We start from the raw sequence: 69,767 nt of genomic DNA, 5'->3' as shown, positions 1-69,767 counted from the left end.
TAGTGTTAATATCATCTGAGCAGTTAGATAACCACATACCATAGGGTCCCCAATCAACAGTGGTGTAATTGGCCACAAACATGAATTTCCATGATTTAGCTTGAAATCTATCTCAATAAAGAGGAGTATATTTAAAATCCTTATAAGTAAACCCCTTAGATTCCAACTTTTGTCCTTGTCCTAGAGTGTTGGTAGTATTGGCATGGTTCTCATAAAAGGACAGGGCAGTAAACAGTCTAAACAATGTGTGGAAGTTCTCTTTTGGAGGCAGGATGAAAGCCCACGTTTTTCAACTAACATTAATACATAATTCTGCTGGGCCCATGTATAAAGGAAGGATTTTATAGCTAGAGAAATGTTAATCAATCTTCCTTCTTCCTCAGGATGAGAGGGCCCCTCCAAGCTCCAAGGAGGAGGCATATGTACTGAGTCATTAGTGGATACAGCCGGTCCTATATCTGTCCATTCTACAACCTGCAATAAAGGGGAGTTAGGTATATAAGCCCAATAATTGTGATTAGTCAAGTCAGCCTAAGCAGGGGAAGCAAAAACAAGCATAGTGACAAAAATATTTTCAGGATTCCGAGGCATTCCCTGTTGAGAAACCAGATTTTCAGCTTGATTAGTAAGGGTTTTTATCTGTCCCCAGGTTGGGAGATCATAAGGTTGATGACCTCGAGTGTGGCGTTTCTTGGAAATTTTTAAAGTCGCCATGGCTTGTACTGGAAACTCCTCCTGGGGATTTCACCGTTTCTTCTTTATCTTGAATGCTGGTGGCTCCCCTTGGGCGGATCTTCCGAAGAGGGAGCCAGCTGATTTCGTTGGGTCCATCTGGAGAAATATAAGCATACCTCTTTCCCTGAAATATTAATTTTCCAGATTTACATTGTTTGGTTAGCCTGACTTGATACCAAATGGGCAGAGGATGGGAGGTATCCTTCAATGCCTCAAAATGTTTTTCTGCTTCGTCAAAATAACCCCTTGTGGCAAGTTTAAAAAATTTAAACAAAGCTGTATTAACAATAGTTACAGGATTAAAGAATATATTGTGTTAGAATCTGTTGGGATCCTTTAATGGACCGGAACCTAGTGGTCCAGAGTCGACGATAAGAAAGTAAAAGACATTGGGACCCAAGCTCTGATGGAGCAAAGGTGCTTTAATGATCTTTCTGTGAGTATATATAGGCTGTTGTACAAGAAATTTCTTTTGATGATGTTAAAGATCAGAAGACCAAACGTACAGCAACCATTACCAAGGGATTAGTAATGATCACAAGGTCAGGAGACAATCCATATCTTAAGAAAGAAGATGGAGACTAAGCAGTTTTGTCATGAGGAGAATGTTTACTGAAGTCGTTTCAAGCCTGTCTCATCCTATGACCTCAGTCCTGGGAGCAGCGTGCTGCTCCACTGGTTTCTCACAACAGAAACTGATAAGGAACAGGATTTATGAGGAACAGCACACAGGAATCGTCCTGTTAAACATTCCCTGACAATTCCCCCTTATTTATAATATTTGTAAAAAGGGTTCTGACCATTTGAGTTTGTTTAGTTTTAACATTTTTTTTTCATGAAGGCAACGGTGAATGACAAATATAATTGTCAAGACAGTCACCAAAATTACAGTTCCAGACCCAGTGCTGTGAGTAATGCTTTGAAGCCGTCCGCGTGGGTCTAACCTGGATAATTGATCAGCTGGTTCAGCTAAAGTTTCCAAATTAGTGGAAGAGGGCAGATTTTTAGAAAAGGTTTCAAAGATTTCTTTTTGTAATAATTGTACATTCAGAGAGGAATTACCATGTTTATTTGGTAAATGAAATTTGATTTGTTCCCATTTGTAGGTACTATTATTGAATTGAACAGGAGTAACACAAAACTGAGTAGAATTCCAATCACATTTTAGCATCACCTGTATTTGTACATCTATTAGTTGATCTCCAACCCATTTGATGACTTTTTAGTTCCTGTATTTCATCTTGAATATCCTCATCTATCTGAGCCTGAGTGGCCCACATAGTATGAGCATCTTTACTCCAATTTTGGATAAAGTTATGTGTTTGAATTGAGGTTTGTAAAGCAATGCCAGTGACGGCAGCAGTGGTGCAAATAGCTATTAATCCCAAAATGCCAAGAATCACCCATCCAATGAATAGTTTAGATCACTGGAGCAGTTTAATAAGTAACCGGGAAGCAAGTCCAGCCATGGGACCTTATTCTCAGGGCCGCTGGAGATTTATTGGTAACCACAGACTACATTGAGATTGAAGAATCAAAAAGGATTCATTTCTTAAGGAAACAGAGGAGTTAAGACGAGTATATAATTTGCAGTTCATACAAGTAACAGAACGTAACGTCTTATTGAATTGTAAACTTCCTATAGCTAGAACAAAAGGAAGGGGAACACAAGCTTGTATGGAATATAACTGATTATAATGAAAGAAATAGTCTCTATGACTACGATTGGTCCCTGTGAAATGTCCAGTCCAAATCCGAAGTTCTTCAGTGCTCGCAGCAAGTTTCCAGGTGTCCCATTGTTCAGGCCCAATCTGTTTATCGAGGACCATTCGAGGACGAGGTGGGTGCCATTCCACCATCAAGCCAGCCAAGGAGTCCTTTCTCATGGTAACGTCCCATTGTAGTGTTACTAACCTTCTATGCTACTTGAGTAGCATAATCACGTACAGTGCTGTTAATATCACCTGAGCAGTTAGATAACCACATACCATGGGGTCCCCAATCGACAATTGTATGATTAACCACAAACATTAGTTTTCCTGATTTGGCCTGACATTTGTCTCAATGAACCGGAGTATATCTAAAGTTCTTACTAGTAAGCCCTTTGCATAGTGTTCTTTGTTCTTTCCCTAAAGTTTCAGTAGTATAAACATGGTTCACGGACAAAGAAAGGGCAGTAAATAATCCAAGCAATGTCTGAAAGTCCTCTTTTGGAGGCAGGGCAAAAGCCCAAGTTTGTCTGCTAACGTTTATGCATAATTTTGCTGGGCCCATACACAAAGGAAGGACTTCATAACCTAAAGAGATATTAGTTTCCCTTCTTCAGGGTGTGATGGCCCTTTAAGGCTCCAGGGAGAAGGTGTATGGAGTCATTGGTTAATACGATTCTCCGTCCATTCTACAACCTGAAGTAAAGGGGGATTGGGTATGTAAGCCCAGTAGTGTGATTGACTAGTTCAGCTTGAGCGGGCGCAGGGGGCGGGCATGGTGAGGGGGTGGGGGGGCGGGCATGGTGAGGGGGTGGGGGGCGGGCATGGTGAGGGGGTGGGGGGGCGGGGTGGGAGGCGCAAGCAAGCAAAGCAAATAGGGCAAAAAAATATTTTCAGGACTCCGAGGCATTCTCTATTGAGAGACCGGATTTTCAGCTTGATGAGTAAGGGTTTTTATTTGTCGCCAAGAGGGGAGATCATAAGGTTGATGCCGCTGAGGGCGGTGCTTTCTGGAGGTCTTAAGAGCTGCCATGGCCTGTATTGGAATTTCTTCCTCCTGGGGTTATTGTTGTCTTGCCTCTATGTTGAAGGCCAGGGGCCCCCTTGGGTTGGCTCTTCCAAAGAGGAAGCCGTGTGAGTTCCTTGGATCCATCTGGGGAAATACAAGCATACCCCTTTCCCTATAAGATTAACTTCCCAGATTTCCATTGTTTATTCAACCTGTCTTGGTACCAAATGGGAAGAGGAAGAGAAGAGTCCTTCAATTCCTCCAAATGTTTTTCTGTTCGTGTCAAGATATCTCCTTGCTGCTGCTGCTGCTGCTGCTGCTGCTGCTGCTGCTGCTGCTGCTGCTGCTGCTGCTGAGTCTCTTCAGTTGTGTCCGACTCTGTGTGACCCCATAGACATCAGCCTACCAGGCTCCCCCGTCCCTGGGATTCTCCAGGCAAGAACACCAGAGTGGGTTGCCATTTCCTTCTCCAATGCATGAAAGTGAAAAGTGAAAGTGAAGTCACTCAGTCGTGTCTGACTCTTGGCGACCCCATGGACTGCAGCCTACCAGGCTCCTCCGTCCATGGGATTTTCCAGGCAAGAGTACTGGAGTGGGGTGCCATTGCCTTCTCCATATCTCCTTGCGGTAAGTGAAAAAAATTTAAACAAATAAAGCTATATAACAATAGTTATAGGCTTAAAGAACATATTGTGTTGGAATCTAGTAAACTCTGCTCTGGATAAGGAAGATAAAAGTGTTCCTGGGTATTCCCCCGTATTTAATTTTTTATTTGTAGTTTAAGTGTGTAATGTGTTTGTTTAACTGTGTCTTGTATTTGTGGATTATAAGAAATGTCTGTAATCTGTTTAATAGAGAATGAATGTAAAAACTGTTTGAACTGCTTAGAAATATAGGCAGGGCCAATGTCTGTTTTTATAGAATTAGGTGTTCTGATTATTGCAAAGTAAGCTAACAGGAGGATTATATCATGTCGTGTATTTCACCTCAGAGAGGTGTGGCCCATATAAAAGAAGAATTTGTATCTATCGAGACATGTAAGAAGGAAGAGGAAGAAAGTTCAGAGCAATGAGTTACATCCATTTGCCATAAAGTTCTCTTTCATTTGTCAGAAACTTTTTTATATGTTTGTATTCATTTTATTAGCCATTTCTTATATCTTTTTATTAAAAGCATACATCTTTTCTTTAGCAAATATGAAGTGTCTTATATATTAGCATTTTATAGATTGGCAAATATATTTATTATACTATATTATATATTTATTTTTATATAAATATTTATTTCTCTATATATTTATTAATAGTCTAAAATCTCTTTAGTTTTTCTGTAAGAAAAACTTTTTGTAAGAGGAAGTTAGTGTTCAGTAATTAATGTTTTAAAATCTTTATTTGGAAATGACCTAGCTATTTAATAAACTTTTATTATTTCGTTTAGTACAATTTTACGAATTTGTTACTCCAATCCTAAGAGATTATTTTAGATAGACATTTTGAAAATAAAATTATTTTTATTAGAGTTTCTCTAAAAGTTTTCATATCCTTTATATATATATATATATAAAGAGTTACTTTTTGTTGACAAACTTAGTTTACCTTAAATCTAGGCACAATAAAAGTATTATATAATGATTTAAGACATGTCAATTAGATTAGCAAACAATTATATTTTAATTTAAATAAACATTTAATATTGAATATTTTTCAGTTCACATGAACTTGAATTTAAGTAGAGCTCATTAATTTCATATTATCCAAAAACAAAGTCATACACTGAGACATAGATAATTTTAGCTAGACAGATATAGTTTTCCACTTCAAATTTAAAATATCTTATATATATATATATATTTTTTTTTTTTCTGAGTTCCACCAATTTGTTTATGGCTGGAATCCCAGATAGAGTGGGCTGTGTATCCCAAGAACATGATAAGAATTAACTTTAGGTTTCTTCTTAAGCCTGTTTTTGTTTCCCAGGCAGAATTGGAGCTCCAAAAAAGTATTTTAACGTTAACCTTTTCCTAACTACACATGTAAGAAGAACTGGTTTTGCAATTTGAGAAAAGATTTTATTTTAGTCAGTTTTTTCTGGAGTCTAAAGAATATCATGGCCATTCAGTGTCAAAAATATCACTTCTCCTTTTTGTAGTTACAGTATATTATTAATGATATATGCATGAGGGAATTGCTGTCACACTGGATGTGAAGCCTTGGCTACTAAATTTTGACAAATAGTAGGACTGTTAAGTATACCTTGAGGTGGTGAGGCTTTTGTCAGGAGTTTCCATTTAGCCTTCATGAGAAAATTCATACTCTAATACATAGAAGCTATGTTGATGTAATGAGTGTGTCTTGACAACAGTCTTATAGAGAATTTATAGACAACAGTCTCAATTTAAGAATCCATAAGAAGTCATTCTGAAGAAAAAGCTTACAAGTGATAATGAATGTGTAAAACCTTCACTTGGGGCTCATATCTCACCAATCATCGGATGATCCATACTAGGGAGATCCTTACAAGTGTATGTAATGTGGCAAGGCTTTTAGGTGCTGCCTTAAACTCAGGATTTATCAAATGCTTTATACTTAGAAATGCAATGACTATGGCAGTTTTTACAATTACTACTCACTCTCTAGATAGGTAGGAATATATATCCTGGAAACAAGCCACACAAATGTGTTTGTAGGAAGGAATTTTCTGAAACAGAGCAATGCCTTACAGATGCAATCGGAGTGGAAAAAGTTTCCCCTTAAGTTGAAGTATTATACAGTAAGAGTCCATATTGTAGAGAAGTCATGAACTGTGTAGGCAATGGCTTTCTCAAGACATCAGAGTGTATTAGACTTAAAAATATATGTCTTTCAAAGAAACCACACAAAAGTTGTGCATGCTATTTCCTCTAAAATCAGGAAGAAGACAAGGGTGCCCACTCTCACCACGACTATTCAACATAGTTTTGGAAGTCCTAGCAGTGAGAGAAGAAAAGGAAATAAAAGGAATCCAGATTGGGAAAGAAGTAAAATTCTTACTGTTTGCAGATGACACGATCCTCTACATAGAAAACCCTAAAGATAGCATCAGAAAATTACTAGAGCTAATCAATGAATATAGTAAAGTTTCAGGATATAAAATTAATACTCAGAAATCTCTTGCATTCCTATATACTAACAACGAGAAAAGAGAAACTAAGGAAAAAATCCCATTCACCATTGCAATGAAAAGAATAAAGTACTTATGAATAAGTTCACCTAAAGAAACAAAAAGACTTACATGTACAAAACTATAAAAGACTAGTGAAAATGATGACACAAATAGATGGAGCAATATACCATGTTCGTGGATTGGAAGAATCAATATAGTGAAAATGAGTTCTACCCGAAGGAATCTATACATGGGAAGATGTTAATGTATGAACTTTGAGTTGTAAAATGAGTAAGTTCTGGGGAGCTATGTGCAGCATTCTAACTGCAGTAAATTCTCCTGTGTTACTACATACTTTAAATTTGCCAGTAGAGTAAATCTTAAGTGTTCTCACCATACAAAACATGGGAACTGGGAGTTGATGGATGTGTTGATGACTGGATTGTGATAGATATTTCACAGTGTATACATCTGTCAAATGGTCACATCATGCATGATAAGTATACACATATCCATTTGATTAGTTCTATCTCAGTAAGGCTGGAAAACAAGAAAGTAGGAGGTGGGCTGGGTTTGCCACCTTTAATGATGTTCAACCCATGTTTCCCATGAGATCTATGATGCATTTTGCAAAACCATGTATGGTACCCCCTGCCCTATCAGACGTCCTCAGATACTTGTGTGGGTCCTAGTCCCAGGTACGTTCACAGTGCAGCAAATCTGATCTGGATCCTACATTGAGAACCAAGGCTCTTAGGCTCCACTTCTGAGACTGAGAATAGCCCCGCCACTCTGCTGTGAGTGATGATGGACCAGGGCCTGCTGTGTGACCTGAAGGGGATCATGGGGTAAGCGGAGGTGCCCCCTGCTGCTGGGTACATGAAGCCTCACCAGGAGGGGAGTGTGATCCGAGGGAAAGTGTGGGAAAGCTCCTGTGTCGGTCTCTGTGCCGGAATTGACTGTCCTGAGTCCCTCCTGAGACAGTGGGCACAGAGGACTGTCTGTTCCCCATGGAGGGCTTCCCTGCATGTGTAGTTGGGGCTCAGGAAGGGGGAATGTTGATTGTAGGTATTAAACAGCATGTTTAACAGGGCTAGGGGGCTTTTCATTCCATCATCTATTTTTCACTATGAAATCCAAGTTTACTGGTATTTTTTTGTCTTCTTTGTCACATGGTGCAGCTTGCAGAATCTTAGTTCCCTGAGTATGGATTGAACCTGAAACTCCAGAAATGGAAGTGCGAGGTCTTAACCACGGGACTGCCAGGGAAGTCCCCACTTTACTAACCTTGGTTCATTGTTCTATTGTGGAATTAACAAATAATCTTTGGTTTTCGTTAATAACTACATACCTAAAATTAACTGTGGATAAAATCATTTTTTTATAAAAATTATTTATTTAGGTGTTCTGGGTCTTTGTTGCTGCTTGGTCTTTTCTCTAGTTGCCAGCAGTGGGGGCTGTTCTCTAGTCGTGGTGCATGCGATTCCCATTGTGGTGTCTTGTTGCAGAGCATGGGCTGTATGATGCTTGGGCTTCAGTAGTTTCAGCACGTGGTCCTGTTTTTTTGGGCTCTTGGGCGTTACAGCACAGGCTCAGTAGTGGTGTCACTTGGTCTTAGTTGCCCTGAGGCATGTGGCACTATCCTGGAGCAGAACCCATGTCTTCCGCATTTGCGGGTGGATTCTTTACCATTGTGCCAGGAGAGATGCCCTCATATTATTTGTGAAGACAGGTATTTTATAGAGATTGGACTCAACGCATTCTATATATGTTTTTTATACGTCTACTACTTTTTCTTTTTTTTAAAACCAATATAGTATTAGAGTTGAGACTTCCACATTGGTGTAGTGGATAAGAATGTGCCTGCCAGTGCAGGGGATATGGGTTTGATCTCCATGGTCCAAGAAGATTCCGCATGCCCAGGAGTAACTAAGCCCATCCACCGTAACTACTGAGCCCATGCTCGAGAGCCTGTGAGCCAAAACTGCAGACTCCATGTGTTGCAACTACAGAAGCCTTGTGCCTGCAGTTCACCTACAACCTGTACTCTGTAACAAAAGATGCCATTGCGGTGAGAAGCCCACTCACCACAACTACAGAGTATCTCCCGCTCAGTGCAACTAGGAAAAGCCACACAAAGTAACAAAGACCAGCACAATCTAAATAATTAAACAAGGTTTGTAAAAAAGGTAATATTGCCACACTTAAGTACAATTGATTCATTTTCATGGCCCCAGAGATGCTGAAATACATATGACTAAAAGTGATCATGGGAAAATGATTTAAAAATGTGTCAAGAGGCAGCTCTTCATTTCAGTCAATCGTGTATTTACATGTGCATGCATGTGTGCATGGATATGCAGCTCCATGGTTTTATTACAAAACATCATCTCATAAATAAGCTTTGTACTTTTTAACAGTTGAAATTATCTCTTAAATATATTATGTACCCGTAAATTTTTTCTACCTCAGCACAGGAATGATTTAAATAGTAATAAGATTACTGATATTGTGTGGGGGGGAGGGGTTGAGGAGTGACCCTATACAATGACCTTTTATGGCCTTCCATTGCTCTTCAAATTCCTTGATGTTATTTGAGGTTTCTCAGGGAACTCTTACTGATGGACTTTTATGCTCTGTTACTTAACTGTTTGATTCCTTAGGTTCAAAGGAATTTGACTTGACTTGATTCCCTCCTCTTTTAGTATAAAAAGGGACTGAGTTCTAATTCAGATAAGATGGTTTTGGGGGTACAGTTCACCATATTTTCAGTTTGCTGACTTTCTGAATAAAGTCGTTATTCCTGCCCCGGCAACTTATCTCTCAATTATTGACCTGTTGTGTGGAGAGCAGTAGAAGCTTAGAATGTGTACTAAAGGAACAATGAGGTTTTCATCAATTTTTAAAGATGTATTGCTCTTTTTGGCCACATAATGCAAAGAGCGGACGCAATAGAAAAGACCCTGATGCTGGGAAAGATTGTGGGCAGGAGAAGAGGGTGACAGAGGATGAGATGGTTGGATGGCATTACCCACTCAATGAACACAAGTTTGAGAAAATCCTGGGAGATAGTGAAGAACAGGAAAGCCTGGTGTGCTGCACTTCATGGAGTTGCGAAGACTCAGATTCGACTTAGCAACTGATCAATGAAAATTGCTCTTTTTAAAGTAATGGTTAGTAAACTGTCAATTTCAAAATAAAAAAGGTACTGACGGAAGTTCCCATCACATACCTTAGTCCTCCAGTCTCAGACTGTAGGTTTTGACCTTGTGTCTCTGGAACTGAGCCATGTGGAGTTTGGCCTTCCAGCTGAATGAAGAGCAAAGAGGAAAAGTTGTGATACAGGATGTCACTGTAAAATGGCATGTTTTCCCCAGGGATAGTTTTGTATTTCTTATTTTAGTTTGCAGTACAGAGAGAAATCCTGAAAAATTTCTTGTTTTCTTAAGATGGTTAAATTATTCTAATGGCAGGAAATGTTCTGCATCCAATTACCACCATACAGGAACTCTTCAGAGACCTAAGTTCCCAACCCCTGAATTGCCAGGAGCAGGACAGGCAAGAACCTGCTGACAAAACCATTGATTGATTTATTTATTGCACTTGAAAATATGTGGGTTATTTTCAAATACCTTTTGGTATTGATTCTCACAGAGTTTCACAGCAATAAGAGAGCAGGCCCTGTATGATTTCAATACTCTTTATTTAGGCCATGAAACTTTTGCACCTTGTTTTATGTCATGTTCCAGTGTCTCCTGGTTAATAGTCTATGGGAACTTGAATACAATTTGTATCCTGCTCTGTGAAAATTGTTTAAGTCTTAATTATGTTGAATTGGTTCACAATTCTTTTCAGGTCTAGTATATCTTACTTTCCTGTCCATTTTATTAATGTTTGAGAGTTTAATATTGAAATTCCTACTAAAAATCTTAATTTGTCTACGTAAAAAATTGTAATATATAGTGGAACTAACTACTTTCAAAGCCTCATGTAAATGTGTTGTCATACTTTCGTAATTTCAAAAAATTTTAAAAAGGAAAATAAAATCGTCATTGAAACTTTTCTACTTGTTACGAGGACATAGCCTAGTTTCCAACATACTGGTCTACAAAGTTACAAGCTTTTGCCTTAAAAGTGTAACGGGGTAACACAGCGACCTGGGAAGGCCGGCATCCTCTGCCTGTATGGCGGCGTGGAGCCCCGCTGCAGCAGTGCCTCTGGTCCGCGGAACCCACCAGCTTCCTCCTCTCCAGTATACCCAGTGCATGTTTTCCTCGCATCCCGAGGGGGGAGCTCAAAGTGACCCAAATCCTCAAAACTTACAGAAGGCTGTGGGGGAATGTATAAAATTCAAATTAAATCGGAAGAATTTAAGGAGAAGGGAACTGTCTAGCAGCCAACAGGCACTAAAAGAAGAAATCAAAGGTAGGCCGGGATTGCAGATTTTATGTCTGTCCCCAAATATTGACCATACCCTGGCTGCTTAAATGTTGTTGCTAGAACACTGGATGAATCTTACTAACAGGGGCTTCCCTTGTGGCTCAGCTGGTAAAGAATCCGCCTGCAATGCGAGAGACCTGGCTTAGATCCCTGGCTTGGGAAGATCCCACGCATAAGGGAAAGACTACCCACTTTAGTGTTCTGGCCTGGAGAATTCCATGGACTGTATGTATAGACCATGGGGTCGCAGAGTCGGACACGACTGAGCGACTTTCACTACTAGCACCATTCTTTCCTCAACACATGACAAAAAGTTTATTTTGTTCATCGACATTTCCATATTGTAATTATAGAAGAATATGCTACCTATTTAGATGTTTAAGGCAACAAATTTAAAAAAACAGGCTGTAATTTATGGGGCATCATAGGGCTGTTAAACACCTCCCGGCCCCTTGCCCCGCCTAGCTCTCGCTCTGCAGACCTGGAGGTTCCTCGCCCCGCCCCTCGCCTGCAGCGATCCGCCCAGCCCCCGACCCGGAAGCTCCGCCTTGGAATCCGCTCGTGTGCAGTTTCCTGCGCAGTTTCGAAAGAAGGTCGCCGGGCGGCCCTTGAGTATTTTTTCCCAGGGGCCCCGCGTCTGCGGTAGGAGGGCTGACAGGGGTGATCCTAGGAGAGAAACAGGGATAGGTGTTGACTAGAAGAGAAGAGAAGGAAGTAACCCTAGACACCTGGAGTGCCCCAGAGTGGGAGTGTAACAGGGAGAGAAGGGGTGTGACTAGAAGGCAGAGAGGGAGCAGAGTTGGAGAAAGAAAGAGACAGATGTATAGATGTTTAGGACAATTAAAAGGGTTGGCGTGGGGAGAAGAGCAGCAAGAGGAGAAACAAGTTGCCGAGGAGGGCAGGAGAGGTGTGAGGGAAGAAATAGGAGGGCAGAAACAGCATCCCACCTGAGGCAGTGGACAGCAAAGGACGGTTCCACATAGTGAGGTCTTCTTGTTTTTGTGGTTGTGGCAAACGAAGGGGGGGACTTTGATTCTAAGCCTGAAGCAGCCTGTTTTCCACTTGCCAGATCAACTTCTAAAAACTTATATTGTCTGAGGAGGAAGCTGGGAAGAGGAGGAAAAAAGGCAAGAAAAGAGGAATGGCTCTTTCTCAGGTAAAATCATATTCTCAGTTGATTCTCAGTCTGTCCTTCCTGAAATCCCTTCTTTGGACTTACTAATCATCTCTGACTCTGAAGTATCCTTCCTGACACCTGTACATGCACACTCACCAGGGAACTTCCCTCAGGGCCTGTCATCTCCACTTAGATCCCAACTCCGCATGACCCAGTGGCCTGGGCCTTGTGTGGAGGGCACCATCCTGGGCAGGGCTTCACACCCACAGGTTTGAGAAGGGGTCTCAGTGCTTTTGGGCAGCAGGGATTGCCTCCGGTCCTGGATGTGCAGTCTGCTCTCTGTCAATCAGGATTAAGAAGCTGTGGGTGGGAGCCATGTATTAACATGCACAGTACCTGGTAAAATCTGGAAGTAGACCTAAAAAGGGAAATTTGTTCTAAGGTAATTGAAGCTAAGTGAGTGAGTCACTGACTTCAAACTCTTGATTGGAAATGGGATGGAAAGTTCAGAGTCAGGTATCAGTCATAGAGAGTGTGCTATTCCATCATCTGTTTGAAACTGTGACATGAATCTAAGTCTCTGAGATTTGGAAATTCACTGTCATTGCCTTCATTTTTGAGATTTTGTCTTTTCACTGTGTTCATTTTGTGGTTTGGCACAGAGATGTTTTTACTTTTGATGCAGGTGAGGTTTCCTCTTCATTGTTTAACCCATAGATTCACCATTTGTTATGGCAACTGTCTTTTTTCCACTAGGTTTTCTTAGTATCCTTGTCATTAGATTTTAAATATATGCAAATGGTTATTTGTGAACATTCCCTTCTGTTCCCTTGGTGTATAAATCCGTGTTTATGCCAGTACTACACCATCTGGATGATATGCGATATGGCTTGAAATTTTAAAAAGGGTGACCTTCCTCTTTCATCTTTTTACTTATTGAAGAGTATTTTTGCAGTTTGTGGTCCCCTTGAGATTCTTTATGACTTCTGGCAAGTTTTTTCTATTTCTGCAAACATTTCTGTTGTACGTTTCATAATGAATTCATTAAATCTGTGGAACATTTTGAGTAACTTGGAAATATAGAGTGCTGAGATTTCCAGTCTGTGACTACTAGATTTATTTGTTTATTTTGGATTTCTTTTAGAAATGGTTAAGTAGTTTTTAGTGTATATGTTTCACCTCCTTGGTGAATTATTCTTGGATGTTTCATCCATTTTTAATACAATAGTAAATAAAATTGTTTTGTGATTTTCTTTTAACATTGTTCATTGTGTATAGAAATGGAGCTGATTTGCACATTGACTTGTGTATCCTGCAAGTTTGCTAAAGTTGCTATTTAATGTGGCAGGGGGTTTCTTGTGTCTGTGTGGAATCTACAGTTTATACATAAAAGACGTCCTCTAGGGAAGTAGGTAACTTTCTAATTTTGCACTTTGGGAAGCTTTGATTTCTTTTTTTTGTGTAATTTCTCTGGTTAGGAGTTTCAGTCCTCTGTTGAACAGTGATGCAGATTGTGCATCCTTGCCTTCTTTCCGATCTCAGAGGAAAAGTTTTCAGTCTTTCACCATTGAGAACAATGTTAGGTGTGCTCTTTTCATACATCATATATTTTATTGAGATACTTGTTTTGAAAACAAAACAAAACCCCTAAATGGACAGGAATGTATCAAAGTGTGAACAGAGATGAGCTCTCAGGACAGAGAGGAAAGCACATCATTAATAGTGGTTGGAAACCTCTTGTAATGGTACATAAGATGAGAGCTTACGGTGAACAACGTCAGATTCATGATCTCTAAAGAAGAAGATATAGCTTTGGGACCAGGGACCAGGCTTGATCACTCAAGAGCTTTTGTGTAGCAGAGTTGTGACAGAGAAAGCTTCTCACATAGACATCAGAAGGGGGATGGAGAATGCCCCCCCTTGCTAGTCTTAGCAAGGGAGCTATATAGTTTCTCAATTGGTTATTACAGTAACTCAAAAGAATGTCTCAAGGTTGTAAAGGTCTTACCAGACTCATGCCCAGAATTTCCGTTTCAAGATGACAGGATAGTCAGAAGGTTCTCAAGAAGGAGAAACCTGTCCTCAAGCAGGATACATTGTTTTTGTATTCTCTTCAATTCAGTGCAGTCAGTCAGTTGTGTCCAACTCTTTGCGACCCCGTGAATTGCAGGATGCCAGGCCTCCCTGTCTATCATTAACTCCTGGAGTTCATTCAAACTCATGTCCATCAAGTCAGGGATGCCATCCAGCCATCTCATCCTCTGTTGTCCCCTTCTCCTCCTGCCCCCAATCCCTCCTAGCATCAGTGTCTTTTCCAGTGAGTCAGCTCTTTGCATGAGGTGGCCAAAGTATTGGAGTTTCACCTTTAGCATCATTCCTTCCAAAGAACACCCAGGACTGATCTCCTTTAGAATGGACTGGTTGGATCTCCTTGCAGTCCAAGGGACTGTCAAGAGTCTTCTCCAACACCAGAGTTGAAAAGAATTAATTCTTCAGCACTCAGCTTTCTTCACAGTCCAACTCTCACATCCATACATGACCACTGGAAAACCATAGCCTTGACTAGACGGAGCTTTTTTGGTAAAGTAATGTCTCTGCTTAGTACAGACTTTAAGCTCTCTTGTTTTGTTGTGTAATCGTCAGCTCTGGGCTTAAAGAAAAAAGTTTGTCCTTTTCTCCTCCTTGAGAATTCCAGACCACTTTCTATCCTCCTTGAGAGCCCGAGACGTCTTTCTCCTCCTCGAGATCCCCAGACCCCTTTCTCCTCCTCGGTTACTGAGGACTTCTCAACCTACCTAGGAATTGACTCTCTCAGCTCTTGGCCAAAGAGAAGTTTGTTTATTAAAGTCCCAGAGGAAGCTTAACCTTTCCCCGAGTCCTCAGCCTGTCCTTCAACATGTATCATGTGTTCTTTCACCCACCAGTGGTGCTGCAGCTCCATCAGACACAAAGGCAAGGTTTGTATCCACAACACTCGCCATCCCCCTGCTGTGAGCTGGTTGTTCTCGAGTGTGAGGAGCATGAGGTGGGCTGCTTTGCCCCCTCTTCTCTCTTTGTGGGCTTGGATCTATTGGCTACTCAATTCTTAGTCCATACAGATCAGAGCTGATGTCCCAAGCGTCTAACCCCTGATCCGGTGCTGCTTTCATCACAGTTGTCATATTTGGGAGATAGAATCGGCAAATGGGAAAGTACTGGCTGCTCTTTAATTTTATCTGGCACCTCAGAACCTGTAATGAACTGTCTTAGTCCCTGTCTGCCTCTTGAGATCGCTCAGCCATTTCTGCTGTTCTCCTTTTGCTGCCATACATGTCAGAGTGTGTGGAATAAGCTGGTGGATTGGATCTTCTGTGCCTGTTACTTAGGAAAACTATAAGGACAGCAGTCCAACAAAGGGAATATGTGTGAATCTTTCAGGCTCTTAGCTTGGCATCTCTGGGTGGACCAAATAGTCCCATCTCAAGGTCTTAGGATATGAGACCCCCACATCTCATAGTTTTCCACTCTTGTACTGGTCTATCTAGTCTGGGAGTGTAGACTCTTCCTGACTTTGCTTTCTCCTTAATTTGTATAATTTTTCCTTTTAAATTTGATTTGGAAGTATGTGGCCCTAGGGTCTGAAGTCATGTCCAGTTTCTTTGCTGTGGTAATCTACCTGTGTTTAAGGGGCAGCTCCTCATGGACTCTCTGTGGTGTGGGTTTACTGGATAAGAGAAAATTTTTAAAGGAGAATCCTTTCCCTTATTGGTTGTAATATTTTCCTCCTGCATACAGAATTACCACTTGAAGCTACTTAGTATAGTGGTCAGCGTGTTCTGTGATATGAGAAAGTATCTGAAGACCTTGACCTGTACATCTTTTCCTGGCTTTGAGTGATGTTAGAAAAGCCTGCGTGAAGGCCACTGTGATAGTGTTGTTCAAGTGTACTATCACCATGCCCTTTGAGCCTCCCCAAGAGGTGTAGGAACTTCTCCTGACAAGGGTACTGTCCAGGTTCACACCCTCATAGTTGTGAGGCTGTTGACTAAACTGTTGCTGTTGCTGCATGCTTGTCACCTGGGTGCCTCCACGCTTAATTTTGTAGCAACTTAATGACAGAGCTTATGTAGTGGAGTGATAACTTCAGTGATGAACCATCATTTGTTTTTTTTCAAGGCATAGCTACTTTCCTGTTTTTATATTTGTATGCATTATAAATGATTGTCTTTTATATTTGCCATTGAGTTTCTATTATATGTTACTGTTTGTATTTTATTTGCAATATGTGGGCTGGTTGGTTAAGAAAGCTCCCCACCCCTATGGTGGAATTGGTGATCGGTACTTTTTAGAGTTCTTTATCTATTCTTGATGTTAAACTATTATTGAATATATGCTTGGTAATTTTTGGTCTTATAGTGTACATTGTTTTTTCACTGCTGGGGATGGTTTACTGCACAATATTTGATAATTAGGATGTGTGCAATTTACCTCTTTTTATTTTGTTGGCGTGAGCTTTTGGTGTTGTATCTGATAAATCATTGATGAATCCACTGTCAAGAATCATTTTTAGGTTATCTATACGAAATTTTGGATGCTAGACAAACTTACTGTGATAATCGTTTCACATTATACGTATCAGTTAGTTTTTCTCTGTAGCTTAAACTTATACAATGATATTTGTCATTGTAAGAGTTGCTTATACAACCCCCTGTATGTCACTGTTTAAAGAGTTGGGTTTAGAAAGGGGAAATAATTAAAACAGGTTGGATAAAAGAAACAATAACGCAGTTTATAATCATTTAAAGTGTCTTGCTCTTAAAAGGCTGTGCTTAGTGACCCAAATGATCACATCCCTTAAGTCCTCCATCTCAGACACCCAGGTACTGTCCCTGAGTTTCTTGAACTTAGCACTATGCTAAGTTTGATGTTTTGTAGGGTATGAGTAGGGAAAAGGCCATTTCTACCGAGGCAGAGTTTTGTATTTGTAATATAGAGACTAGTCCCATTCTTGTTTCTTAAAACTGCGGAAGCCCCCAGATCCCTGAATTGCTTCAGCCTCACTAGCAGGATCTGAGAACAACATGCTGTGAAAAACAGTTTTTATTGAGAATAAACCCTTTTAGTCTTAAGAGGAAGTATCTTGGCTTCGGACATAGCTTGAAGCTTTTACCTGAGCAGTGTTACGAGCGGTAACTTAATGCTGTCAAGGTAACAGGCCCCGCCCCCTCCGCGCCCCGCCCCTCCCACAACTCTGCGCACAGCGGGTGCTCGCCCTGCCCCTGGTCGGAAGCTGCGGCTCTAATACCAAAAGCCCTTTCACACGGAGCCGGAAGTTGGAGAGCGCGGAGCCAAGGTTCCCGGAAGGCGCCTAAGCTTCCTTCTAGAGTAAGTTTGCAGAGCTCGCCACCCCTCCAGTCCCCACCTCAGTCCCCGCTCACTCGTCCTCGGTTTAGTTCAGTTCCGTCGCTCAGTCGTGTCCGACTCTTGGTGTGGGAATTGCCAGCGACCTGAACAACCTGGCACCCGGTGCTCGGCCTCGAATAAACGCTGCCGCTGCCGTTGCGGCCCAGTTATCTTTTCATTTGGGTTTTAAGTGTTGCTGAGGCGGTTTCGGCCCTCGGTGCTAGTAGACACCGCCTCTGGCGACATTTTCCTGCTTAAAACCCTTGTTTACCTCTGCCTCGCCAAGTAAAGCCCTCTCTCGCGAGTTGGAGTCGCGCCCGCCGCGTCGCCTTCTCGACCGCTGGAGGCAGAGCCCAGATAGGCAGCGCGCCCTCTCCCTGGTCCCGGGATTCCGGAGAGGCCGCTCCGCTCCTGAGCCCCCTCCCTCCCAGTCCTCTGTCCTCGCGTCTCCTGAGGCCGGTCCTTCTGCCCCGCAGCCGCCCCCTTTCCTGTCAGCCCGTCCCGTCACCCCGCATAGGGTAGGTGACCTGTGACAGCCAGTGCTGTTCCATTCCCAATTCAACTCCGTCGGAAACGGTGATCTTCCGGTCCGGGGGCGATACGTTTGTCGCCCACTCAGTAAATTCAGGACGCAGGAGGATCAGGAGAAGCAGACTCAGAAGGACTGTGAGAAATAACTGAAAGCGAGGAGAAAAGCATCAGGGAGAACCAATGGGAAAACTGAGAATGGCTGAGGGATTTGCAAAGGGATAGTCAAGTCAAAGAGGTTAAGCCTTGAAAATAGCCAAGTGAGTAAAGTAGAGAAGTATTAATAAATCAGAAAGCCAGATCTCCAGGGACTGGGAAACAGCACAGGGAGAACTGCCCTGTCTCAGTGATGGGAGCGGGGAGGCGAAGGGCGATGAGGGACGTCAGAGGTCGAGAGTCCCTAACTGGGTTTCAGCCCGGTTTGAGTCCAGGCCTCGTCGGTTAGAGTCCCGAGTTGTGTTTTTACCCGGTTGGAGTCCCGCCACATGGGTTCAAGTCTCAATCTGAGGTGGCCGGTTTTATGGTGCTGGCAGAGAAAGGTAAGGAGCAGAGGAAGAAAGGGCCGGAAGGAAGCATAGCCACATGGCCTGCCAGAGAGTGGGGAGGCAGGGAGAGTCACAGCGAGAGAAGGGGAGTAATCTGGAGCGCAGAGAGGGAGCCTAAATGGGGGAGGAAAGAGGCAGACTTAGGTATGGATTTTTGAAAGACTCAGGAAGGTTGGAGAGAGAGCATTTCGAGGGGGAACGAATTGCAGCAGCCTGGGACAGGACACGTGAGGGAGGAAATAGGACGGGAACAGCAGGAGAGCAGAGGGGGACAAAAAGAGACACCGAAACCCAGATGAAATAGGGAGATAGGTGAACAGAGGGGTAAGCTCGATCCAGCTGTAGCCAGTTGTCTGGATACAGATGATTTTTTTAGTTATACGGAGGAGGATGAGAATTTCAAAACTCCTGTCTATAAGGCTTGTGTCTTGTTTTATTAGCTGTGGCAGAAGATGACTTTCATTTGCAAACCCTGTTGAGTTGTGAGAGACCCCCTTCCCTCGTCCTATCATGAGATAGAGGTCAAGGAAGAAGAGATCTGGGACAAGAAATGACTGACTCTGAAGTGTCACTCTGTGGTAGGTTTTTTTTTTTTTTTTTTTTTTTTTTAAGGAATCTTTTTGGGCTGTGCTGTGCGGTGGGCTCAGGAGTTGCAGCTCCCAGGATCTAAAGCACAGGCTCAGTAGTTGTGCACCGGCTTAGCTGCTTGTACTTGTGGGATCTTCCTGAACCAGGGATAGAACCCATGTCCCCTGCATTGTCAGGCAGATTCTTATCCACTGTATCATTATTGGGTAGCATTTTTAAAGGAACACTTTTTTTAAAAAACGGAGTCACATTTTCTCCTTTATGTATGGTGCTTTTTGTAGCTTGGAATAGTTCTTAATTCATTCCGTTTCTGTACTCATTTTTAACTTCAGAAATAAGCTTTTTTTAGTTTCCAGTATTCTAGTCTTATCATCCTTTTCTAAATATTATTCTCCACATTTTTTTAAACTTTAACACCAGATTTTTAGATTAAAAATAATTCACAGTTTTTTTCTTTTTTTCAAATTTTTCTCAGATTCATTCCTTGCCTGAGTGCTTTCTTCCCTTCATCTCATACATTTGAAATTTTCTTTGGTAGTCATCTTTCTTAGTAGTCAATCATCTTAGGCTATTTTGTGCCATACTTAGCAAAAATGTCACCTCGTTTATCAGTTCTAATGAGGTAGATGAACCTAGAGCCTATTATACAGAGTGAAATAAGTCAGAAAGAGAAAGACAAATACTGTATATTAATGCATATATATGGAATTTAGAAAGATGGTACCAGTGATCCTACATGCAGGGCATAAAGGGAGACACAGATGTAAAGAACAGACTTTTGGACTCTGGGAGAAGGTGAGGGTGGGATGATTTGAGAGAATAGCACTGAAATATGTAAATTACCATATGTAAAACAGAATGATCAGTGCAAGTTGGATGCACGAAGCAGGGCACCCAAAGCCAGTGCTCTGAAACAACCCAGAGAGATCTGGTGAGGAGGGAGGTGGAAGGGGGTTCAGAATGGGGGGCTGCTGCTGCTGCTAAGTCGTGTCAGTCGTGTCTGACTCTGTGCGACCTCATAGACAGCAGCCCAACAGGCTTCTCTGTCCCTGAGATTCTCCAGGCAAGAATACTGTGGTGGGTTGCCATTTCCTTCTCCATTGCATGAAAGTGCAAAGTGAAAGTGCAGTCTCTCAGTCATGTCCGACTCTTAGCTACCCCATGGACTGCAGCCTACCAGGCTCCACCATCCATGGGATTTTCCAAGCAAGAGTGCTTACTGGAGTGGAATGCCATTATAGTCACTAGCAGTCTGTTAATAAAGGAAAGGAAGGTTTTAAAACTCAGAATGGCACCAGGCCCCTCATGCATAAGATGCATTTTGGGATAATCTTGGCACCAGATGAGTCATCCCAGGCCATAAAATGATTAACTTGAATCTTGTAGAAGGGCAGATTACCATACAAATAGTTTTGTTTACATAGATTAGAGGAACAATATCTGAGTATAACATGCTGGTTTGTGAAGTAGGTTCTCAGCCATTAGGCGGAACCGACTTGAAAGAGTCTGGGATAAATGCATAATCCATTGGAGTAGCTTAGGACAAACATTTCCATGAGAAAAATGGATTGGTTACCTCAAGGTTTGAGAATAGTTAACTTCAGGTGAAACCAGGTGTCATTATGGCAACACAATATGTTAAGAGAAACCTCGTTTTATATTTGTATGGAGAAGGAAAAAAATATCGCTAGTTTCCTCCTGCCGCTTAAGAGAGATAAAAATGTCTGACACTTGCAGCCTATTTCCTCCATTTGGAGCCCCCTGGCCTTCCTGCTTCTCATTCCCCCCTTTTCTTTTAGAAGAATTATGTTGCCTAGGGACAAGGGGCATCGTTCTCGTTCCATAATTGCTCACAAGCTGACAAGGGGCGTTGCCCCTAAATTGGTTCAATGGGCATGAGTCTGAGTGAACTCCGGGAGTTGGTGATGGACAGGGAGGCCTGGCATGCTCTGATTCGTGGGGTCGCAGAGTCAGACACGACTGAGCGACTGAACTGAAATGAACATATTCTCCTAACCCTCGTACCGAAGATGTCTGATCCAGGGCCCCTAATAGTAACTGGAAGAAGCTGCAGCAGTAGCAGGAGTGAGGCTTGCCGGAAGTGAGACTCCTTCCAGGGCCCAAAACTGGGCTCTTGTCTAACACTTAGAAATGAATTGTCCGAGGAGACACATGTGCTGACAAAGCAAGAGATTTTATTGGGAAAGGGCACCCGGCTGGAGAGCAGCAGGGTAAAGGAACCCAGGAGAACTGCTCTGCCGCGTGGCCCGCAGTCTCGGATTTTATGGTGATGAGATTAGTTCCAGGTGGTCTTTGGCCAATCATTCTAATTCAGAGTCTTTCTTGGTGGCGCATGCATCACTCAGCCAAGATGGATGCTAGCGAGAGGGATTCTGGGAAGTGGACAGACACTCGGTGTCTCCTTTCTACCTTTCCCGAACTCTTCAGGCCGGTGGTGGTTCATTAGTTCTGTATTCCTTATCAGGCTCTCCTGTCATAAAACAGCTCATGCAAATAGTTACTATGGTGCCTGGCCAGGGTAGGCAGTTTCAGTGTGCTTCCCCTAACACAACCCTTTGTAACTTAACAGCTTTCATGCAACTAGAAACAAATCCAGTTACACAGTTACAGATGCAGGGAGCAAACAGCAAAAACAAAACAGTCAGAATTATTGTAATTAAGATAGTTTTCCACCATGGGGCACTTGTTAACATCGCCCAAAATGAGGCAATTGAGGCTTCAGGAATATCCATAGCCCCAATCATTTTGTTCATGTGTTTAGTAAAGTGAATAACATTAGGGGTCATATCAGGTATATATGTACAGCATTGGATATGAATAATGGTACAAGTTCCTCCTTGTGCAGCTGTCAGAATATCTAAACCTAATCTGTTTTGTAAAACTACCTTTCTAATTTGTGCTTGTTCAGCATTAAGAGCTGAAATAGCTTTTTGAGAATCTTGTAATGCCTGCTGAGTAAAATTAGTCAAAGCATCCACTCGTAGCATAACATCTGTAGTTCCCAAAGAGGGAACAAAGGCTGCAGCCAAATAATCATACCAGTGAAATACAGACCTTGCCCACTGAGTTTTAAGGTGGGGTAAATTAGCAGGCTTTCTTGGGAGCTCTGAAAATATAAAGCCGTGAGTAAAGGCTAGACCCAGGGTGCATCTCCCTATCCAACCAAGGGGAAGACATGCCCATAGGTAAGAGCCACATAGCCAATAGGTCCTGTTTGTAGCAAGCCAGCTGACATATCCAGTCCCAGTTAGTGCCTGGCCAGACAAAGGGAGAACCTGAATTGGGGTTGGAAAACACGGGAATGATTACGTTGCATACATCCTGAGGCAAAAATCCCAATTGTTTCCAATCATTGTAATGAAGTTGTTGGCTGACTTTTGGGTATGGCTCTGTTTGCTCGTAGCATATAGGGGCAGTGGATACTAGACATCCTTTTTCAGGAGTTATCCATATAACCTCATCCTATATTTGGTAAATGTCGGGTAAAAAACCATTAGATCCAGACCTATTTGCCTTATGTGTAGCGAAATAGTCATGAAACCGAGACAATGTATAATCAAAATTAAAAGTCACATTATGTCCATAGTTAAAGTACAAAGTGTTGCACCAGTCCATTTTAGGGTTGGTAGATGCCATCAGATGTAGAAGAGGCATCACATATGATTGTTGTCGAAGGTATTTGCAGACTTGGAGAAAGTCTTTTTCTTGAAGTGGAGATGTCTGCCACAGGAAGCCTTTCATGATGAAGAGGGGAGCGCTCCACAGACCCAGCAGTTAGACCAATTGTGGAATGCAGCGGAGTGAGCCCAGGACAGGAAGGCATTGTCTTGAGGATCAAACAGCACACTCAGGATATTTGGAGTCAGCAGAAGTAGGCTCACATAGATTATCAGGCCCATCTGAAAAGTACAAAGTCAGAGCATAGAAAATAAGGACATAAAATGAAGTCCCTTAGTTCTGGTCAGGGTGCCACCTCTTAACTCAAGTGTGATGTATCCACGAATCAGTTCCTGGCACTTTGACAGCTGTGGAAGAACAAAGAATAACCTGGTAAGGGCCTTCCCAGAGGGGCTCGAGGGATGGGCCCCCAGGTCCCAATGTTTTTATGAGGACCTCAGTTCCTGGCTCAAACAGAGGCTTGCTTGACTCAGAGACTGAGTCAGGAGTCATCTCCCAGAGTTCTGTTAATGCCTGTTGAAAAGCTGAGAGCTGAGTTACATAACTAGTGAACTCCAAGGCTTCAGGGTCTATAACGATGTCTGTGCATAAGAAAGGCCTTCCATAAATACATTCAAAGGGGGACAGTCCCTCCTTTTTTGGGGCAGTTCAAGCCCTCATTAAAGCTATGGGTTTAATCCAGTTGTCCTGCGTTTCTTGAGTTAATTTGCACAGATGTCTTTTGATAATGTCATTAGATTTTTCAACCTTTCCTGAAGATTGGGGTCTCCAGGAACAGTGTAAGTGATATTCTATTTCTAGAGCCTTAGATACCCCCTGAGTTACAGCAGCTTTAACTGCGGAGCCATTGTCACTCTGAAGGCTCCGTGGCAGCCCAATCCTGGGGATAATTTCATGGATTAAAATCTTTATAACCTCCTTAGCCTGCTTACTACGACAGGGTAAAGCCTCAATCCATCCAGTAAAAGTATCTACCTAGACTTGTAAGCAAGAATATCAATTAGCTTTTGGCATATGAGTAAAATCAATTTCCCAGCCCTCTCCAGGATACTTTCCACTTCATTGTAATCCAGATATTGCTAGCTTCTCAGTCTTTGGGTTATGTTTCTGACGAACCTCACACCTTTTGATAATGTTCTTTAAAGTTTTCATTACATTTTTACCTTCAAACAAACGAGATGCCATCTGGTAAGTACGCTCTGCACGCAAATGAAAATTCTGGTGTAAACCCTTAAGAGTTTTCCATTGAGCATTTTCAGGAATTATTAATCTTCTATCCTCGGGCTATAACCATGCTTTATTTGTAATCTTAGTTCCTCTTTTCTCATCTTTCTAAGTCTTCCTCAGTATATTGTGGTTTTTCCTGTTTCACAGGACCTTTCAAGATCAAAGGCGTCTGTAGTGAAGGGGTTTCATAAAGTGCTGATTTTCTGGCTTGACAGTCAGCCAGCTGATTATCTTCAGCTGCTTTACTCCCATCCCTGCTGTGCCCTTTGCAGTGCATAACAGCTACACAATATATAGCAGTTAAAAGTCTCTCGATCTCTCTGAGATGCATAATAGGTTCTCCTGTTGCTGTTTTAAACTGTCTTTCTTTCCATATTGCAGCATGAGCATGTAAAGTCAAATAAGCATACTTAGAATCCATGTAGATATTTACTCTCTGCCCTTTGCTTAACTCTGGAGCTCGGGTCAGAGCCACAAGATTTGCTAACTGAGCACTGGTTCCCTGGGGGAGAGATCTTGTTTCTGAAACGTGTTCACCAGACACCATGGTGTAACCTGCTTTATGCTTTTCATCCCGAAGAAAAGAACTGCCATCTGTAAATATTTCCATGTCAAGGTTGTCTAATGGGGTATCCATTAGATCCTCCCAAGCTGCATAGTTTAAAGTTAGAAATTGGGAACAATCGTGATCAGGTGTTTCATTTTCCTTCTCAGGAAGGAAAGTGGCAGCATTTAAATGTCCACAGACTTTAAGCTTAGTTACTGGTCCTTCTAACAACAATGACTGATATTTAAGAAGCCTACTGTCTGTCATCCAAATATTAACCTTAGAATTTAAGATTCCACTCACATCATGAAAAGTCAGGACAGTAAGATTTCGTTGATTAATTGTTTTTAAAGGTGCTAATAAAGTTGCTGTCCCAATTACTCTTAGGCAGTGGGGCCACCCATGTGAAATTACATCTAATTTTCTGCTTAGATAAGCAATAGGTTGCTGGTGAGGCCCTCAGGCTTGCGTCAAAATTCCCAAGGCCATACCTTTTCTTTCAGTGACAAACAAATCCTGACCCTGTGGGCAAGCTCAAAGCAGGAGCTTGCAGGAGGGCAGTCTGAAGAACCTTAAAAGCCTTTTGAGTATCTGGAGACCAAAGCAATTTGTCTGTTTGGGCCTGCTAAGTTTCAGCTATAAGTTTATATAAAGGCCGGGCAAGTTCCCCATAACCTGAAATCCAAATATGACAGTAGCCTGTGATTCCCAGAAATCTTCTCAATTCTCTTAAAGTCATAGGTAGGGGATGATTTAGTATGGGTTTAATTTTCTTAGGGCCTATGGCCCTAGTCCCTTCTGATATGATTAGGCCCAGATATCTAACAGATTGTTGACAAAGCTGAGCCTTTTCTCTTGATGCCTTATAACTGCAGCCTGCCAGAACGTTTACGAAATCTTCTGAGGCTCCTGAACAAGCTTCCTCTGTCTCAGCACAGAGCAAAATACCATCTACATATTGTAACACCACCGCTTCGGAGCTATTAAAGTTTTGTAGATCCCGTGACAAACTTTGTCCAAATGAGGACTGTCACGAAATCCCAGGGGCAAAACTGTCCAGGTTAACTGAGAAGCTGGCTGCATAGGGTCTTCAGAGGCACATAGAAATTGACTTTCCTCCGCCAAAGGCACAGAATAGAAAGCATCTTTCAAATCAGTTACTGAAAAATATTTGGCTCATTCAGGAGTTTCAGACAATAGAGTATAAGGATTAGGCACCACGGGGTGTAAAGGAACTGCAGCCTCATTTATTATTTGTAAATCTTGGACTAGTCTCCATTTCCTTTTGATTTCTTTATACTCAAAATAAGAGTGTTGCATGGACTGTTAACAGTGAACGAATAGTCCCTGCTCCCTTAAATTTTCGATGGTGGGCTTTAACCCTTCCTTAACCTGAGGTTTCAGTGGATACTGCTTCTTATGTGGAAATAAGTGTGGGTCTTTGAGCTTGACCACTACAGGAATAGCATTTTGTGCTTGACTCACAGATATTCCATCAGCCCATACTCTAGGATTACATTTTGTTCAACTAAAGGGAGAGAAAGGGAGGGCTCCATATTTATGAAAATAGAGGCATGGACCTTGTTCAGTATATTCCTCCTCAAAAGGGGTGAGGGAGACTATGGCACAATCGGACACTTGTGAAAGTAGCGCAGAATCTCAGTTACAACATAATAACGGAAATAATACCTTTGGCTCCTCTAGACAGTCCCATTATGGAAGCGGATCGGGAAAGAAGTGGGCCAGGGGGCTTCAGTAAGCACGGAGTAAGTTGCCCCAGTATCTAAAAGGAAATTGACGGATTGGCCCCCCACAGTTATTAATATCCGGGGTTCCTCAGGTGTAATTGGGACAGGAGCTTCTGTGGGGACCCCCAGGCACCTGTAGTCTTGATTATCTTGAGAGTCTGACCCCAGGTGTCATTATGACAACACAGTATTTTAAGAAAAACCTCCTTTTAAATTTGTATAGAGAAGGAAAAAAATATCGCTAGTTTGTTTACTCCTGCTGCTTAAGAGAGATAAAAATGTCTGACACTTGGCAGCCTATTTCCTCCATTTGGAGACCCCTAGCCTTCCTGCCTGTTACCCTCTGAACATCGTGTAATAAAATAGACATATTTTCAACTGTGGTTTTACCAAAGACATGAATTGTGTGTATGAGTTTATGTGTGCACACACAAATGGATATTTCTGGTCTCAGCTCTTTACCAGAGAATAACGGAGGTATGACATTAGATCTTGTGAAATTAAAGGCATTTCTTTGAGAAATGGGAAAATAAAAGGACATTTAACATGATAAAACCAACAAAATGCTTCATTCTTCCCTTTCAAAAAAAGAAAGAAAACACCTAGTTTAACTGGTTAGTCTAATGGTCTGTTTTCTCCATTTTCTATGATCAGTGAAAAAAAGTGAGCTGTGCAGTGATATGGAGATGTTTCCCTCAGGTCCCTTTGTGACTTTTCTGTGCAGATGAGGAAGGATGGGCTGGATTGACCTGCAGCCTTCCGACAGAGCCTCTCTATTCATAATGAAAAAGATTGCTCAGATCCTACTTCCAAGCTGACCCCTTACAATGTTTTTTGTACCAGTGGATGTATATTTGCAATTCTGTATTTTTAAAATATTTTACTGCAATCGTATGATAAAGAATTACCTCCTTGTTATCAGTTTGACCCAATCTTGAAAGAAAAGTTTCTTTTGCTCAAATACATGACAGATGTTCCTAGTCTTAAATGGGCTGGGCAATAAGGACAAACTTGGCCCACTTGCCATTCAGCCTCCCTTTTCATTATTCAGTTATACCTGGTTCTCTTCACTCAGCTCAGACCTTCTCATAAACGGCTTCTCTCTGGGCCTGAGGGAGCCCACTTGTAACATGGAGATGAGAGACTAGACCAGAAACTCTCAGCGTGAGCAACACTGACCCCTGAAATGCTTAATGAATTGGCTGTGTGTCTGTATGTGCAGTTTTGGTTTGGAGGGAGTTTCTTGTGGTAATGAGAATTTTAAATAGATCCCAGTCCTCCCTGAATGAAAAAGAAAAGGAAAACTAGGATGGAGGCAGGATCACAGGCTCAGAATTAGATGACTTCTATAAATAAGGCTGAATCTGAAGGGAGATTTTTTTTTTTTTTTAGTCCTGATATTCAGACCTCCACTGCCTTTCATTTGTCCTTGGGTCAAAAGCTTGACTCCTCGCTGTTTCTCCGCAGCCCTCTGTCAAGCTCAGGGCCCTGTCAGTGTCTCCAGCCTCATCCTGGGAGTTGACCCTTTGCTCATGGTTCAGCCTGTCCTGGTCTCATTTACCTTTTCTCTGTTTCCAAATACCCAAACCATTTCTGTCTGACATTGTAGTTCCTTTTCTCACCTTCACGTCACCGTGCCTTAGGCCCTTTGTCACCCTTTAAGTCTAGGCTTAGAGAGGTCTCCCCATGCCCCCCTAACAATCTCTCTCATGTTACCCAGGTTTATTGCCTCTGTATCAGTTGCCATCAGCAGAAATTAATGCCCTTCTTCATGGGTTATTTTGAGTCCTTCCTGGTTCCCCTTTTTTAGGGCTCATAGTATTCCTCTTCTTCCCAGCATGGCTGCAGTACCTGTTACTGGAAATGTCTGTAGATGACAGGACTATGGGTTGGGCTGAATAATCCTCAGGGAAAACCAAGAGAACAGAGCAGGTGATGAAGATGTTTCCCATGTTCTGGACACTTCAGCTGTAATTGATCTTTACCCCAGGTGGCTACTTAATTACTCAAAAGATGAGCCAAGAAATATAGGAAGTCCTGAAAAGCCCTACAAAACGGGAGTCCTCAAGCAGCAGGCTAAGATGTCCCCTCCTTTAGTCTGTTGGATTTAGTCCTCTGCAGCCCCTAGATCTAAGCTTTGTCCATCCAGGACCAGTCACCATCACGGACAGCAGCTTTGCCATCTAGGAGTTCATGTGCTCAGTGTCAGCGATTGTGATTTCAGTGCACTGAGGATGAGCAGAAATCCAGAACCTAATGGGGCAGGAAGGAGATGTTCCCTCCCCACCCCCACCCCCAGAGCTGGAGTATCTTCCAAGTAGGTGTGGGTGGAGAAAACAGGAGATAGTGAGACCTGGAGACCCTTGCTTTGAGACTTCCTCATCTCAAATGCCTTTGTATGTGGACTCCATAATGTCCCCAGGTGGTGGCACACTTTCCCAGAGGGCCAGTCTCTTGATTTTCATACTATATGTGCAGTGTCCTTTGGGTGGTAGCTTGTGGGCATTCCTCTTGTGATCCCCTTTGCCAAGAAACCCCTGTGCGCTTTAGTCCTGCTTAGTCCAGTCACACAGGGAGGAGAGGGAGTCAAATTGGGAAAGCGGAGGGAACCTGGAGCGGTCTGCAGGAGGGTTGTGGAAGTACTTGGGGGCATCAAGGTGAGCCCAGTGAATGGAGTGTGCACCCATCCCAAGTGTAGTTGCAGGGACCAGGGGTGTGTGGATCTGTTGGAAGAGAATGTCTCCGTTCAGGCTGGAGAACCTGGAAGTGGGTTTGTTGGAGAGCCCACATGGAGTGGTTTGAGGTTCTACTGCCTGAGCTCGTGTTCCCCGGGATAGCAGTGCTGAGGCTGACGTGTGCCTGCACAGGTTTGATTTGACAACTCGTTTTCACATGTGAGCAGCAATGAAGGATATGGAATTCAGCCAAGAGAAGTGTTTTCCACTGTTAGAACTGTGGCCTGGGCTGAGCCCACGGGCAGCCGAGGGTGCAGGAGGATGGGAGCCTTGGGCTTGAGGGTCTGGTTCTAGCAGGTGCCCCCAGCATCCACTCCACTCCCTGGCTTTTGTTGGCTCTTTTAGCAGGCAGGCACTGTAGAGTAACAGGGAAAATCTCAGGTCATTTTTTACATCAACTTTGGTATCATTGTGTACTTGGGGTTGCCGATACAGAAAGGTTCATGTGCATTTGAGACAATGCCAAGAGAATCTGGAGTGTTTCCTTGGAAGATCCTGAGGTCTCAGTGGGTCATGCATCATTGTGATTATCCCTTTTTTTCATAGTCTTGGGAGATGTTGATGTTTGACTTGGATCACTCTCTGTAAATGAAAATATGGTGTCTTGTGTCTGTGGATCCTTGAGTGTCCTCTTTTGTATTTTGCCTCATGCATGAGTTATCAGGGCTTGGAATGCTTTGTGTTTGTATAAGAGGGTTAGAGGCTCATTATGGGCTCTGTGGACACTCTGTTGGACACCATTAAAGTTTGTAAGTTTGTTTGAGTCCCGCTGGGAAAATAGGAGTACTAAGGTTAAGATCATAGAATGCTTGTTATAAGGTGGTCCTGCTCGGTAGGGATCTCTGGGCCCAACCTGAGAAGAGGTATAAAGTCCTCTGACATAGGGGAGGATGGCTCCAAAAAATCAGAGGGCAGCGATGCCACAGTGATCTGCAGCCTGGAGGCTTGTCCTCTAGAAGATGCAGCTGCAACTCTTTGCTGCCAGGCTGGGTGCTGTGTTATCCACTGCTGTCCCTCCCAAAATAAGCACACATACAGCAGAGTACAGAAAACAAGGAATCTTAACTGCACTGTTGGTGGCAATGTTAATGGTACTACTATGTTGGAAAATGAAATGGAAGTTCCTTAACAAATTAACATAGAACAGGCCTACAGTCTGTCAAACCCATTTCTGACAGATATCCAAAGGAAAAGCAATCAGTTTTTCAGGGATATTTCCACAGTCCCATGAGTGTGACTGGGTTTGCAGTAGCCAAGGCATAGACACAGCCCAGATGTCTCTTGACAAAAGAATAGGTTACAAAAGTGTGGTATAGCAATATTTATTATATACTGTATATTCATGAACTATTTTTTCTCTGTATATAAATATAAAAATCAAGAATCCTGCATTTATGCCAGAATGAATGAACCTAGAGAACATTATGCCAAGTTAAATAAGCCTGACAAAGGAGGACAGACACTATGTGGAAACTAGAATTGTCAAACTCATAGAGCCATCAAGAAATAAGGCTGTTAGCAGGAGCTGGGTGGAGGGGGAAGTGGGGCACTGGTAGTCAAAGAGTAGAGATTTTCCGTTGTAAAATAAGTTCTGGGGATCTGAGGTACTGCATGCTGCCGGTAGTGTTTCTATATCCTTGAAATTCGCCCAGAGAGAAATAATACAGTGTACTCACAGGTGGAAGTGTAACTTACTCGTCTATATTAATTGTTCAGTGTATGAATCTATCACATGATCACTTTGTACACAGTGCATTTATACCATTTTTGTTAGTTACACCTTAGTAAGGCTGGGAAAGAAAAAGAGAGTTGGGGGGGCAGTGCTTTTCTCCTCTGAATGGTGCTCAGTCCAGGCTTCACAAGTCATTGATGATGCATTTTGCATACACGTGCCGGAGTCCAGCTCCAGCAGCCAGGGAATCAGCCTGAAGAGATGAGCAGTGTCGGTGGAGAATGATGCAGCCTGACTCAAGGTACGGGGCTGCATGTTTATGTCAAGCTTCAGGTTCTCTTTTATACTGTGACAAAAGCACTAGGTCAGAGGTTTGGCATTTTCAGTTTCCCCTCACCCAGATTTATTGTCTCCATGAAACATTGTTGCCCTTCAAACAGAGTTTCTGCTTAGCGATTCTCTCAGAATCCTGTTTACTTGTCTGGGCTGCATACCACATTGCTAAGTTTGTTTCTTATCTTTCTAAATCCTATTTGCCCCTAGCGTCCTAAGCTCACTATCTCCTAAAAAGGCTTATAGCTATTAATATCTCTGAAATTCCTAATCTGTATAAGTTATAGTAAAACATGCTAGCACTACCACATTGCTTAAATTTTTAGCTTCTAACTACTCTTCAGTTCAGTTCAGTCGCTCAGTCGTGTCCAACTCTTCGCAACCCCATGAATCGCAGCATGCCAGGCATCCCTGTCCATCACCATCTCCCGGAGTTCACTCAGACTCACGTCCATCGAGTCCGTGATGTCATCCAGCCATCTCTTCCTGGGTCGTCCCCTTCTCCTCCTGCCCCCAATCTCTCCCAGCATCACAGTCTTTTCCAATGAGTCAACTTGTCCCATGAGGTGTCCACAATACTGGAGCTTCAGCTTTAGCATCATTCCTTCCAAAGATATCCCAGGGCTGATCTCCTTCAGAATGGACTGGTTGGATCTCCTTGCAGTCCAAGGGACCCTCAAGAGTCTTCTCCAACACCACAGTTCAAATGCATCAATTCTTCGGCGCTCAGCCTTCTTCACTGTCCAACTCTCACATCCATACATGACTACTGGAAAAACCATAGCCTTGACTAGACGGACCTTAGTCGGCAAAGTAATGTCTCTGCTTTTGAATATACTATCTAGGTTGGTCATAACTTTTCTTCCAAGGAGTAAGCGTCTTTTAATTTCATGGCTGCAGTCACCATCTGCAGTGATTTTGGAGCCCCCAAAATTAAGTCTGACATTGTTTCTACTGTTTCCCTATCTATTTCCCATAAGTGATGGGACCAGATGCCATGATTTTCGTTTTCTGAATGTTGAGCTTTAAGCCAACTTTTTCACTCTCCTCTTTCACTTTCATCAAGAGGCTTTCCAGCTCCTCTTCACTTTCTGCCATAAGGGTGGTGTCATCTGCATATCTGAGGTTATTGATATTTCTCCTGGCAATCTTGATTCCAGCTTGTGTTTCTTCCAGTCCAGCGTTTCTTGTGATGTACTCTGCATATAAGTTAAATAAGCATGGTGACAATATACAGCCTTGACGTGCTCCTTTTCCTTTCTGGAACCAGTCTGTTGTTCCATGTCCAGGTCTAACTGTTGCTTCCTGACCTGCATACAGATTTCTCAAGAGGCAGGTTAGGTGGTCTGGTATTCCCATCTCTTTCAGAATTTTCCACAGTTTATTGTGATTCACACAGTCAAAGGCGTTGGCATAGTCAATAAAGCAGAAATAGATGTTTTTCTGGAACTCTCTTGCTTTTTCCATGATCCAGCGGAAGTTGGCAATTTGATCTCTGCTTCCTCTGCATTTTCAAAAACCAGCTTGACCATCAGGGAGTTCACGGTTCACGTATTGCTGAAGTTTGGCTTGGAGAATTTTTAGCATTAGTTTACTAGCATGTGAAATGAGTGCAATTGTGCAGTAGTTTGAGCATTCTTTGGCATTGCCTTTCTTTGGGATTGGAATGAAAACTGACCTTTTCCAGTCCTGTGGCCACTGCTGAGTTTTCCAAATTTGCTGGCATATTGAGTGCAGCACTTTCACCACATCATCTTTCAGGATTTGAAACAGCTCAACTGGAATGCCATCAGCTCCACTAGCTTTGTTCGTAGTGATGCTTTCTAAGGCCCACTTGACTTCACATTCCAAGATGTCTGGCTCTAGATGAGTGATCACATCATCATGATTATCTGGGTCGTGAAGATCTTTTTTCTACAGTCCTACTGTGTATTCTTGCCACCTCTTCTTAATATCTTCTGCTTCTGTTAGGTCCAGACCATTTCTGTCCTTTATCGAGCCCATGTTTGCATGAACTATTCTTAATTATTCCTAAATCCTAAATTTGTCAAACTTCCTTTGCCATAATCATTTCCCTCACATAAGGTCTCAGATGACAATCCTTCCCATGGCCTCAAGCTGCGGCCTACGTGCTCATCCTGGAACACTCTTTGTAAGGATTCTTGAACAAATATCAGTGGTTAACTTTATGGATTATTCTCTCGGCACAGCTGCAGAAGGCTTTGTACCTTCTCATGCTCCTCTCAAGAACAATAAGCACCTTAACATTCTTTTCAGTCAACTCAACCGAGGAAAGGGGAAAACAAGTCAGATCATAAGACCTAACTCCTTCATCCTGGGTCCATGCCTGCGGGACAAGGAGTGGGGGTTGGGGCCTTGCCTCCATTTTGTCAGTAATGCCTAATGCAGCTCCCGACACACATTTTTGTACCCTCTGACCGAAGATTCCCCTTCAGGTAGTTTGTGTTGGTCCACAGCTCGAGAATGTTTAAGATGACCCAGTTGATTCCAGTCTGGATCCCTCACTGAGCATCAGGACTCTGAGTCCTCCCAGTCCTGAGGGCTGAGATCTGGGCTGAGGAGGGGGTGCTCTGTTCTGGGTGGGGATGGATCAGGGCCTGCTGTGTGACCTTAAGGAGACTGCCTGGTCAGCGGAGGTGCCTCCTGCTGCTGTGTACATGAGGCCTCAGTAGGAGGGGAGTGTGATCCGAGGGAAAGTGTGGGAAAGTCCCCTGTTGGTCTCTCTGCGGAAGTTGATTGTCCTGAGTCCCTCCTGAGACAGTGGCTACAGGGGACTGTCTGTTCCTCATGGTGAGGGTTCCCTGTGTGTGTGGGGTGGGGCTCAGGAAGGGGATGTGTTGACTCTAAGCATTAAACAGCATGTTTTAAACTTTTTGATAGACCTCTGAAGACTCGTGTTGCCTGAGGAAGCCCTGAAGTTAAGAAAGAGGAAAGAAGAGGAGTGAGGCATGGCTCTTTGTCAGGTAAGATCATATTTAGTCTGTCCTTCCTGAAATGCCCTTCTCTGGATTCACTAATCGTGTGTGACTCTGGAGTGTCCTGTGTGACTCCTGTACATGCACACTCACCCAGGGCCTTCCCTCAGGGCCTGTCATCTCCACTTAGATCCCGTCTCCCCATGACCCGGTGACCTGACCTTGTGAGGAGGCTCCCCTGGGGACTGTCCTGGGCCTGGCTTCTCACCCACTAAGATGGGGGCTCAGTGCTGTTGGGCAACAGGGATTGCTTAGCGCCCATGTGGATGTGCTGTCTGCTCTGTCAATCAGGGTAAGGAAACTGCACGTGGAAGTCAGGTGTTAGTATGCACAATAGCTGGTAAAATCTGGAAATCAGATCAGTTGAGCCTGTCTTTTCCCTTTTGTGTTTCTTGACATTCTTGTGCATATACCTAACATATACACAAAGAATTATTTCTGAGTACTGGTTCTGTTCAGTTTTTTTCTTTGTCTGTTTTTATACCAGTACCACATCACCTTGATTACCTTGTAAGAGCTGTTGAAATAGAAAGACCTCCATCTTCCTGCTTCAAGAGTTTTGCTGTTTGCTCTTTGAATAGTTCTATGGCTTTCACCATGTTTTATTCTGCTTCTACAAAGGTTGTCATGGCAGTTTTGATAATGAATTGATTGGTTTACTGACCCTTTGTGTGGTTATTAAAGAATCTTTTTTGATATAGCATGTTTCTCTTGTAATCTATGATTTTTACTGATGAAACTTTGTCCTGTGGGAAAGAAGATACATTTACTTTTTTCTTAATTTGGGGACCTTGATTTCTTTTTCTTATGTAATTGCTCTAAGGGTTTCAGTGCTTTGTTGAACTGTAGTGCAGAGTGTGCATCCTTGCCTCCTTCTTGACCTCAGAGGAAAAGCTTTCATTCCTTCCCCATTGCTATACTCTTTTCATAATGGCATTTATATGTTGATGTTGGTAAATTTATTGTTTGTAGTTTATTGAGTGTTCCATCTTGAAAGGTTGTCAAATTTTTGTCGAATGGTTTTTTTCTGCATCGAATTGATCCTGGGTTTTTTCCCCCCTTAAACCTGTTAATGTAGTGTGTCATATTAATTGATTTTTGTATGTTGACGTCTCCTTGCCTTATATAAATAAAATCCACTTGGTCATGGTATCAGATCTTTTTATTTATTTATTTAAATTATTTCAATTGAAGGATAATTGCTTTACAGAAGTTGTTTTCTGCCAAATACCAACATGAAATAGCCATAGGTATACATATGTCCCCTCCCTCCAACTTCCTCCCTATCCCACCCCTGTAGGTTGTTAGAGAGCCCCTGTTTGAGTCCCTGAGTCAGTCAGCAAATTCACATTGGCTCTCTACTTTATGGTAATGTAAGTCTCCATGTTACTCTCTCCATACATCTCACCCTCTCCTTCCTCCCCTCCCTTCTCCGTCTGTTCTCTGTGTCTCTTTCTCCAGATCTTTTTAATATGTGTTGAAGTGGGTTTGCAAGTGTTTTAATTTTGCATCAGTATTCATCAGGGTTGTTGGTTTCTAGTTTTCCTTTCTTGTGTCTTTGGGAAATCAGCAAACTATTAGAACCATGCTTGCTCCATAGAATTAGCAGGATAAGTGGTAATTCTTTTGTAAATGTTTGGTAGAGCTGTACTACCAAACATTTAATAACCTTTAATAACCACACAAAGGGTCAGTAAACCAATCAATTCATTATCAAAACTGCCATGACAGTCTTTGTAGAAGCAGAATAAAACATGGTGAAAGCCATAGAGCTATTCAAAGAGCAAACAGCAAAACTCTTGAAGCAGAAAGATGGAGGTCTTTCTATTTCAACACCTCTTACACGGTAATCAAGGTGATGTGGTACTGGTATAAAAACAGACAAATTTGGTCCTGTATTTTTCTTAGAGGTTTCTGACTACTTTTTAAGTCTCTAGTTATAATGGGCTTCCCTGATGACTCAAATCATAAAAAATCTGCCTACAATGTGGGAGACTCAGGTTCTATCCCTGGGTTGGAAGATTCCTGGAGAACAGAATGGCTCTCTAGTCCAGTATTCTTGTCTGGAGAAATTCCATGGACAGAGGAGCCATGTGGGCTACAGTCCATGAGGTCACAAAGAGTCAAACACATCTGAGTGGCCAACACTTCCACTTTCAACATGTCTCATTTTTTTTTTATTTCTTAATAAGTAAAATAGTTTGTATGTTTCTGAGAATTTGCTAGTATCGCCAATATTCTGTCATTTATAGGCATTATCGGTCATAGATCTTCCTTATCTTTTTAAGCTCAGTTGTAATCACTCCTGTTTTATATCTGTTTTTAGTTATTTGAATCTTTTTTTCTCTTTTCCATAGTCTCAGTTTAGTTCAGTCGCTCAGTCGTGTCCTGCTCTTTGCGACCCCATGAATCGCAGCATGCCAGGACTCCCTGTCCATCACCATCTCCCAGAGTTCACTCAGACTCACATTCATCGAGTCCGTGATGCCATCCAGTCATCTCATCCTCTGTCGTCCCCTTCTCCTCCTGCCCTCAATCCCTCCCAGCATCAAAGTCTTTTCCAATGACTCAACTCTTCGCATGAGATGGCCAATGTACGGGAGTTTCAGCTTTAGCATCATTCCTTCCAAAAAAATCCCAGGGCTGATCTCCTTCAGAACGGACTCGTTGGATCTCCTTGCAGTCCAAGGGATTCTCAAGAGACTTCTCCAACACCACAGTTCAAAAGCATCAATTCTTCAGCGTTCACGCTTCTTCACCGTCCAACTCTCACATCCATACATGACCACAGGAAAAACCATAGCCTTGACTAGACAGACCTTAGTCAGCAAAGTAATGTCCCTGCTTTTGAATATGCTGTCTAGGTTGGTCATACCTTTTCTTCCAAGGAGTAAGCGTCTTTTAATTTCATGGCTGCCCTCACCATCTGCAGTGATTTTGGAGTCCAAAAAAATAGTCTGACACTGTTTCCACTGCTTCCCCATCTATTTCCCATGAAGTGATGGGACCGGATGCCACGATCTTAGTTTTCTGAATGTTGAGCTTTAAGCCAACTTTTTTGCTTTCCTCTTTCACTTTCATCAAGAGACTTTTTAGCTCCTCTTCACTTTCTGCCATAAGGGTGGTGTCATCTGCATATCTGCGGTTATTGATATTTCTCCCAGCAATCTTGATTCCAGCTTGTGTTTCTTCCAGTCCAGCGTTTCTCATCATGTACTCTGCATATAAGTTAAATAAGCAGGGTGACGATATACAGCCTTGACGTACTCCTTTTCCTCTTTGGAACCAGTCTTGTGTTCCATGTCCAGGTCTAACTGTTGCTTCCTGACTTGCATACAGATTTCTCAAGAGGCAGGTCAGGTGGTCTGGTATTCCATTCTCTTTCAGAATTTTCCACAGTTTCTTGTGATTCACATAGTCAAAGGCTTTGGCATAGTCAATAAAGCAGAGATAGATGTTTTTCTGGAACTCTCTTGCTTCTTCCATGATGCAGCAGATGTTGGCAGTTTGATCTCTGGTGCCTCAGCCTTTTCTAAAACCAGCTTGAACATCAGGGAGTTCACGGTTCACATATTGCTGAAGCCTGGCTTGGAGAATTTTGAGCATTACTTTACTAGCACGTGAGATGACAGGCAAATTTGGCCTTGGAATGCAGAATCAAGCAGGGTAAAGACTGATAGAGTTTTGCCAAGAAAATGCCCTGGTCATAGCAAACACCCTCTTCCAACAAAACAGAAGACTCTACACATGGACATCAGCAGATGGTCAACACCAAAATCAGATTGATTATATTCCATGTAGCCAAAGATGGAGAATCTCTATACAGTCAACAAAAACAAGACCAGGAGCTGACTGTGGCTCAGATCATGAACCCCTTATTTCCGAATTCAGACTCAAATTGAAGAGAGTAGGGAAAACCACTAGACCATTCAGGTGTGACCGAAATCAAATCCCTTATGATTATACAGTGGAAGTGAGAAATAGATTTTAGGGCCTAGATCTAATAGATAGAGTGCCTGATGAACTATGGAATGAGGTTCGTGACATTGTCCAGGAGACAGGGATCAAGACCATCCCCATGGAAAAGAAATGCAAAAAAGAAAAATGGCTGTCTGTGGAGGCCTTACAAGTAGCTGTGAAAAGAAGAGAGGCGAAAAGCAAAGGAGAAAAGGAAGGATATAAGCATCTGAATGCAGAGTTCCAGAAAATAGCAAGAAGAGATAAGCCATTTTCAGCGATCAGTGCAAAGAATTAGAGGAAGATAACAGAATGGGAAAATCTAGAGATCTCTTCCCAAAAATTAGAGATACCAAGGAAACATGTCATGCAAAGATGGGCTCGGTAAAGGACAGAAATGGTCTGGACCTAACAGAAGCAGAAGATATTAAGAAGAGGTGGGAAGGATACACGGAAGAACTGTAGAAAAAAGATCTTCACGACCCAGATAATCATGATAATGTGATCACTAATCTAGAGCCAGACATCTTGGAATGTGAAGTCAAGTGGGTCTTAGAAAGCATCACTATGAACAAAGCTAGTGGAGGTAATGGCATTCTAGTTGAGCTATTTCAAATCCTGAAAGATGATGCTGTGGAAGTGCTGCATTCAGTATGCCAGCAAATTTGGAAAACTCAGCAGTGGCCACAGGACTACAAAAGGTCAGTTTTCATTCTAATTCCTTACTCTAGGTGGGTTTTTCCTATACAGGTTTTTCAAAACATCAACTCTTGGCGTGTTGATTTTTATATTTTTCTTCTTTCTATTGTCTCTCTGGTTTATCTTTCTTATTTACATGTATCCTTCTGCTAAACTTGAGTTTAGTTTGTTTTCTGTTTTCGGCTTCCTAGAGATCTAAAAATGGATTTCAGATTTAAGATCTTTTCTTTTTTTACTGTAAGCATTTAACAGTTCAGACTTTCTTTTACTACAGTGTTCTCTGTGTGTTATAAATTTTGTAATATTGTCTTTCGTTTTCATCCATGTATTTAAAAATTTCCATGTAATTTTTTCTTAGACTCATTTGTGGTGTAAGAGTGAGTTGTTTAATGTCCACATGTGAGGAATTTTCTTTTTTTCTTGTGTTTATTTCGTTGTTGTTAGGAAAGATACTTTTATGGTATCAGTCTCTTAAAATGGTTAATTTTGGCCCAATATGTGGTCTCTCATAGAGAATGTTTTATGTGTCCTTGAGATACATGTGTTTTCTGCTTTTGTTGGGCAGTGTGATCTGTACATGGCTGTTCAATGTTTGCTTCATTTTTCTGAGATATCTAATGTTAGATGTATATATATTTTTACTTGTTACAGCTTTTTAGTAAATTGACTGTTTTATCATTATACAATATTTATCTCATTGCACTTTTTTTTTCCTTCAGTTCATTTTGTCTGATATTACAGTCTCCCCTGCTCTCTTTAGGATGGATTGTGTTTTTCCATCCTTTCACTTTTCACCTTTCCATGTCCTTAGGTTTGTGAGTGCTACCTGTTTCAGCTCTGACAAACTCTGTGTCTCTTGCCCTGGTTTTTTCCTCCTGTTACTTCTAGTGGCCCCTGCTCATGTGCATCGTATGGTGGTAAAAGACAGGCACCCTGGACAGCTCCTTTCATGCCACTATAATTTCAGAAGGAATGTATTGAAAGTTTCCTTCCTATCATGATGTTTCTTGAGATAGTCTTGCTTAATAACTATATTTTTTTCCATATTCTTTTTTTTGCCATGATTTTTAATTCTCCAAGAAGCTTTATTACTTTGCTATTGTGATAATTTTTTTTGGTCATAATCTAATGACTCTTCTAATTTCAAATCACTGTCTTATTAATGGAAAAAAGCAAAGAAAGTCTTTGGCTTCTGTTAATGCCTTGCTATGTAAATTTAATTGGATAAAATTGTATTTGTATCTTTGTATATGGTAATTTTGTTTTGAGTTCAAGTATTCTTTTTTTTTTTTTTAATGTTTTTACGAGTTTTCTTTTGGTAGCCTAGTATACAATCCTGTTGACAAAGTCAGCTGAGTACAGAGGATACATTTTTATCGTCTGAAAGATGCTGAAATACATGTGAATAAAAGGATGATATAAAATTGTCCAAAAAAATCTGTGAAAAGACGAATCCTCTCATGTCAGTTAATTTTTTAATGATAAGCATGCATGCATGTGCAAGTTTGTGGTTTAGGTAGAGGACATCATGATTTAAAAACTACTTATCACCTTTCTTTTCCACCTGAAATTATGTTATCAGTATAATCTGTGGCCTTGGAATTTTCTAAACAATCCTGTTTGTGTTTTAAGTAGTATATTACTAACAGTTGTGTTTCTGTATCCACATCTATAGTGACCTTTCATGCCATTCCACATTGTTCACCTTGGATTTTTTTTTTCATATTAATACAATATTTATTTGTTTACCTTCTGTCAAACCTTGAGCCCACACTTTCCCCAGGCTGCCTGGGGAGTTCCAGGAAAGGGAACATACAGGGCAGACACATGAGAAAGAACTATGAGAGGTGGAAACAGCTCCTTCATATGGTGAAGAAGATGAGCTAGACCACCATCAGGCAAAAGAGCCCCATGGCCTTTGAGAGGGCCAAGCCCATGGCGTAGAAGAGCTACTGTTTCAGAGAAGGGTTCCTGGCATAACAGTGATGAAGCTCCCGAACACAGTCCCACTTCCAGCCCAGGAGCCAGCCACCCCTGCTGTGGCAGCTCCAGCTCCAGGGAACTTGGCTGCTGTGTCAGAGTCCTTTGAAATGGCACTGGTTTGGAAGCTGTGGCTAGGAATAAGTGAGATGTTCTGGGAACCTGGGTCTGCCAAGCTGCTGTGGCTCTCATTGGTCAGTGTCTCCAGTCCTTCACCACCACTGCAGACAGTGATCACTCAACAGGGGGAAGGTTCTCCCAATCAGGGAGTGGGTAGAGACTAATTTGTCACAGGTGTCCATTTTCAAGGGATGAAGGCTCGAGGCCCGAGAGCTGCTCCCCCTGCAGAGAAGACAGGGGCAGGGAGGAGGTTCACCTTGGACTTCTTTCAAGTTTTCTTCAGGAGCCCTCTGTCAAAGGACTTGCAATGTTCTCTGTATTACTTCACTGTTAGATGCTTAAGCTTCAGTTGCTGAGCCCAAGCTTCTGAATTCAGGTGCTTCATGTAACGTTTCTTACCTTCTTGATCTGAGTCAAGTTTCTCAGAGTGTCTGTGACCCAGGTTTTCTTCTCTAAGGTGAGAACAGATGATTCTTTAATGAGCTATTATATTGATGACAGGTTCTTGCCTGTAAAGTACTTATTTAATGTTTAGAGTAATACTACAGTAATTTAGAGCAACAGGAAGCCCTTAGACACTTTTGGTCCTTGCTGCTGTTATCAACATCATACCTGAAAAATTTGACCTTTCCATTAAAAGTGCCGTGGAGTTTGTCATCTCTGAAGACACCACTCATGCTGTACCTCATCTAGATAATGAATTGCACTCACTGGGTAGAACATAATATCTGACACTTCTGTATAGCCAAAACAATGTTGAGGTTTATCTTTATATATTTCATGGATTTTGAACAATGATGAAAAATCCATATTAATTGGAGGATCTCATAAATCCTTACCCCTTACTACCCTTCTCTTTTGCATGAAAATGAGAACTTTTCATGGCCCTTTTGGTGACATGTGGTTTCATTTCAGGAACGACTGACCTCTGAGGATGTGGCCATCGAATTCACTCAGGAGGAGTGGGAATTCCTAGACCCTCCTCAGAGGGCCTTGTACAGGGACGTGATGCTGGAGACCTACAGGAACCTGCTGTCTGTGGGTGAGGATGACTTCCTTCCAGAGCTGCCCTTGGGTATCTGCATTTTCCCTGTGTGCCCCTTGGGAGGCCCTGATGTCTTCCATCTGAGAGTTCTGGTGACTGGGGCATGACACAGCTTCAGAAGGTTAAACGGACCCTCTTCAGATGCTGTGTCTGTTTCATGTCATATCTGAGGTTGTCGCAGAGCTTAATTATGTACAAAGCTCACTGGCAAATGTTAAAAAAAAACCCAAAAAACAAAAAACCCGATTTCCTATTTTCTACCTTTTGACTTTTGGCTCAGGGTTTAAAAAAATCCACAGCACTTTAGATTTCTTTGTTTTGATAACGCTGTATATTTATTTGTTTTCCCTTGCTTGTTTACTTTTTTATGGCTGCACCATTCTGCATGTGGGATCTTAGTTCCCTAAGGATCAAACCTGCACCCCCTGCATTGGAAATGCAGAGTCTTAACCACTGGATCACCAGGGGAGTCCTAGAATTTCTGCTTCTGATCTTAATATTATCTCCACATTGGAGCCTGAGAAAAAGCTCTGGACAGTGGGGAGTGATGTAAAAGTAGCCAAAAATACAACATATAAAGAAAAACGAGTATCTCTAAAGGGCTGTTTTTTTCTGTTTAGGAGTGGGACAAGTTGGTGGATTGGATCCTCTGTGGTTGTTACTTAGGAAAATGTAAGAGTGTGTAGAGAGATCGTCTTTTTGATCCTAGATCCTACGAGGGGAGGATATGTGACTCTCACGCTCTTAGCTTGCCATCTGTAGGCTGAGCGCGTGGTCCCATCTCAAGATGCTGTAATGTCTGACCCTCATGTTGTGTTAGTTTTACTCTTGTGCTGCTCTGCCCCGTCTGGGAATGTCAGCTGTTCCTGATGTTCCATTCTCCTTGCTTTGTATCATTTTACCTCTTCAATTTCTTTGAAATATATTTCTGAGGGTCTGAAATTTTATCTGGTTTCCTTGCTGTGATAATCCACCTATGTTTAATTGGCAGCCTCTGGTGAGTCTGTGTGGAGTGGATTTAGTAGGTAACAGAAAACTGTGATGGAGACACTATTCCTAATGTTATTTTCTTGCTCTGTACAAAGTTACCACTTGAAGCTATCCAGTAGAGTGATCAGTATGTTCTAGGATGATGAGAGAGAAAGTATCACGAGAGCCTGATACATCTTTCCAGGTTATTTTCTGGTTTGGAGACTCTGTCAAGGGCACCATGACAGTGTTGTTGATGTGTATCAAGGACCATATATTTTAGCCTCTGTAAATGGTATGGGAATTTATCCCAGGACAACTTTGTCCAAGTTCACATTCTCATATCTATGGGGCTATTGGCTGTGCTGTTGTTCTATCCATTGTAAGTATTTTATTTTATCACTGAGTTCAAATTTCTATGTTACTTTTAGTGTTTCTATTTTGTATTTGCAATGCGTTGGATGGTTGATTGGGGAATGGTCCCTATGGTGGAACTGGTGATCAGTCCCTCTTAAAATTCTTTATATATTCTTTGTACTCATTTACTATCAGATGTATGATTTCCACATATTTTCTCTTTTACTGTTGATTGTCTTTTCAAACTCCTTGCACTTTAATGCCGAGTAGTTTATAATTTTGATATAGTTCAATTTATTAATATCTGGTTTTATTTTGTGGCCTGTGCTTTTGGTGTTATATCTGGTAAATCATTTGTGAGTCCAGTTTCCAGAAACATTTCCTGCACGTTTACTTCTAGGAGTTTTATACATTTGGGACTTAGGTTTAGGTCTTTGAACACTTTTGAGTTTGTTTTTGTCTGTAGTGTAAGATAGTGTTCCAAGTAAATTCTTTTGCTGGTGGGTATTCAGTTTTGTCAACATATTTTGTTTCATAGACTGCTTCCCCCATTTAGTAGTTTTTACACCCTTGTGAAACATCTTTTGAACATCTCCGCAAGAGGTGTTTTTGTTTTTGTTTTAATCATTCTTTTTAGGTCTGCTGGTGCTGCTGCTGCTAAGTTGCATCAGTCGTGTCTGACTCTGTGCGACCCCACAGACGGCAGCCCACCAGGCTCCTCTGTCCCTGTGATTCTCCAGGCAGAAACACTGGCGTGGTTTGCCATTTTCTTCTTCAATGCATGCATACATGCATGCATGCCAAGTCACTTCATCTGTGTCCGACTCTGTGCGACCCCATAGACGGCAGCCCACCGGGCTCCTCTGTCTGTGGGATTCTCCAGGGAAAAATACTGGATTGGGTTGCCATTTCCTTCTCCACTTTTTAAGTATAGTTAATTAACAAGGTTGTGTTTCAGGTATACAGCAGTTTACAAGATACTCAATATAGTTCCCTGAGCTATATCATAGGTTCCTGTTGTTTATCTATTTTGTATATACATTAGTTTGTATATATTCAGACTCCTAATTTATCTCTCCCTTTCCTGTCCCCATCACCATCCTGTACTATCCCCTTTGGTAACCATAAGTTTGTGTTTTATGCTGGTGAGTTTATTTTGTGAATAAGTGCATTTGTATCATTTATTTCAGTTCAACATATAATATCCTATGATACTTGTCTTTCTCTGTCTGATTTCACTTAGAATAATCCCCAAGTCTGTATATTGCTGCAAAACGTGTTACTTCGTTGTGTTTTATGCTGTGGGGGTGGCAACCCACTCCAGTGTTCTTGCCTGGAGAATTTCATGGACAGCAGAGTCTGGCAGGCTGCAGGTCATGGGGTCTTAAAGAGTTGGACACGACTGAGCTACTTTCACTTCACAATATTTCCTTGTATATATGTACCACATATTCTTTATCCCTTTGTCAGTGAACATTTAGGTTGCTGCCATGTTTTGCCTGGTATAAATAGTGCTGCTAATATCATTGGGGTGCATGTATCATTTTGAATTAGTTTTCATCCTTTCTGGATATATGCCCAGGATTGGAATTGCTGGTTCATGTGATAGCTCTAGTTTTAGTTCTTTATGGAACCTCCATACTATTCTCCAAAGTGGCAGTACCAATTTATGTTCCTTCCAACAGGGTAGGAGGGTTCTCTTTTTTCCACACCCTCTCAAGCATTTATTGTTTGTAGGGTTTTTGATGGTGGTCATTCTGACCAGTGTGAGGTGATACATTTTTGTGGTTTTGATTTGCATTTCTCTCCTAAGTAGAGACATCAAACATCTTTTCAGGTGACTGTTGGCCATCTGTTTGTCTCCGTTGGAGAAGTATCTGTTTTGATCTTCTGCCCAGTTTTTGATTGGCTTGTTTGTTTGTTTATTTTGATATTAAGCTGTATGAACTGTTTGTATATTTTGGAAATAAATTCCTTATAGGTAGCATTATTTGCATATATAGTCTCCTAGTCCAAAAGTTGAATTTTTGTTCTTTTTTTGGTTTCCTTTGCTCTGCAAAAAGGTTTTAAATTTAATTAGGCCTCATTTGTTTGATTTTGCTTTTATTACCATGACTCTTAAGAGATAGATTTAAAAAAATTTTGCCGACATTTATGTCAGTATTTTGCATTTGTTTTCCACTATGAATTTTATAGTATTTGGTCTTGCATTTAGATGTTTAACACATTTTGAGTTTATTTTTGTATGTGGTGTTAGAGAATGTTGGAATTTCATTCTTTTTCATGTAACTATCCATTTATCCCAGCATCACTTATTAAAGAGACTTCTTCATTCTGTATTCTTTCCTCCTTTGTTATAGAATAATTGACTCTGAGTAATTTGGTTTATTTCTGGGTTTTCTGTCCTGTTCTACTGATGTGTGTTTCTGTTTTGTACCATCATCATACCACTTCCCTGGTGGCTCAGATGGTAAAGCCATCTGCCTACAATGCAGGAGACCCTGGTTCAGTCCCTGGGTCAGGAAGATCTGCTGGAGAAGGAAATGGCAACCCACTTCAGTATTCTTGCCTGGAAAACCCCATGGACAGAGGAACCTGGTAGTCTACAGTTGATGGGGTTTCAAGGAGTTGGACACAACTGAGCGACTTCACTTTGACTTTGTTGACTGTCAGTTGGTAGTATAGTCTGAACTCAGGGAACATGATTCCTCCAGCTCTGTTCTTTCTCAAGATCATTTTAGATATTAGGGTCTTGTATTTTGGTAGAAATTAAGTTTTTCTTTGTTTTATGAATTATGTCATTGTTAATTTGATAAGGGTGCATTGAATATGTAGATTGCCTTGGATTATATGGTCATTTTGACAGTGTTACTTCTTTCAATCCAAGAACATGGTATATGTTTGTGCCATCTGTTTGTGTCATCTTTGGTATCAGTCATCAGCATCTTCTAGTTTCATGAGTACAGTTCTTCTGACTTTTTAGGTAGGTTTATTAGAATTGTATTGTTTTCTCTGAGGTGGTGAATGGGATTGTTTCATTAATTTCACTTTGTGATATATCATTATTAGTGTATAGATATGCAGCAGTTCTCTATATATTTTGTATTCAGCAAGTTTACTCTGTTCATTGATGAGGTCTAGTAGTCATCTGGTGGCATCTTCGGGATTTTCTGTGTGTAGCATCATAGTGACAGTTTTACTTCTTTTTTTTTTTTTTTTTTTACCTTGAATTCCTTTTATTTCTTTTTCTTTTCTGATTGTTGTGGCTAGGACTTCCAAAAATATGTTCAATCAAAGTGGCAATAGTGAACATTCTTGTCTTATTCATGTTGCTAAGGGGAGTGCTTTCAGTTTTTCCCTGTTGAGTATGATGTTAGCTGTGTGTTTGACATATACAGTCTTAATTATGTTGAGGTAGGGTCCATCTGTGCTGACATTCTCAAGAGTTTTTTATCATAAATGGCACTTGAATTTTGTCAGATCCTTTTCTGCTTCTATTGATGATCATACGGCTTTTAGTCTTCAACTGTTACTGTGGTGTATCATGGTGATTAACTTGTGGATATTGAGAAATCTTGCATCCCTGCAATAAATCCCACTTGATCATGGTATGATCCTTTCATGTCCTTTAATGTGTTAGTAACTTTTTGAATCTGCTCTTTTGAACTCAGGGAAGGTCTAGGAAAATAAAGCCTTTTCCTACAAAAAAGAGTTGGATGCCTCAGAAAGGCTTTTGTAACTGGGAAGGTCTTCCAGAGTCAGTGTCAATCCCTCCTTTTCTTTGATACTCCTCGATCTTGAGATGAACATGTGTGGAAGAAGAAATGAAATAAATGTTCAATAGAGAGGTTAATCATACTTGGCAGAGGAATGCAGGTTTAGATAGCCTTTTCCTGGATTTTCCTTCTGATTTCTGCTAATAAGATTCTTAACACAATATCCTGGAATATTGTATATGTTTTTCTTGAATATAAGCATTCCATTGTAAGTTATAAAATCAGAGTTGGATACATTACATTGTAAATAGTATAACAGGTCTTATCCTGCTTTCTCCATATATCACAGTCACTTTAAAAATCTCTCTTATTTCTGTCCCATACCCATAGTATATGCCCATAAACCTGCTGAACCAGTTCTTTTCTTTTAAGGTCAGTATATTAGTTTGTGCTCTCAGTTATTTTCACAAAGACATGCAGTCACAAGCTGATATCTGACATAAACCTGTGTATCTTATGCTCCACGCAGGCCCTTTCTTAGTCCTGACCAATCCTCACATAGTACCTTGATATGGATGGAAACATTGTTCTTACCTATCACATCCCTCTAGCTTCTACATGCTCTCACTGTAAAGATAATCTCTGATCATTTATTGAACACGTTTCTCAGGACATGACCTAAATCACACTGTGCATCCATGATGACTCACAACCCATTTTGAGATGGGATGGTTGAATAATTGTTAAACAGACTACTTCTGTCTTGTATTTTCCCTGATATTTTCTAAGTTCCGTGTATTTTTTTAAAAATATTTTCTAGTTTATTCATTCAGTGGGTGGTCATGTTTTCAAATAAGTTTTCTCAGTCTGTAGGTTCAGATTCATATCCTGGTTCTCTTACCACTTTGTGGTCCAATTGGGTGTGTCTCCTGCTCTGATTAGAGAAAAAGCATATTAATTTACCTCAAGCCTTTAAAGCAAATTGTGCTGTCAGTAGTAAATGTTTTGTAGTAAATATTCAAAATTTATTTTTATTTAAAAAAGGTAATATCTATATTCTGTCATGTTCTTTATGATATGACTATATCTTTTTTAAAATATAAATTTATTTATTTTAATTGGAGGTTAATTACTTTACAAGATTGTATTGGTTTTGCCATAAATCAACATGTGTCCACCGCAGGTATACACGTGTTCCCCATCCTGAACCCCTCTCCCTCCTCCCTCCACATAGCATCCCTCTGGGTCGTCCCAGTGCACCAGCCCCAAGCATCCAGTATCATGCATCGAACCTGGACTGGTGATTCATTTCATATATGATATTATACATCCTTCAATGCCATTCTACCAAATCATCCCATCCTTTCCCTCTCCCACAGAGTTCAAAAGATTGTCTATACATCTGTGTCTCTTTTGCTGTCTCACATACAGGGTTATCGTTACCATCTTTCTAAATTCCATATATATGCATTAGTATACTGTTTTGGTGTTTTTCTTTCTGGCTTACTTCACTCTCTATAATAGGCTTCAGTTTCATGCACCTCATTAGAACTGATTCAAATGAATCCTTTTTAATGGCTGAGTAATATTCCATTATGTATATGTACCACAGCTTTCTTATCCATTCATCTGCTGATGGACATCTAGGTTGCTTCCATGTCCTGGCTATTATGAACAGTCCTGCGATGAACATTGGGGTACACGTGTCTCTTTCAATTCTGGTTTCCTTGGTGTGTATGCCCAGCAGTGGGATTGCTGGGTCATAAGGCAGTTCAATTTCCAGTTTTTTAAGGAATCTCCACACTATTCTCCATAGTAGCTGTACTAGTTTCCATTCCCACCAACCGTGTAAGAGGGTTCCCTTTTCTCCACACCGTCTCCAGCATTTATTGCTTATAGACTTTTGGATCGCGGCCATTCTGACTGACGTGAAATGGTACCTCATTGTGGTTTTGACTTGTATTTCTCTGATGAGTGATGTTGAGGATCTTTTGATGTGTTTTTTAGCCATCCATATGTCTTCTTTGGAGAAATGTCTATTTAGTTCTTTGGCCCATTTTTTGATTGGGTCGTTTAGTTTTCTGGAATTGAGGTGCAGGAGTTGCTTGTATATTTTTGAGATTAGTTGTTTGTCAGTTGCTTCATTTGCTATTATTTTCTCCCATTCAGAAGGCTGTCTTTTCACCTTGCTTATAGTTTCCTTTGTTGTACAGAAGCTTTTAAGTTTAAATAGGTCCCATTTGTTTATTTTTGCTTTTATTTCCAATATTCTGGAGGTGGGTCATAGAGCATCCTGCTGTGATGTATGCGGAGAGTATTTTGGCTATGTTCTCCTCTAGGAGTTTTATAGTTTCTGGTCTTCCGTTTAGATCTTTAATCCATTTTGAGTTTATTTTTGTGTATGGTGTTAGAAAGTGATCTAGTTTCCTTCTTTTACAAGTGTTGATCAGTTTTCCCAGCACCACTTGTTAAAGAGATTGCCTTTAATCCATTGTATATTCTTGCCTCCTTTGTCAAAGATAAGGTGTCCATAGGTGCGTGGGTTTATCTCTGGGCTTCCTATTTTGTTCCATTGATCTATATTTCTGTCTTTGTGCCAGTACCATAGTGTCTTGATGACTGTGGCTTTGTAGTAGTGCCTGAAGTCAGGCAGGTTGATTCCTCCAGTTCCATTCTTCTTTCTCAAGATTGCTTTGGCTATTCGAGGTTTTTTGTATTCCCATACAAATTGTGAAATTATTTGTTCTAGGTTTACATTATATCTTCTCTAACATTTTATTTATTTTTAATTGAAGGATAATGGCTTTACCGAATTTTGTTTTCTGTCAAACCTCAACTACATTATATCTTGTATGCGTTTCACTTGCAACATTTTTCAGCAATATTGTGTCTGACCCTAGTCAATAAATACACAAAGCACTCACTTTTTATTTATTATATTTTGGTGCCATTAAACTAGGTAATTAAGAATAGTGCATGGTTATAGATTAGCCTTCCTTGGTGGCTCAGTAGTAAAGAATTCATCTGCTCATGCAGAAGATGCAGGTTTGATCCCTGAGTCAGGAAGATCCCATGGAGAAGGAAATGGCAACCCACTCCACTATTCTTGCCTGGCAAATCCCAGGACAGAGGAGTGGAGTGAGCTACAGTCTACAGTGTTGCAAAGAGGCAAACCTGACTGAGCGACTGAACAACAACATAGGTAGGGATTGCTTTGTTTATTGGCTGTTAGAAAACTGGTGAATATTTTACATCTTAATTTATGTGTCATTTACAGATGACGGTCTTTTAGCATGTATTCTGCAATACAGCTGACACATACTATTGTTAATGTTGTAAAATGCCTTTTCTTTTTAGGTACATAGTTCTATAGCAGATTTAGAAAACTATGTTGTTTCCAAAAAATTGTTTTATTCATATTCTTCATCTTCTCATTTGTTTTCAATTGTAAACAAGCAATTACGAATAGTTAATTATTAATTGGGTAAGCTTGGTTTTGGATTATTGACTGTTACAATATATAATATATTGTTTAGAATTTATTTATGTACAGTAAGTTTGCAGAATACAATGATAGTGCAATATTTTTCTTTTCAATTTGAGACAACTGTTGATACATTCCTAAGGGTCCTGGTAGAAAAACACTCTCCTTTTGAGAGTTGGCATAACATTGTCCAGTGTGAGTGTGTGTTTGGCGGATGTTTTTTAAAACTAGTCTACCTTAACGGTGAATTTATGTTATACTTTCTTAAGTTAAGAATTCTATTCCCTTAGTGTTTCTAAACACTTAAGGTCATCATTGTGGTGTTTCATAACGTGATGTAAGTATTACTTTTGGTGTAATATATATTCAACATGAAACATTTATTTTTGAATTATTGTGAGCAGGATAACTATGATTCTTTTTATCTTGTAGATATCGCTCCTACACATGTGATCAAGCTTTTACAACCCAAAGTGAACAGTGATAAACAAGAAACATTCCAAAAATTGATGCAGGGAAGACCTGAAAGCTGTGAAATCAAACATTTTCATCTTTGGGAAAGTCAGAACAATATGTGTGACTTTGAGTATCAGGGGAGAGATGACAAAAGAAATTACAAAGGGACACCTGTAAGCCTTAATGGAAATGTGCCTGATAGAAGAGATTCGCATGATAGAAAGGATACAGGCATCAAGCCCTTTGGAAAGAGATTTGGATTTAACTTTGAGAATAAACTGCAGATATTTCAAACTGGCAGGATAATCTCTGAATATAATGAAGTTAAGAGTTCTGTCAACAACAATTTCTCATTTTCACCACTTCAAAGAATTCCTCCTTGTGTCCAAACCAGTGTTTCTAATATATATGGGAATGATTTTATGAATCCTTCAGTAATAACACAAGAACTCAAAGCACAAAGGGAAAAACCTTACAAATGTGGTGAGTGTGGCAAGGCCTTTCGTGTAAAGTCAACCCTTTTAAGTCATCAGACAGTTCATACTGGAGAGAAAGCTTACAAATCTGATGAGTGTGGCAAGGCCTTTTGTGTAAAGTCAACCCTTCTAAGTCATCAGACAGGTCATACTGGAGAGAAACCTTACAAATGTGATGAGTGTGGCAAGGCCTTTTGTGTAAAGTCAACCCTTTTAAGTCATCAGACAGGTCATACTGGAGAGAAAACTTACAAATGTGATGAGTGTGGCAAAGCCTTTACTCACAGCTCACACCTCAGGAGACATAAGAAAATTCATACAGGAAAGAAATTGTTTAAATGTGATATATGTGACAAAGTCTTCGGCCGAAATTCAAACCTTGCTAGTCATCAGACGGTTCATACTGGAGAGAAACCTTACAAATGTGATGAGTGTGGCAAGGCCTTTCGTGTAAAGTCAACACTTTTAAGTCATCAAACAGTTCATACTGGTGAGAAACCTTACAAATGTGATGAGTGTGGTAAGGCCTTTCGTGTAAAGTCAATCCTTTTAAGTCATGAGACAGTTCATACTGGAGAGAAACGTTACAAATGTGATGAGTGTGGCGAGGCCTTTCGTGTAAAGTCATCCCTTTTAAGGCATCAGACAGTTCATACTGGAGAGAAACCTTACAAATGTGATGAGTGTGGCAAGGACTTTTGTGTAAAGTCAAACCTTTTAAGTCATCAGACAGTTCATACTGGAGAGAAACCTTATAAATGTGATGAGTGTGGCAAGGCCTTTCCTGTAAAGTCAACGCTTTTAAGGCATCAGACAGTTCATACTGGAGAGAAACCTTACAAATGTGATGCGTGTGGCAAGGCTTTTCCTGTAAAGTCAACCCTTATAAAGCATCAGACAGTTCATACTGGTGAGAAACCTTACAAATGTGATCAGTGTGGCAGGGCCTTTCGTGTAAAGTCAATCCTTATAAGGCATCTGACAGTTCATACTGGAGAGAAACCTTACAAATGTGATGAGTGTGGCAAGGCCTTTCGTGTAAAGTCAACCCTTTTAAGGCATCAGACAGTTCATACTGGTGAGAAACCTTACAAATGTGATGAGTGTGGAAAAGTCTTCCGGCAAAAACCACATCTTCAACTTCACTGGAGAATTCATACTGGAGAGAGACCTTTCAGATGTAATGAATGTGGCAAGTTCTTCAGTCAAAATTCACAACTTAAAAGACATCGGAGTACACATATAGAGAAACCTTTCAAATGTTTCGATTGTGGAAAATCCTTTACTCAGGTATCAGCACTCACTAAACATCAGAAAATCCATACATGAGAGAAACTGATGTGAATGTGGTATATGGTAGAAGTCTTCAAATTTCAAAGTTCAAAATTTACACCCTAATGTTGCTCAGAGAATTCATCCTACTGAGAAACCATACAAATATCATGAGTGTGGCAACATCTTAGGCTTCATGAGAAAATTCATACTGGATAGAAGCCAGATATATATGTATTTATTAGTCAGGTCTTTAGAACATGAATTCATTCTAGAAAGATTCGTCACCAATTTCACAGCTTTTTTTAAAAAAATAATAATAACCCTATCCTCACATCTCACCAGTAGTATCAAAGTATTTATCCTGGAGAAAACACACAGCAATGTAATGTGTGTGGCAAGGATTTTACCCAAAAGTCACAAGATAGGAATATTGTGGAGCCATACTTCCCAGACTCAGTGGATGTGGCAAATCCTTTGCCTTTTTCACTATATGTATTCCCTGATGACTTTAGTTCAGGTACTCAGCAACTGCTGTAAGTCCATATTTGAAGAGAAGCTATAGAGATCTTTTCGTGTAAAAGAAACCCGAATTCTAACTCAGCAAAAATGATTCTTTGGGACAGTAGTCCAGCATCTTTTTGGTCTCCTGGCTTTCCTGGATAAAGTCACTATTCCTTGTCCAACAAGTATTCTCTCAGTTTTTTGGCCTGTTGTGTGGTGAGCTCTAAGCTTGGCTTTGGTAATACATTGATCAAATGCATTTGCTACATGCGTTTCACGATGGTCTCTGGGAAGGAATCAACGAGATGAAGGGACCGACTTCATTAGATACAATTCATTCACGTCCATGTTTCCGGGAAAAACACACAGCCTCAATTACGAAATTCAATACTATTTGTGAATTAGCAAAAGGCAGGGGAGAAAATAATGTGACACTAGAACATGACTCATCATGGTCACTAGGATCAGGAAACCCTTCCGTACATAGTCCAGCCTGTTATAAAACATAATGTTCTACCAACTGACCTTGAACAGAGTAGGCAAGATGTTAAAGGGCCTGGGCTTTTCGTAGGAGGAGAGGAACACTTACCAGGGACTGATGGTGTGCTAGGAACAATGCATAGGAATAGGGTCATAGTCTCCATTGGATAGAAATACTGTTGTATATATGATTAAAGAAGAGTTACTCTTATTTGTGGAAATTGAAGACAGAGCTGTCACGGTCTTTTTAGAGCGGGACCTGGGGACTGGAGTCGATGAGAAGAAGGATGCAGGGGACCCAAGTCTCAAGTGAAACAAGTGTGCTTTATTTGCAGAAGCACATGTTTATATATCTTTATACAAGGCAACTTTACGCATTAAAAAATTGAGGAAAAACAAAGCCAAGCAAATAACAATATTGAAAGGGCCAGAAAGTATTCCATATCCTGAGGAAGAGGGGCATAACTGAATAGATTACCTTCAAGTAAAAGGTCACTGAAGGGAGTCACTGAATGGATTCCAAGCAGATGCTCTTTCTCATGACCTCAGTCCTGAGAACTGCGTGCAGCTCTGCTTGTTCCTGTTTTCCAGGAACTGATAAAGAACAGAGTCTTTGAGAAACGGCACACAAAAGAAGAAAATATCATGTTGGATCCTTTAAAGTTGAATGTGCCCTGACAGGTCCCCCTTTTTTATTTTTTCATAGTTGAGGATGACTGTAGTTACTTTTGTGAAAAAGGCCTTGAGCAAGTGAGTTTGTTTAGTTGAACAATTTTAGTTGAAAGGCATCGGTATGTTACAAATAAAATCACCAGGATAATTATCAGTGTTATAGTTCCACATCCAATACTATGTGTAATGCCTTGATCTTCGAGGGTCTAGCCCAGATAATTGATCAGCTAGCTGTTCAGCTAAGGTTTCCAAATTGTTGGAAGAGGGTAGACTCTTAGAGAAGGTTTCAAGGATTTCCTTTTGCAACAACTGTACTTTAAAGGAAGCATTATTATGCATATCTTCCAAATGAAATTTTATTTTTTTCCCAATTGTAAGCACTATGGTTGAACCGAAGAGGAGTGACACAAAATTGAGTAGAATTCCAATCACAGTTTAATAATACTTGTTTTTGAAAATCTATTAATTGATCTCCAGCCCATTGGATGGCTGTTTTTAATTCCTGAATTTTATCTTGAACTTTTTCATCTTTCTGAACCTGAGTGACCCATATAGTATGAGCATCTTTAGTCCAGTTTTGACTAAAGATTTGTGTTTGAATTGAAGTTAGTAAAGCAGTGTCTGTGATAGTAGCAGTGGTGAAAATGGCTATTGACCCCCAAATGCCAAGAATCAAGCATCTAATTAATCGCTTAGATCATCAGAGTAATATAATGACTAACTGGGAAGTATGTCTTGCCATGGGACCCACTTTCCAGGGTCGTTGGAGATCTGCTGGCAACCACAGACTATGTCGAGATCGAAGAATCAAAAGGGATTAGTTTGTTTTTAGAGAAATAGAGATTTAAGACAAGTATACAATTCGCAATCTAGACAAGTCACAGAACATAAAGTCATATTAAACTGTAAGTTTCCTATGGCGATAACAAAAGGAAGGGGAATGCAAGCTTGTATAAAATATGAATGATTATAATGGAAGGAATAGTTACTATGACTATGGTCCCTGTGAAATATCCAGTCCAAGTTCCAAGTTTTTCAGTATTTGTAGCAAGTTTCCAGATGACCCATTGCTCAGGCCCAATTTGTTTATTGAGGACAATTTGAGGGCGAGGAGGTGCCATTCCACCATCAAGCCAGCCAAGGAGTCCTTTGTCATGGAAGTGTTCCATTGAACTGTTGGTAATCTTCCATGTTACTTGAGTAACATAATGACACATAGTAGTGTTAATATCATCTGAGCAGTTCGATAACCACATACCATAGGGTCCCCAATCAACAGTGATGTAATTGGCTACAAACATTAATTTCCATGATTTAGCGTGACATCTACTCAATAAACAGTATATTTAAAATCCTTATAAGTAAACCCCTTACATTCCAACTTTTGTCATTTTCCTAGCGTTTTGGTAGTATTGACATGGTTCTCATAAAAGGACAGGGCAATAAACAGTCTAAACAATGTGTGGAAGTTCTTTTTTAGAGGCAGGATGAAAGCCCAAGTCTGTTGACTAACATTTATACATAATTCGGCTGAGCCCATGCATAAAGGAAGGAGTTTATAGCCTAGAGAAATGTTAATTAATCTTCCTTCGTTCTCAGGATGAGAGGGCCCTCCAAGCTCCAAGGAGGAGGCATATGTACTGAGTCATTAGTGAATACAACCGGTCCTATATCTGTCCATTCTACATCCTGCAATAAAGGGGGTGTTAGGTATATAAGCCCAATAAGTGTGATTAATCAAGTCAGCCTGAGCGGAGGAAGCAAAAGCAAGCATAGTGACAAAAATATTTTCAGGATTCCGAGGCATTCCCTGTTGAGAAACCAGATTTTCAGCTTGATTAGTAAGGGTTTTTATCTGTCCCCATGTCGGGATATCATAAGGTCGATGACCTCGAGTGGAGTGTTTCTTGGAAACTTTTCAAGTCGCCATGGCTTGTACTGGAAACTCCTCCTGGGGATTTCACCGTTTCTTCTCTATCTTGAATGCCAGTGGCTCCTCTGGGGCAGATCTTCCAAAGAGGGAACCAACTGATTTCGTTGGGTCCATCTGGAGAAATACAAGCATACCTCTTTCCCTGTAATATTAATTTTCCAGATTTCCATTTAGTCAACCCATCTTGATACCAAATGGGCAGAGGAAAGGAGATATCTTTCAATGCCTTTTTCTGCTTTCTCAAAATATCCGCTTGCATCAAGTTTAAAATTTTTAAACAAATAAAGCTGTATTAGCAATAGTTATAGGATTAAAGAATATATTGCATTGGAATCTTGGGGTCCTTTAATGGACCAGAACCTGGAGGTCTGGAGTCGACGATAAGAAAGAGAAAGACAGACACAGGGACCCAAGCTCTGATGGAGCAAAGGTGCTTTAATGCTCTTTCTGTGACTATATATAGGCTGTTGTACAAGAAATTTCTTTTGATAAAGATCAGAAAACCAAATGTACAGCAACCGTTACCAAGGGAACAAGGGATTAATGAGACAATCCATACCTTAAAAAAGAGGATCAAGACTAAGCAGTTTTGTCCTAAGGAGAATGTTTACTGAAGGTGTTTCAAGCCTGTCTCACCCTATGACCTCAGTCCTGGGAGCAGCTGATAAGGAACAGAGGATTTATGAGAAACAGCACGTTGGAATCCTCCTGTTAAACATTCCTTGACAATTCCCACTTATTTATAATATTTGTAAAAAGGGTTCTGACCATTTGAGTTTGTTTAGTTCTAAAAATTTTGCATGAAGGCAACAGTGAGTGACAAATATAATTGTCAAAACAATCACCAAAATTACAGTTCCAGACCCAGTGCTGTCAGTAATGCTTTGAAACCATCCACCTGGGTCTAACCCAGATAGTTGATCAGCTAGTTGTTCAGCTAAAGGTTCCAAATTAGTGGAAGAGGGCAGATGTTTAGAAAAGATTTCAAAGATTTCTTTTTGTAATAATTGTACACTTAGAGAGGCATTATCATGTATATTTTGTAAATGAAATTTGATTTATTCCCAGTTGTAGGTACTATTATTGAATAGGATCAATGCAGAAAAATAGAGGGAAACAACAGAATGGGAAAGACTAGAGATCTCTTCAAGAAATTAGAGACACCAAGGGAATATTAATTTTCCTGATTTGGCCTGACACTTGTCCCAACAAACCAGAGTATATTTAAAGTTCTTATTAGTAAACTCTTTGCATAGTGTTCTTTGTTCTTTCCCTAACTCTTTCCCTAAAGTTTCAGTAGTATAAACATTGTTCACAGACAAAGAAAGGGCAGTAAATAATCTAAGCAATATCTGAAAGTCCCATTTGGAGGCAGGGCAAAAGCCCAAGTTTCTTTGCTAACGTTTATGCATAATTTTACTGGGCCCATACACAAAGGAAGGACTTCATAACCTAGAGAGATACTAGTTTCCCTTCTTCAGGGTGTGAGGGCCCTTTAAGGCTCCAGGGAGAAGGCATATGTATGGAGTCATTGGTTAATAGGATTGGCCCTTTCTCTGTCCGTTCTACAACCTGAAGTAAAGGGGGGTTGGGTATGTAAGCCCAGTAAGTGTGATTGATTAGTTCAGCTTGAGTTGGGGGGCGGGGGGGCGCCAGCAAGGAAAGCAAGCAGGGCAACAAAAATATTTTCAGGACTCCGAGGCATTCTCTATTGAGAAACTGGATTTTCAGCTTGGATTAGTGAGGGTTTTTAGTTGTCCCCAAGAGGGGAGATCAAGGTCGATGCCGCTGAGGGCTGTGCTTTCTGGAGATCTTTAGAGCCACCATGGCCTGTGTTGGAATTTCTTCCTCCTGGGGTTTTTGTTGTCTCGCCTCTTATGTTGAAGGCTGGAGGCCCTCTTGGGTCGGATCTTTCAAAGAGGAAGCCATGTGAGTTTGTTGGATCCATCTGGGGAAATACAAGCATACCCCTTTCCCTATAAGATTAATTTCTCAGATTTCCATTGTTTATTCAACCTGTCTTGGTACCAAATAGGCAGAGGAAGAGAAGAGTCCTTCAATTCCTCGAAATGTTTTTCTGCTCTTGTCAAGGTATCTCCTTGTGGTAAGTTTAAAATTAGAACAAATAAAGCTATATTAACAATAGTTATAGGATTAAAGAATATATTGCGTTGGAATCTAGTAAAATCAGCTCTGGATAAGAAAGATAAAAGTGTTCCTGTGTATTCCCCCTTACTTAATTTTTCATTTGTAGATTCAGTGTGTAATGTGTTTGAAAAGAAGAATTTGTATCTATCGAGACATGTAAGAAGGAAGAGGAAGAAAGTTCAGAGCAATGAGTTAACATCCATTTGCCATAAAATTCATTTGTCAGAAACCTTTTTTATATGTTTGTATTCATTTTATTTGCCCTTTCTTATATCTTTTTATTAAAAGCATACATCTTTTCTTTAGCAACTATCAAGTGTCTTGTACATTAGCATTTTATAGAATGGTGCATATATTTATTACACATTATAATATATTTTTTTCTGTATATTTATTAATAGTCTAAAATCTGTTTTTCTGTAAGAACTTTTTGTAAGAGGAAGTTAGTGTTCAGTAATTAATGTTTTAAAATCTTTATTGGAAATGAGCTAGGTATTTAATAAACTTTAATTATTTCATTTAGCACAATTTTATGAATTTAAGTTAACCCAATCCTAAGAGATTATTTTAGGTAGACGTTTTGAAAATATTTGTATTAGAGTTTATCTAAAAGTTTTCATCTCATTTATATATTTTTATATATATATATATATAAAGAGTTACTTTTTTGTTGACAGTTTACCTTAAATCTAGGTACAATAAAAGTATTATATAATGATGATTTAAGACATGCCTTAATTAGATTAGCAAACAATTATATTTAAATAAACATTTAATATTGAATTTTTTCAGTTCACGTGAACTTGAATTTAAATAGAGCTCATTAATTTCATATTATCCAAAAACAAAGACATACATTGAGACATAGATAATTTTAGATAGACAGATATAGTTTTCCACTTGACATTTAAAATATCTTTTTGATATATATATTTTTCTTTTTTTTTTCCTGAGTTCCACCAATTTGTTTATGACTGGAGTCCCAGATAGAGTGGGCTGTGTATTCCAAGGACATGATAAGAGTTAAACTTTAGGTTTCTTCTCAGGCCTGTTTTTGTTTTCCAGGCAGAATTAGAGCTCCAAAAAAGTATTTTAACAAGTTAACCTTTTCCTAACTACACATGTAAGAAGAACTGGTTTTGTAATTTCAAAAGATATTTCATTTTAATCAGTTTTTTCTGGAGTCTAAAGAATATCATGGCCACTCAGTGTCAAAAATATCACTTCTCCTTTTTGTAGTTACAATATATTATTAATGATATATGCATGAGGGAATTGCTGTCACATTGGATATAAAGCCTTGGCTACAAAATTTTCACAAATAATAGGATTGTTAAGTATATCTAGAGGTAACACAGTCTATTGAAATCTTTTATGTAGCCTGATGTGATTAGGAAAAGGGAGAGAGAAAGTGAATCTCTCTCGGTCTAAAGTGTGTAAAGGTATATTTAAAAAGCAATCTTCTAAACCAGTAATAATAATGTGCCAATTTTGAGGAATAGTAGTAGGAGATGGGATCCCTGGTTATAGTGCACCCATGGGATTCATAGATGCATTAACTTTTCTAAGGTCTGTTAAGAGATGTCATTTGTTAGATTTCTTTTTTGTAACAAAAATAGAGTTCCAAGGAGAGTAAGATTCCTCAATATGTTTTAATTCTAATTGTGTGTCTGTAAGTTCTTTCAGTTAAGTTCAGTTCAGTGGCTTAGTCGTGTCTGACTCTTTTCGACCCCATGAATTGCAGCACGCCAGGCCTCCCTGTCCATCACCAACTCCCAGAGTTCACTCAGACTCACGTCCATTGAGTCAGTGATACCATGCAGCCATCTCATCCTCAGTCGTCCCCTTCTCCTCCTGCCCCCAATCCCTCCCAGCATCAGAGTCTTTTCCAATGAGTCAACTCTTCGCATGAGGTGGCCAAAGTACTGGAGTTTCAGCTTCAACATCATTCTTTCTAAGGAAACCCCAGGGTTTGATCTTCAGAATGGACTGGTTGGATCTCCTTACAGTCCAAGGGACTCTCAAGAGTCTTCTCCAGCACCACAGTTTAAAAGCATCAATTCTTCGGCGCTCAGCTTTCTTCAGAGTCCAACTCTCACATCCATACATGACCACTGGAAAAACTATAGCCTTGACTAGACGGACCATAAGTTCTTTAGTAACCTGTAATTTTTCTTTCGTAAGGGGCCATTGTTCTGTGCAAATAGGCTCGTCATTCTTCCAAGTTATTTTAATAATTGCTTTGTTAAATGAACAGTGGCCCCTAGAAAAAATGTGGAATATATATCTGAGTTTGCCATTGCATAAGTAAGTCCCTTCCTATTAGATTAAGGAGTGCATCTATCACATAAGGTCTTAATGATGCAGGCTGGCCTTTCAGTCCTTCATATGGGTAGATTTGAATATTTTGATAAATTTCTTGTACATTGGTTTGAGAAATTCCTGCAATTTGGCAAGAGATTTTTTGTATAGGCCAGGTTTGGGGCCATAACTGTTTGGAAATAATAGTAATATCAGATCCAGTGTTGAGGAGACCAGAAAATCTTGTACCATTAATTTTAATATTTATATTTGGTGGGGCATATTGAGATACCAATAATGTCCATAAGGATTGTTTTTGATCTGCCGAATCTGCTTGTCCGTACGTAATTGGAGGAGTTAATGCAAATGTAAGGCAAAAGAAGTAATTGAGCAATTTTGTCCCCCTTTTTGAATTGCCATAGAATCTGAGATGACATCATCATTTGAATCTCTCCTTTATAATCTGAATCAATTACTACAGGGAGAACAGTAATTCCTTTAGAAGTCAAACTAGATTGGCCAAGTAAAAGACCGAAGGTTTGTGGGGCAGGGGTCCAAAAACTCTGGTAGATGCTCTAGAAGGGACTGCTTGAGGGTCAAGGGAAAAATCATTTAGGGCTGGTATTTCGATGGCATCACTGCCAGATGTTGAGGGAAAAGACAGAATTTGCCCCTGGTTTTTGTTGTAGGGTACCTGGGCAGGGGCGAGGGGGGTCCCTTGTTTGGGGTTTCCCGGAATAGGTTTTCCTTCAATATCAAATTTAGACTTACAGTCTTTGTCCCAATGCGTTCCTCTACAGCAGCGAGGGCAGATTCTTCAAAGTTTTTTATTAGCCTTCTTAGGGCAGTCCCTTTCTAAATGGTTTTTATCTCCACATGTAAAGTATCCTTCATTTCCCTTTCTAGAAGACAGCAGCCATTGTCTTGGCTAGCATTTGCATCTTTTGAGTTTCTGATTGTAGATTGCGACAAGCCTTCAAATAATAATAGTCCCAGTCTCACGAATTGGAACGATAGCTCTTTGACATTCCTGATTTGCATTCTCATAAGCAAGTAATTTCTCTAGCTGTTTTTTGGCTTCTCCGATTACAGTATGGGAAATAACAGTTTCTAATCGAACTAAAATATCAGCATAACATTGATTAGGTCCTTGTAATGTTTTAGTGTAGCTACCTGTAGGCTCTCTTTGAGGAGTAATTTGATCCCAAGCTTCAAGGGCCACTGTTTTTAATTGTTCATGCAATAAGGGAGGGCATTGTGTTTGAGCCTCTATGGTATCAAATTGTCTGGCGCCGGTTAACATTTCAAAAGTAATTTGGTTTTGGAGAGTGCCAGCTCGAGCATTCTTGTTAGCATGATCTCTGGCTATATCATGAAACCATGTTGTCCATTGTAGATATTCTCCTGGTTTAAGGAGAGCTTTTATTAAAGTTCGCCAATCATAGGGAATAACATTTCCAATAGAAGACGCCACAACATTTAAAAGCTCTTTAGTGACAGGCGAATGTGGACCATACATAGTTACAGCCTTTTTCATTTGTTACATGTAAGAAAATATTAATGCCATCATATTGAGCTATTATGTGCCCTGAACGTCAGGATTTCTTAAAACTGGAAAGATGGAGAACCATCAGTGTCAGGAACTTGTGATTGCAAAGCCTGTAATTCAGAGACCCTCAGTCACAGAGGAGAGTGAGTAAGTGCTGATTTTTTGCAAATATGAGTCTGTGCCAAGGACTTTTTGTTCAGAAGAGCATGAAAAGTCGTTGCTGAACCACGCAAAGATCCATGCAGTAAAAGTATCCACCCAAACTTGTAAGCAAGAATACCCATTGGCTTTTGGCATATGAGTAAAATCAATTTTCCAGCCCTCTCCAGGATGCTTTCCACTTCGTTGTAATCCAGATTTTGCTAGCTTTTCAGTCTTTGGGTTATTTTTCTAACAAACCTCACACCTTTTGATAATGTTCTTTAAAGTTTTCATTACATTTTTACCTTCAAACAAACGAGATGCCATCTGGTAAGTACTCTCTGCACCCAAATGAAAACTCTGCTGTAAACCCTTAAGAATTTTCCATTGAGCATTTTCAGGAATTGTTAATCCTCCATCCTCGGACTGTAACCATCCTTTATCCGTAATCTTAGTTCCTCTTATATCTTTCTAATTCTGGCTCAGTATATTGTGGTTTTTCCTGTTCTACAGGACCTGTCCAGATCAAGGGTGTCTGTAGTGAAGGGGTTTCTTAAAGTGCCGCTTTTCTGGCTTGACAGTCAGCCAGCTGATTACCTTCAGCTGCTTTACTCCCATCACTGCTGTGCCCTTTGCAACGCATAACAGCTGCTACTTTAGGCCAATATATAGCAGTTGAAAGTCTCAATCTCTCTGAAATGGTTAATAGGTTCTCCTGTTGCTGTTTTAAACTCTTTCCATATTGCAGCATGAGCATGTATAGTCAAATAAGCATACGTGGAATCCATGTAGATATTTACTCGCTGCCCTTTGCTTAACTCTAGAGCTTGGGTCAGAGCCACAATCTCCGCTAACTGAGCACTGGTTCCCTGGGGGAGAGATTTCGCTTCTAAAACCTGTTCAGCTGTCACCACAGTGTAAGCTGCTTTATGCTTTCCATCCTGAACAAAGGAACTGCCATCTGTAAATATTTCCATGTCACGGTTGTCTAATGGGGTATCCATTAGATCCTCCCAAGCTGCATAGGTTAAAGTTAGAAATTGGGAACAATCGTGATCAGGTGTTTCATTTTCCTTCTCAGGAAGGAAAGTGGCAGCATTTAAATGTCCACAGACTTTAAGCTTAGTTACTGGTCCTAACAACAATGACTGATATTTAAGAAGCCTACTGTCTGTCATCCAAATATTAACCTTAGAATTTAAGATTCCACTCACATCATGAGAAGTCAGGACAGTAAGATTTTGTTGATTAATTATTTTTAAAGCTTCAGGTGCCAATAAAGCCACTGCCCCAATTACTCTTAGGCAGTGGGGCCACCCACGTGAAGTTACATCCAATTCTCTATGTAGATAAGCAACAGGTTGCTGGTGAGGCCCTCGGGGTTGTGGCAAAACTCCCAAGGCCACACCTTTTCTTTCAGTGACAAATTCTGACCTTGTGGGCAAGTTCAGAGCAGGAGCATGCAGGAGGGCAGTCTGAAGAACCTTTAAAAAATATCTTAGGAGAGTCGTCGTCAGAATCATTAGGTTCTAACAAAGGAGAGACTTCTGGATTTGTGCCCGCTGGCACAGGAGTAGCATTTGAAGCAGCTGGGCAGGGCTAGTAGGAACATTTTGAAATATTTTATGTTGTTCTACTTGGGCCTTTTGTAAAGTTTTATCATCTACTTGATATTCATGCAATAAGTGTTCTGTCTGTTGTCGAGTATTGGGAGGGCTAGAATTTAGCTTGAAATGGCAGAACTACAGCTTTAATGGGAGCTCATAGGGGTCAGAAATCAACTGGAATATTTTTTCCCTACCTGGTGACTCATTCCATGTTTTCTTTGACCCAGTGCCGAATTTCTAAAGCTAAACAACCTTTATTAGGAAACCAAGGGTTTCATTTAACCACTATTTGAAAGCAAGCCTCTATTCATTGGCATGAAACCAAAAGTCCCTGAGCTTTAAACAAATGGTAAAATAAAGTAGAGAAAAGACGGGGCTTTCCAGCCATTTGACCCGTGTCTTAGTACTTATGACCTCAATAGTCCCTGAGTCCCTCTGTCTGAAATGCCACGTATACCAGAGTCCCTGTTCGGATGCCACTTTGGGTCCTTTAATGGACCGGAACCTGGTGGTCCAGAGTCGATGATAAGAAAGTGGAAGAGAGAGAGAGAGAGAAAGAAATGCACGGAGACCCAAGCTCTGATGGTGCAAAGATGCTTTTAATATTTCTGTGAGTATATATAGACTGTTGTACAAGAAATTTCTTTCGATAATGATAAAGATCAGAAAACCAAACGTACAGCAACTGTTACCAAGGGAAAAGGGATTAGTAAAGGTCACAAGGTCTGGAGACAATCCATATCTTAAGAAAAAGGATTGAGACTAAGCAGTCTAAATCAAGACTAAACTCTAAGGAGAATGTTTACTGAAGGAGATTCAAGCCTCTCTCGTCTTATGACCTCAGTCCTGGGAGCAGTGTGCTGTTCCACTGGTTTCTGACAACAGAAACTGATAAGGAACAGAGGATTTATGAGAAACAGCACATAGGAATCCTCCTGTTAAATATTCCCTGACAGGAATCTAGTAAACTCTGCTCTGGATCAGTGTCAGGGGACGTTCAAATTTAAGGGATCCAATATGTTGCATTTTCTTCCTTTGTGTAAATTCAAGGACTTTCAGTTTCCTGTCAGCGAATAGAGGCTTATCTCCAAACGTTGGTTGAACAGAATCCCTGGTTCCCCGATGAAGGCAGTTTCAATTTAGAAATTTGGAACCAGATTAAAGAGAACCTTAAACGAGCCTCAAGGTGGGGAAAAACTATTCCAAGAGATTTCTGGCCCTATGGGCTCTTATTAAAGCTGTGATTCTGCCATTTCAAGGTAATTCTAGCCCCTCCCCTCCCCAATATTCGGCAATAGGCAGAACACTTGTTACATGAATATGAATTAGGTGATGAAACTTTACAAAAGGCTCAATTAGAACAACATAAAATATTTCAGAGTTTTCCCACCAGCCCTGCCCCAAGTGCTCCTCTTCCTCCTATTACAATGGACACGAAACCGAAAGTCCCCTCAATTCAAGTACAAGATGACCCTGATGATAATTCTTCTGAGGCTCTTTTTGACATTAAGGCTGACAATACTTTTCTTGATGACAATCATAAGCCTTTGTCACACACTTGTATTTATGAAAAAATACTATCCACTCATTCTCCTTCAACACGAAGGCTTTCTGAGTTACTGGCTTTGCAGTCTCAAATCTCTCAGGCCGATGGTTTATCTGCTTTTCCTGTTTTTGAGAAGCTGAGCACCGAATAATTGATGATTTTGAACTGTGGTGTTGGAGAAGACTCTTGAGAGTCCCTTGGACTGCAAGGAGATCAGGCCTGGGATTTCTTTGGAAGGAATGATGCTAAAACTGAAACTCCAGTACTCTGGCTACCTCATGGGAAGAGTTGACTCATTGGAAAAGACTGTGATGCTGGGAGGCATTAAGGGCAGAAGGAGAAGGGGACGACAGAGGATGAGATGGTTGGATGGCAACACTGACTCGATGGACTTGAGTCTGAGTGAACTCTGGGAGTTGGTGATGGACAGGGAGGCCTGGTGTGCTATGATTCATGGGGTCGCAAAGAGTTGGACACGACTGAGCGACTGAACTGAACTGGTCCTATATACGCATCCCCCCTTTACTGCAGGTTGTAGGATTGACAGATAAAGGACCGATCATATCTACCAATGACTCAGTACATATGCCTCCTCCTCAGAGCTTGTAGGGGCCCTTTCATCCTGAGGAAGAAGGGAGACTAATTAATATTTCTCTAGGGTATGAAGTCCTTCCTCTGTGCATGGGTCCTGCAGAATTATGTGTTAACATTAGCCGACAAACATGGACTTTCTTTCTGCCTCCAGAGAAGAACTTTCAGACATTGCTTGGACTGTTTACTGCCCTTTCTTTCTGTGAGAACCATGTCAACACTGCTGAAACTCTTAAGAAAAGGACAAAAATCATTATGCAAAGAGGTTACATATAAGAACTTTAAATATATTCCTGTTCATATACACGTGAATATACAGATGTCAAGCTAAATCCGGGAAATCAGTGTTTGTGGCCGATTACACCATAGTTGATTGGGGACCCCATGGTATGTGGTTGTCTAACTGTTCAGATGATATTAATAGCACTGTATGTGATTATGCTACTGAAGTAACATAGAAGGTTACTAATACTGTGATGGAACATTACCATGACAAATGACTTCTTGGCTGGCTTGATGGTGAAATGGCACCCCTTCGCCCTCGAATCATCCTCAGTAAGCGGATTGGGCCTGAACAATGGGATATCTGGAAACTTGCCGCGAGCACCGAAGAACTTGGAACTTGGACTGGATGTTTCATGGGGACCAGCTATAGTCATAGTAAGTATTCCTTTCGTTATAATCATTCATATTTCATACAAGCTTGTGTTCCCCTTTTGTTACAGCTATAGGGAACTTGCAATTTAATAAGGCTTTCTGTTCTGTGACTTGTATAGATTGCAAATTGTATACTTGTCTTAATTCCTAGGTTTCTTTGAAAAACGAATCCCTTTTGATTCTTCAATCTTGACATAATGTATAGTTGCCAGTAGATCTCCAACGACCCTGGGAAGAGGGTCCCATGGCAGGACTTGCATCCCCGTTACTTACTAAATTACTTTGATGATCTAAACGATTCATTGGATGGTTAATTCCTGGCATTTGGGGATTAATAGCCATTTGCACTACTGCTGCTGTCCCAGGCATTGCTTTACAAACCTCAGTTCAAACACACAACTTTATTCAAAATTGAACCAAAGATGCTCATACTATGTGGACCCCTCAGGCTCAGATAAATGAGGAAGTTCAAGATGAAATACAGGAAATAAAAACAGCCACCCAATAAGTTGGCGATCAATTAATAGACTTACAAACACAAGTTATACTAAAATATGACTGGAATTTGACTCAATTTTGTATTACCTCTGTTTGGTTCAACTATAGTGCCTACTATTAGGAACAAATAAAATTTCATTTGCAAGACACATGATAATGCTTCCTTAAATGTACAATTATTACAAAAGGAAATCTTTGAAACCTTCTCTAAGAGTCTACCCTCTTCCAACAATTTGGAAACCTTAGCGGAACAGCTAGCTGATCAATTATCTGGGCTAGACCCTCGAGGACGGTTTCAAAGAATTACACATAGTATTCAATTTGGAGCTATAATGCTGATGATTATCCTGGTGATTATATTTGTAGTATACTGATGCTTTTCAACTAAAATTGTTCAAGCTAAACACACTCAATTGGTCAGGGCCTTTTTCACAAAAAGTATCTATAGTCACCCCCAACTGAAAAAATTACAAAGGGGGGATTGTCAGGGGACGTTCAACTTTAAGGGATCCAATATGTTGCATTTTCTTCCTTTGTGTGCCGTTTCTCAAGACTCTCTGTTCCTTATCAGTTCCTGGAAAACAGGAACGAGCAGAGCTGCACGCAGTTCTCAGGACGGAGATCATGGAAAAGAGCACCTGCTTGGGTTCCCTTCAGTGACTCCCTTCAGTGACCTTTTATTTATAGGATTATCCATGTTGTTGCAACTGATGGAATTTCATTCTTAATGGCTGAGTAATCATTTTTATTGAAGATATATAAGCATGCGTTTCTGCAAATATAAAGTACCCTTGTTTCACTTGAGACTTGGGTCCCCCTCATCCTTCTTTTGCCTTCTTTTCGTCAACTCCGGTCCTCAGGTCCCGGTCTGTAAAGACCATAACAGATAAGGAAGATAGAAGTGTTCCTGTGTATTCCCCCCTTTTTAATTTTTTTATTTGTAGTTATAGTGTGTGATGTCCTCGTTCAACTATGCCCTGTGCTTGTGGATTATAAGGAATACCTGTAATATGTTTAATAGGAAATGATTGTAAAAGTTGTTCAAATTGCCTAGAAATATAGGTAGGGCCATTGTCTGTCTTTATAGAACTAGGTGTTCCCATTATTGTAAAGCAAGTTAATAGGTGGGTTATAACGTGTAGCTTCACCTTGGGGAGGTGTGGCCCATGTAAAAGAAGAATTTGTATTGATTGTGATATGTAAGAAAGAAGAGGAAGAAAGTTCAGGGCAATGAGTTACATACATTTGCCATAGTTCATTGGGTTGTAATCCTCGAGGATAGATACTTTGTGCAAAGGGTCGAAGATGTAGGGGCCTACAAGTAGAGATATTATTAATGATTTCTTTAGCATGTCGGTATGGAATTTTCCAAATTTGATGTAATGAGCCAGCATTATTGGATAATAGAGCATGATGCTCTTCAGGAGTAACAAAAGAGACAAGTTTATCAGCTTGTTCATTGCCATGAGCCATCGGACCAGGAAGACAAGATTGTGTTTGAATATGGGTCCTTGGAAGAAAACTTATGACCAACCTAGATAGCATATAGAAAAGCAGACATTGCTTTGCCAACAAAGGTCCGTCTAGTTAAGGCTATGGTTTTTCCAGTGGTCATATATGGGTGTGAGAATTGGACTGTGAAGAAAGCTGAGTGCCGAAGAATTGTTGCTTTTGAACTGTGGTGTTGGAGAAGACTCTTGAGAGTCCCTTGGACTGCAAGGAGGTTCAACCAGTCCATTCTAAAAGAAATCGGCCCTGGGTGTTCTTCGGAAGGACTGATGCTAAAGCTGAAACTCCAGTGCTTTGGCCATCTCATGCAAAGAGTTGACTCATTGAAAAAGACTCTGATGCTGGGAGGGTTGGGGGCAGGAGGAAAAGGGGACAACAGAGGATGAGATGGCTGGAAGGCATCACCAACTCGATGGACATGAGTTTGAGTGAACTCCGGGAGATGGTGATGGACAGAGGCCTGGCGTGCTGCAATTCATGGGGTTGCAAAGAGTCAGACACGACTGAGCAACTGAACTGAACTGAACTGAATATAAATGGGGGAAGTGTGGTTCTTAACAAAAATTGTAGTTCAAGAAAAAGTTGTTGGATAATAGATTGATTAGAATTTATGGTAGAAGTTTCTCTATTTCTTAATACAAAAACTGAATATAAGGAGTCAGAAGCTATATTAATAGGATAAAAATGTAGGTGAATAACCTAAATGAGAGCATCTAATTCATTTTGTTGAGCAGAGTGAAATTTAGTATAAAAGATTTTATATTCTTTGAGAGACCAGAATGAGGCTTCGGCATTTTTAGTCCCATCTATATAGAAAACATCACTTTGAAGTATAGGTTGTGATGTGACAAATTAGAGAGAATATATTAAGTATTTTTAAAGAAATTCCAATTTGTTAGAAAGATAATGAAATTTCTCCAAAATATTCCAGAAAGCCTATTTGGAAATC

The 69,767-nt window shown here is 40.7% G+C and overlaps 1 protein-coding gene and 1 pseudogene across 1 annotated transcript; one reads left to right on the top strand and one right to left on the bottom strand.

Moving 5' to 3' along the window:
• Positions 17,382–53,371, top strand: LOC102191318 (zinc finger protein 160-like). Its single transcript, XM_018062998.1, has 4 exons — positions 17,382–17,515; positions 34,057–34,139; positions 41,823–41,949; positions 50,911–53,371. The coding sequence occupies exons 2-4, from the start codon at positions 34,125–34,127 to the stop codon at positions 52,737–52,739; spliced, it is 1,971 nt and encodes a 656-aa protein (XP_017918487.1). The 5' UTR covers positions 17,382–17,515; positions 34,057–34,124; the 3' UTR covers positions 52,740–53,371.
• LOC108638031 lies at positions 40,313–41,135 on the bottom strand (annotated as a pseudogene).

Source organism: Capra hircus, chromosome 18 (assembly GCF_001704415.2).
Source record: "Capra hircus breed San Clemente chromosome 18, ASM170441v1, whole genome shotgun sequence".
NCBI lineage: Eukaryota > Metazoa > Chordata > Mammalia > Artiodactyla > Bovidae > Capra > Capra hircus.
Note: the sequence above shows the minus strand (reverse complement) of the source record. Positions and strands in the feature narration are given on the sequence as shown.

Bases quoted from the DNA above. Each gene is read 5' to 3' on its own strand.
- LOC102191318 (XM_018062998.1), top strand. The intron at 41,950-50,910 runs GTGAGGATGACT...TTTATCTTGTAG, and splicing joins CAGGAACCTGCTGTCTGTGG to ATATCGCTCCTACACATGTG.